General features: G+C 56.4%; 5 protein-coding genes across 7 annotated transcripts in view; 2 read left to right on the top strand and 3 right to left on the bottom strand.

The window, feature by feature from the left end:
* Window positions 1-5790, top strand: part of LOC309601419 (uncharacterized protein) — a gene marked incomplete at both ends in the record, with an annotated part of 14343 nt that extends 8553 nt beyond the window's left edge. Inside the window, 11 exons of the mRNA XM_082334417.1 lie at window positions 1-278; window positions 1072-1438; window positions 1900-2003; window positions 2105-2259; window positions 2343-2511; window positions 3591-3714; window positions 3853-3968; window positions 4290-4504; window positions 4745-4853; window positions 4942-5145; window positions 5721-5790. The exon at window positions 1-278 is cut by the window's left edge and continues 714 nt beyond it. Of these exons, the coding sequence (XP_082190543.1) occupies window positions 1-278; window positions 1072-1438; window positions 1900-2003; window positions 2105-2259; window positions 2343-2511; window positions 3591-3714; window positions 3853-3968; window positions 4290-4504; window positions 4745-4853; window positions 4942-5145; window positions 5721-5790 (1911 nt within the window). The remainder of the gene's footprint in view (window positions 279-1071; window positions 1439-1899; window positions 2004-2104; window positions 2260-2342; window positions 2512-3590; window positions 3715-3852; window positions 3969-4289; window positions 4505-4744; window positions 4854-4941; window positions 5146-5720) is intronic.
* A 4352-nt stretch (window positions 5791-10142) lies between these two features.
* Window positions 10143-18757, top strand: SLC22A6 (solute carrier family 22 member 6; the record flags this gene model as incomplete). The annotated part of the gene is made up of 9 exons (XM_082334464.1): window positions 10143-10520; window positions 10609-10712; window positions 11193-11347; window positions 12365-12533; window positions 12655-12778; window positions 14145-14254; window positions 16008-16222; window positions 17000-17108; window positions 18550-18757. 9 exons carry the CDS (start codon window positions 10143-10145, stop codon window positions 18755-18757), a joined length of 1572 nt encoding a protein of 523 aa, XP_082190590.1.
* A 3710-nt stretch (window positions 18758-22467) lies between these two features.
* DPF2 (double PHD fingers 2) lies at window positions 22468-40576 on the bottom strand. Its single transcript, XM_082334409.1, has 11 exons — window positions 40512-40576; window positions 35666-35826; window positions 35471-35578; window positions 35071-35234; window positions 31890-31982; window positions 31566-31644; window positions 28662-28799; window positions 28269-28397; window positions 27956-28068; window positions 25291-25372; window positions 22468-24673 (listed from the first exon to the last, which is right to left on the bottom strand). The coding sequence occupies exons 1-11, from the start codon at window positions 40541-40543 to the stop codon at window positions 24597-24599; spliced, it is 1176 nt and encodes a 391-aa protein (XP_082190535.1). The 5' UTR covers window positions 40544-40576; the 3' UTR covers window positions 22468-24596.
* A 6456-nt stretch (window positions 40577-47032) lies between these two features.
* CDC42EP2 (CDC42 effector protein 2) lies at window positions 47033-56697 on the bottom strand. 3 transcript variants are annotated; one of them, XM_082334410.1, is made up of 3 exons: window positions 56611-56697; window positions 48872-49675; window positions 47033-48730 (listed from the first exon to the last, which is right to left on the bottom strand). In XM_082334410.1, exon 2 carries the CDS (start codon window positions 49598-49600, stop codon window positions 48884-48886), a length of 717 nt encoding a protein of 238 aa, XP_082190536.1. In that variant the 5' UTR covers window positions 49601-49675; window positions 56611-56697; the 3' UTR covers window positions 47033-48730; window positions 48872-48883. The 3 variants fall into 3 exon arrangements, with proteins under 3 accessions (XP_082190536.1, XP_082190537.1, XP_082190538.1); XM_082334411.1 differs by lacking the exon at window positions 56611-56697 and adding an exon at window positions 56384-56472; XM_082334412.1 differs by lacking the exon at window positions 56611-56697 and adding an exon at window positions 52631-53787.
* Window positions 56698-58406: 1709 nt separating this feature from the next.
* POLA2 (DNA polymerase alpha 2, accessory subunit) overlaps window positions 58407-68240 on the bottom strand; it is a 10145-nt gene continuing 311 nt past the window's right edge. The window contains 19 exon segments of the mRNA XM_082334408.1: window positions 58407-58528; window positions 58530-58562; window positions 58564-58617; window positions 59467-59593; window positions 59975-60034; window positions 60360-60466; window positions 62345-62453; window positions 63518-63591; window positions 63890-63928; window positions 64470-64588; window positions 64745-64787; window positions 64880-64942; window positions 65050-65205; window positions 65320-65408; window positions 65525-65718; window positions 65806-65912; window positions 66008-66062; window positions 66248-66333; window positions 66432-66559. Coding sequence (XP_082190534.1) covers window positions 58469-58528; window positions 58530-58562; window positions 58564-58617; window positions 59467-59593; window positions 59975-60034; window positions 60360-60466; window positions 62345-62453; window positions 63518-63591; window positions 63890-63928; window positions 64470-64588; window positions 64745-64787; window positions 64880-64942; window positions 65050-65205; window positions 65320-65408; window positions 65525-65718; window positions 65806-65912; window positions 66008-66062; window positions 66248-66333; window positions 66432-66559 — 1703 coding nt within the window. The 3' untranslated portion in view covers window positions 58407-58468.

The raw sequence follows: 68240 nt of genomic DNA, 5'->3' as shown, positions 1-68240 counted from the left end.
ACGCCCAAGAACCTTGTCCCCGAGGTCACCTCCAATAGGATAACGCCCAAGAACCTTGTCCCCGAGGTCACCTCCAATAGGATAACGCCCAAGAACCTTGTCCCCGAGGTCACCTCCAATAAGATGACGCCCAAGAACCCCCATGGTGGAGGTCACCTCCAAGACAATGACACCCAAGAACCCCAAACCCACCCAACTCTTTGTCCCGGGAGCGGGGTCCCCCAAATCCCGGAGGAGCCCCCAAATCCCACCCCAGCCCCCTCCCAACAACCCATGGGGCTGCTGCCACGATGCCCCTTCCCCGACTTTCCCCCACCCCCACCCCCGGGCCACCCCGGCCCTTGCTCCCACCGCCGACGTGTCCCTTGGCCCCATCAACCCCCTCATCGCTCCGACCCCATCAAAAATTAACCCCCGGCGGCGGACGCGCTGACCCAAGCAAGGCCGCCTCCGTCAGCACCTTTCGGGTCCCTTTCGACCACACAAATCGCTAAAATTTAACCCAAAGGCCAAGGCAGGAGCCCCCCCTCCCCCGCGGGGTGCCCACCTGAGGGTACCCCACGAGCCGGACGAAGGCGGTTGGTCCCAGGTGTCCCCTCTCCAAAAGCCGCTTTTTCTCCTCAAAAAAAAAAAAACAGAATTAAAAGAGAGAGAATGATTTCTTCCCGCCCCAGATCGCCCCAGTTTTGCCCCGTTTCGGAGGCTTTTTTGCCAAACACGAGGGGAGGGAAGTGCTGCCAGGGGATTTGGCTCTGGCCACCCTTTGTTGGCTCTTGGTGGCCCCCCCCGGACTCCTTCGCGTTGCCCTCGCCTGCACTTTTGCCTCCCCGCCTTTGCCTTCTGCTGGAAAATCACCAAAAAAACCCCCCCCAGATGTCAAACATTAACCCACACCAGCCGGCGGCCGGGTTATATAGGCCCAGCCCTGGTGTTCGGGGAGCGAGGACATCGCGGGAGCGAGAGAAGCCTTTTGGTTTTTTTTTTGGGGTGAAATCCATCCCTTTTGGGGCTCTGCGAGCGTGGGGCGGGCGTGCATGGCTGCGGGGCGTTCCCGGGGTCTGACGGTGGCAGCATGGCTTTCGCCAGCCTCCTGGAGCACGTGGGGGGTATGGGACGCTTCCAGGTGGTCTCGGTGGTCCTCCTGGCCCTGCCCGTCCTCATGATGGCCAGTCACAACCTTCTGCAGAACTTCACGGCCGCCACCAGCGACCATCGCTGCCGGCTTCGGTGGGAGGCCAACGCCACCGGCCTCGACCCCCAGGACCTGCTGAGGGTTTCGGTTCCTCACGGCGAGCGGTGCCGGCGGTTTGTGACGCCGCAGTGGTGGCTTTTGGAGGTCAACGCCTCGGCTCCCAACAGCAGCTGGCCAGAAACGGAGCCCTGCCGTGACGGCTGGACCTACGACCGCAGCATCTTCACCAGCACCATCATCACTGAGGTAGGACGGCGGCAGTGGGGTGGGATTTGGGGCTGATGGCGCTTTTCGCCCAATCCTGGGTGCAGCTCCCACCTCGAGGCACCAGCGAAGGGGCCGCCGTCATCGCGCCGTTGACTTCTGCCAACTGGAGCGTCTTCGCCGCTCAACCCTTGGCGGAGGGACTCAACGCCGCGAGAGCTCAGGACGAGAAACGGGGGGGATGAGGGAGGTGGTGGCCATCAACAAGGGGGGGTCAAAAAGGGACCAGATGACCCCTGGAAGGAGCTTCCAACCACGGGGATGCTGGGAAGGGTGGCCAAGTGTTTAATGGCACCATCTTGGTGTTTCCATTGGCCAACCGTTGGCTGTTGTGTTGGCTCAACCCTACCATCCGCCCCGGCCAGTTTTGGGGGGCAGGAGGGAGCCCCGAGGGGATCCCCCCCCCGATCTCTGTCCCACCCCACCTCCTCGTCCCTTGGCAGTGGGACCTGGTGTGCAGCTCCCGGGGGCTGAAGCAGTTGGCCCAGTCGCTCTACATGGCCGGCGTCTTGGCGGGCGGCATCGTCTTCGGGGGTCTCTCGGACAGGTGAGGGGCAACGCCCCATCCCCAGGTGGGGCAGCATCACGGGGATTGTCTCACCCCCTCTTCCTCCTCCTCACCCCCTCTTCCTCCTCCTCACCGCCCAGGTTCGGCCGCCGGGCGCTGCTCACCTGGTGCTACCTTCAGATGGGCACCATGGGGACGTGCTCCTCCTTCGCTCCCACTTTCACCGTCTACTGCCTCTTCCGCTTCCTCACGGGCATGGCCTTCTCCGGCATCGTCCTCAACAGCGTCTCCCTCTGTACGTGGCCACCGCCGGTCCCACGCTACCGGCCCTGGGCAACCTCCTCCTGGTTTGCTCCACGTCTCTGCGTGTCTCGGCAGCTTTGGAGTGGATGCCCACTCGCACCCGGGCGCTGGTGGGGACCTTCATGGGTTACTGCTACACCACCGGGCAGTTCCTGCTGGCTGGGATCGCCTACGCCGTCCCCGATTGGCGTTGGCTGCAGCTCACCGTGTCGCTGCCCTTCTTCTGCTTCTTCCTCTACTCGTGGTGAGGAGGAGAAGGGGGAGGAATGGAGTGGTGGATGGAGGGATGGGTGCAGGGGTGGAGGGATGGGTGCAGGGGTGGAGGTGTGGAGGGACGGAGGGGTGGTGGGATGGACGGAGGAGTGGGTGGATGAAGGGTTGGGTGGATGGAGGGTTGGGTGGATGGATGGATGGATGGATGGATGGATGGATGGATGGATGGATGGATGGATGGGTGGGTGGATGGATGAAGGGTTGGGTGGGTGGATGGATGAAGGGTTGGGTGGATGAAGGGTTGGGTGGATGGGTGGGTGGATGGATGGATGGATGGATGGATGGATGGATGGATGGATGAAGGGTTGGGTGGGTGGATGGATGGATGGATGAAGGGTTGGGTGGATGAAGGGTTGGGTGGGTGGAGGGTTGGGTGGATGAAGGGTTGGGTGGATGGATGGATGAAGGGTTGGGTGGATGGAGGGTTGGGTGGAGGGTTGGATGAAGGGTTGGATGGATGAAGGGTTGGGTGGGTGGAGGGTTGGGTGGGTGGAGGGTTGGGTGGAGGGTTGGATGGATGGAGGGTTGGGTGGATGGATGAAGGGTTGGGTGGATGAAGGGTTGGGTGGGTGGGTGGGTGGGTGGATGAAGGGTTGGGTGGATGAAGGGTTGGGTGGGTGGAGGGTTGGGTGGGTGGATGGATGGATGGATGGATGGGTGGATGAAGGGTTGGGTGGGTGGAGGGTTGGATGGGTGGATGAAGGGTTGGGTGGGTGGAGGGTTGGGTGGATGGAGGGTTGGATGAAGGGTTGGATGGATGAAGGGTTGGGTGGATGAAGGGTTGGGTGGATGGATGAAGGGTTGGGTGGATGAAGGGTTGGGTGGGTGGAGGGTTGGGTGGGTGGATGGATGGATGGATGGATGGATGGGTGGATGAAGGGTTGGGTGGGTGGAGGGTTGGATGGGTGGATGAAGGGTTGGGTGGGTGGAGGGTTGGGTGGATGGAGGGTTGGGTGGGTGGAGGGAAGCATGGAGACCTGGCTGGAGGGACAGAAGGACCGGCCGGCCGGTGGGATGATCCTTGGCATCCTGGCCCCATCTCCTCCACAGGTGGTTAACGGAGTCAGCTCGCTGGCTGGTCATGGTGGGGAAGTCCCAGCAAGCCCTGAAGGAGCTCCAGAAGGTGGCCAGGATAAACGGGAAGAAAGAGGAAGGGGAGAAGCTCGACCTCGAAGTAAAAAGCTCTGGGGCATCTCGGGGGTGTTTCATGGGGCGGGGGAGCGACCCCGCCCTCATGGAGGGGGGCCAACAGTGGGGTCCCCTACACCCCCGGCGCCCCATCCCCACCCCAGAGCCCCCCCTTTCCTCCTAGGCCTTGAGGTCCTACATGGCGAAGGAGATGGCTTCATCAAGGAGTCACCACACGGTGATCGACCTGGTCCGGACGCCCATCGTGCGCCGCATCTCTTGTTGCCTCTGCTTCGTGTGGTATGGCCGGCAGTGGAGGACATCAGTGGGTGGTTTTCCATCTGTCCGTCCCCCCCCCCCGACTGTTGATCCATCCATCCATCCCGCTACCCGCCCCTCCCCAAACACCTCCCTTAGCTGGGTCCTTATCGGAAAGGGAAACTGAGTCACGATGCAGGACTCGGTCAACAGAGGTCTCTTGACCCACACGTGCTCCAGGAAGGGACACGGATCTCCTGGCTGGACCCCACAGGCCAGGGGACGGCGTGTGACCCCCACATCCCCCTCCCCACCTCCCCACCGGTGACATTTGTTCCCCCCCCTCACCTCTTTTTGGCCTAGGTTCTCCACCAGCTTCGCCTACTACGGGCTGGCCATGGACCTGCAAAACTTTGACGTCAACATCTACGTGATCCAGCTCATCTTTGGGGCCGTGGACATCCCGGCCAAGCTGGTCTCCATCCTCACCATCACCTTCGTGGGGCGACGCTTCACCCAGTCCGTTGCCCTCATCCTGGCTGGCTTGGCCATCTTGGCCAACATCTTGGTGCCACGAGGTGAGGGCCGGGGGTGGTGGCCGTGGTGGCCCCTTCATCTCCAGCCCATAAGGCACCATCTGGGTGGGCCAAAGCAACCTCAACACAACCCAGGCTGAGCGATTTGAGCTTTTTACGGGCGATTTGCCTGAAATCCTGGTGTTTGGGGCTCTCCTCTCTCCATCACCCACCGCCAACCCAACCCAACTCCAACTAGTGACGCCAAAGCGAGTCCCAGATGTCCTGTCCTCATCCCCACAGACCTGCGGACGCTCCGGACCGCCCTGGCCGTCTTCGGGAAGGGTTGCTTGGCCGCGTCCTTCAACTGCGTCTTCCTCTACACGGGTGAGCTCTACCCCACCGTTATTCGGTAAGGAGTGGGGACGCAGGTTGGGGGAGGCGATGGGGTGGCCGTGACCACGCAGTCTGGTTCCTCAGGGCTCCTCGGTGTCCCACAGGCAGACGGGCATGGGGTTGGCCAACACCATGGCCCGGCTGGGCAGCATCACGGCCCCCTTGGTGAAGATGGCAGGTGACGTCTTCCCCGCGTTGCCCTTCGTCATCTACGGGGCGGCCCCCGTGGTGTCGGGGCTGGTGGCCATCTTCCTGCCAGAGACACGGGACACGGCCCTGCCCGAGACCGTGGAGGAGGTGGAGGGCAGGTGGGACTGGAGGGACTGAAGGACAAGGGGAGGGACAGACGGACGGGTGGACACAGGGAGGGGTGGCGGGAGAGAAGGATTGGTTGGACAGGGGGAGGGATGGATGGAGGATGGGTTGTGGGTGGGGATGGATGGACGGACGGACGGATGGATGGATGGACGGATGGATGGGATGGAGGATGGGTTGTGCATGGGGATGGATGGACGGACAGACGGACGGATGGTTGGGTGGATGGATGGGATGGAGGATGGGTTGTGCGTGGGGATGGATGGACGGACAGACGGACGGATGGATGGACGGATGGATGGGTGGATGGATGGGATGGAGGATGCGTTGTGCGTGGGGAGGGATGGACGGACGGATGGACAGGAGCGGATGGGATCGGACAGAGAGAGGCGGATGGACAGATGGATGGAAGAAGAGCACGGCAACGGATGGATGAAAGGACGGACAGACGGATGTCTATGACGAGGGATGGCTGGGTGATGGATGGAGATGGGGGAGGAGGAGGAAGAGCAGCATGAGAACCCACCTGGCCTGCCGAAACCCCCTCCCATCCTCCCTCTCCCACCAGGACCCAGAAGGACCAAGCCCAACCTCTCCAGGTCCCACTTCAGCCCAGCGGCACCGCGGGGGGCTCCTAGCGCCCAACACCCTGGGGGACCCCCCCCAAACCCCCCGCCCCCCAAGACCTCGATGTACCCAGCGGCTGAAGGAGCAGGAGTGGGGCTGGAGGGGGTGCATCGCCCCCCAGAAGAGGACCGGGACAGCCATGACCATGGTCACCCTCTTGTGTGGCCGAGGAGGGGACCCAGGCGTCCTCGCCGTGCAGAGTTGGGGGATGGTGTCGTCCTCCCCCACCAAACGCCGCTTCGCAGGAGGGTTTTTTCTGTGCTGGAATTAAAAAAAAAAAAAAACACAACAACAAAAAACCACAATAAAAGGAAAAATCGTGTGAAACGCAGGCGGTGGGAGGGCGGAGGGGTGGGGGGTGTTTTCCCACGGCCGCGGGGGTCCTGCGCGGCCCGGCCGTCCCGCCCCGAAGGCAAACACGGGAGGCAGCGGGGTGCCGCGACCTCGGCATCGCGTCCCCTCCTCCCCTCTGCCTGCGCCGGAGCCGCGAGGGAGGGAGAGTCGCGCTCGAGGGCGCAGGGAGGACCCAGGCGTCCCGAGGATCCAGGGATCCCAAAGATCCAGGGATCCTGAGGGGCCGGGTGCCCCACGGACCCACGCGTCCGGGTGCCTGCACATCCCAAGGACCCAGGGATCCCAAGGACCCAGGTGTCCAGGGATCCTGAGGACCCAGGGATCCCAAGGACCCAGGCATCTGGATGCCTAGACATCCCAAGGACCCAGAGATCCAGGTGCCCAGACATCCCAAGGACTGCGGGATCCCAAGGACTGAGACATCCCAAGGACCCAGGGATCCCAGGAATCCAGGCATCTGGGTGCCCAGACGTCCCAAGGACCCCAAGGACCCCGGGATCCCAAGGACGGAGACGTCCCAAGGACCCAGGGATCCCGGGAATCCAGGCATCTGGGTGCCCAGACGTCCCAAGGACCCCAAGGACTCGGGGATCCCAAGGACTGAGACATCCCAAGGACCCAGGGATCCCAAGGACCTAAGCGTCCGACCACCCAGCACCCACCCTCCTCTCCGACCACCCAGCCAGCGAGGACGCAGGCGTCCTGTCCCCCCCGTCCCCCCCCCAGGCCACCCCCGACGTCCCCTGGTCGCTGCCGGTTCCTGCCCATGCTCTGCTGCCTCCCGCTGCCCTCCTGCCCGGGGTCCAAGGGGCTCCCAGCGATCCGGTTCAGGGCCCCCAGGGACTCTGCCCCATGAATCATCCACCACGGATGGTGAAAACAAGCTGGGAGGGGGCTGGGGGGGGTCCCCATCCACTTGGGGTCGGGGGCTTCCTCGGCGAGGAAGAGGATGGAGAGGATGGGATGGTCCCAGGGAGCCGTCGGGCATCCCCGGTTGGGGAGCGGCGTGGTCAGCACCAGCGTTTCCGCCTGATGATGGTCTCCGCCGACCCATAGCGGGATCTGGTCCCACCAGAGTCAAACGTTAACTGGGTCCGGGGGTGGCTTTAAATAGGAGCGGGGACAGGGACGGGGACAGGGCTGTGGCCATGGGCAGCCGCGGGGCCAAGGGGTGGTAGGTGCCGGCAGACGGCTCCAGGGAGCGGGATTTGGCGCTGGGAGAGCTCGGGCGATAGCTGGGGCGACGGACAGGTGAGTGGATCGATAGAGAGATCAAGGCGTTGATCAGGAGAGAGAGGGGCCAATGGGCTGGTCAAGAGAGAGATTAAAGCTCGATAGATTGATCAATAGAGAGAAAGAGTGATCAACAGAAAGATTATCGGTCAAGAGATGGATCGATAGAGCGATTAAGATTGATACGTTGATCAATAGAAAGATTATATGTCAATAGATTGAGATTAAAGGTCAATAGATTGAGATTAAAGGTCAATAGATTGAGATTAAAGATCGACCGATTGATCAATAGAGAGAACGACTGATCAATGGAAAGATTATGGGGCAAGAGATGGATCAATAGTGAGATTTAAGATCAATAGATTGATCAATAGAGGGATTATAGTCAATAGGTTGATCAATAGAGACCGATAGACCAGTCAACAGATAGATTAAGATGATTAGATTGATCAAGAGAGGGATTATAGTCAATAGATTGATCAATAGTGAGATTAAAGCTCAACAGATTGATCAACAGAGACCGATAGACCAGTCAGTAGATAGATGAAGATCACTACATTGATCAATAGATTACAGGTCAATAGGTTGATCAATCGAGAGAGACCGGCAGATCAATCGATAGAGAGATTCAAGGTCAATAAATCAACGAATAGAGAGATTAAGATTGATACATCGATGAACAGAAGGACTATAAATCAATCAATTGATCGATAGACCGACAGACGGATCAATGAAGAGATCAGAGATCAATTTATCGGTAATAGAGAGGCACAGCCCCTCAGATGGATCGAGAGAGGTGCTGTAGAACCACAGATTGATCAATAGATTGATCAACAGAAACAGAGCGATCGATAAATTAATAAATAAAGAGATGATGGACTAATTGATGATCAACACCGAGATAACAGGGATCTAAAGATCAATAATTTATCCACAGAGAAAGCTCGCTGGGTTGACCAGCAGGGAGACCAATAGATCAATCAATCGAGAGGGGGAGATCAATAGATTGATCACTAGACCTGATTAGCAGGCAAATCGATTGATTGACGGGGTGAGGAGCCAATAGGTGGGCAGAGGGACGGGGGGCAGATCCAGCAGCTGGATGACGGGTGGCATGGCCAACAGAGAAATCCATCGATCGATCGATCGATCGACCGACCGAGGGGTGAAGGAGGGCTGGAGAAAGAGAGAGTGGGCGTGGCAGAGGGAGGGAGGGACGGAGGGACGGAAGGACGGACGGAGGGACAGCGGGTGGCCGGAGAGACCGAGCCGGAGAGAGAGCGAGCGAGCCGCAGCGAGAGGGAGAGGAGCAAACCAGCAGGTAGGGATCGATTGATCGCGAGGGCTCATTGGAGGGGTGAACCTATTGAGAGTGGCAGGACAGGAGGGAGAGAGGATCGATCGATCAATCGATCGATCGGCTGATCAACCAATAATGTGGGGGGGAGGGAGGCGGGGGAGGGAGAGCAGCGAGGGGCAGAGCTGAGAGCAAGAAAGAAAGAATCAGCGATTGATAGGTCAATAGTGAGATGGATCGAATGACAGGTAGATTGATCAATTCGATCGATCGATCGATCGATCGATTGAGAGACAGAGAGACTGGCAGACTGGCAGAGAGACTGACAGATCAATAGATGCCCCGCCAGATCAATAGAGATCAATAGATGGGTAGTGACACTGATCGATTGATAGACCGGTAGGTAGATTGATCAATTAGATCAATAGATCGATAGATTGATAGACAGGGAGGCTGGCAGATTGCTAGACTGGGAGATCCATAGACACCCCAGCAGATCAATAGAGACCGATAGATTGACAGTGACACCGATAGATTGATGGAGCGATTGGCAGAGCGATCGATCGATCGATCGATCGACTGGTAGAGGCACTGAGAGATCAACAGAGCAACCAATAGATGAACAGGAAGGCCGATCGATTGGTACGTTGATAGATCAACCGATAGGCCTCCAGAGAGACTGATGGATCGATGGACGGATCGATCGATCGATCGATCGGCCGATCGATAGATGGATAGGCCGATCAGCAGATGATCAACAGAGGGTCCTCAATTCCTTCCTCAGCTTCCTCGGTCCGTCCCTCTGTCCCTCCCTTGCTCCGTCCGTTGGTCCCTCCCTCCCTCCCCCTCAGCTCTTCCTCCACCTCCCCTCGGCTTGGCCCTGCCACGCCCCGGCCACGCCCCGGCCACGCCCTGGCCACCCCAGTCCCATCCCTCGGCCAATCCTGATCTCGTCCTGATCTTACCCCTCCTCCAATCCACCCCTTGGCTGCTCCTCATCCATCCCTTGGCCCGTCCTTGGATCCAGCCCTTCCTCCAATCCACCCCTTGGCCAAGCCTTGGCCATCCCTTGGCCATCCCTTGGCCCATCCTTGGATCCAACGTTCCTCCAATCCACCCCTTGGCCATTCCTTGGCCAAGCCTTGGATCCAACGTTCCTCCAATCCACCCCTTGGCCAAGCCTTGGCCAAGCCTTGGATCCAACCCTTCCTCCAATCCACCCCTTGGCCATTCCTTGGCCAATCCTTGGATCCAACCCTTCCTCCAAACCACCCCTTGGCCAAGCCTTGGCCAAGCCTTGGATCCAACCCTTCCTCCAAACCACCCCTTGGCCAAGCCTTGGATCCAGCCCTTCACCGGCCACCCAAACCACCCCTTGGCCATTCCTAGCCCATCCCTTGCCTCATCCTTCAACCTTTTCTCCTCCTCCCACCCTCCAGCTGACCTGGGTCCCCCCCCAGCTCCATCCCTCGTCCCACCATGACCTTCGTGGAGCTTCTGGCCCGCCTGGGCGGGATGGGCCGCTTCCAGGTGACCTACGTGGCCGCCCTGGCCATTCCGCTGCTCATGCTGGCCAGCCACAACCTTCTGCAGAACTTCACCGCCGGCGTCCCCGAGCACCACTGCCGGCCTCAGCCCACGGCCAACGACAGCGCCGGGGATGTCCCACTCCTCGTCTCCATCCCCTCTGACGGCCACCACCGTCCCCAGCGCTGCCGCCGCTACGTGGAACCCCAGTGGCACCTCTTGGAGGTCAACGGCACGGTCAACGGCACGGCCAACGGGGCGGCCACCGAGCCTTGCCGTGATGGCTGGACCTACCACGACGGCGTCTTCGCTCACACCATCGTTACCGAGGTGAGGGGTGCCCCGCGGCCCCGCCCCCGGGTGACGGGGGGACCGCGGTGGCCGGGTGGTGACCCCCCGTGTCCTCTCCCGCCGGCAGTGGGACCTGGTGTGCGAGTCCAAGAGGTTGAGGCAGGTGGCCCAATCCATCTACATGGCCGGGATCCTCCTGGGCTCCGGCCTCTTCGGGGTCCTCTCCGACAAGTGCGTAGCCACCCCGGAGCTGTACTGGGATGAACTGGGAGGAACTGGGAGAAGGGAGAGGGGAGGGGTATGCACAGGGATGTCCTCCCCTCCCTCTGGCCCCTGGTGTCCCAGTGTCCCCGGTGCCCCTGGGGTGGGTCTGTCCCAGTATGGCTTGTCCCGCTGTCCCCAAGTCACTCATCCCAGTATTCCCAGTGCCCGCATTCCCCATCCCAGTATTCCAAATGCCTTGTGTCCCCATCCCAGGGCCCCATGTCCCTGTCCCAGAATTCCCAGCACCCCATATCCCCCCCATCCCAGTGCCCATGTCCCCATCCCAGTGCCCCCAGCACCCCACGTCCCCTGTCCCAGCACCTCCAGCACCCCATATCCCCCATCCCAGCACCCCCAGTACCTTGCGCCCTCCTCCCAGTGCCCCGTATCAGCATCCCAGTGCCCCCAGTCCCCCATCCCAGTGCCCCCAGCGCTGTGTCCCAGCAGGTACGGGCGCCGGGCGCTGCTGACCTGGTGCTACCTGCAGCTGGGGGCGACGGGGGCCGGCACCGCGGCCGCCCCCACCTTCGTCGTCTACTGTCTCTGCCGGTTCCTGACGGGCCTGGCCATGGCCGGGGTCTCCCTCAACTCCGCCTCCCTCTGTGAGCTGGGGACCCCGGCGTCTGGGATTGGTCCTGCCACCCCTATCCCATGGGAGGGACCCGGGCCCCAACCCCACTGCCATTGGCCCTCGGGAGGGACCCGGGCTCCAACCCCACTGCCATTGGCCCTCGGGAGGGAGCTGGGATCCAACCCTACTGCCATTGGCCCTCGGGAGGGAGCTGGGATCCAACCCTACTGCCATTGGCCCTCGGGAGGGAGCTGGGATCCAACCCTACTGCCATTGGCCCTCAGGAGGGAGCTGGGATCCAACCCTACTGCCATTGGCCCTCGGGAGGGCTCTAACCCTACCGTCATTGGCCCTTGGGAGGGCTCCAACCCTACTGCCATTGGCCCTCGGGAGGGACCTGGGATCCAACCCTACCGCCATTGGCCCCCGGGAGGGACCTGGGATCCAACCCTACCACCATTGGCCCCCGGGAGGGACCTGGGATCCAACCCTACCACCATTGGCCCCCGGGAGGGACCTGGGATCCAACCCTACCGCCATTGGCCCTCGGGAGGGCTCCAACCTTACTGCCATTGGCCCTCGGGAAGGACCTGGGATCCAACCCTACTGCCATTGGCCCTTGGGAGGGTTCCAACCCCACTGCCATTGGCCCCTGGGAGGGCTCCAACCCCACTGCCATTGGCCCTCGGGAGGGAGCCGGGCTCCAACCCCACCGCCATTGGCCCATGGGAAGGACCCGGGCTCCAACCCCACCTCCATTGGCCCATGGGAAGGACCTGGTCTCCAACCCCGCTGCCATTGGCCCTCGGGAGGGAGCTGGGCTCCAACCCCACCGCCATTGGCCCATGGGAAGGACCTGGTCTCCAACCCCCCTGCCATTGGCCCTCGGGAGGGAGCCGGGCTCCAACCCCACCGCCATTGGCCCATGGGAAGGACCCGGGCTCCAACCCCACCGCCATTGGCCCCCGGGAGGGACCCAGCTATCCCCGCTTTGTCCCCATCCCACGGGACAGACCCCCCCATCCCGTGCGCCGCCGGTTACCCGCAGGCATGGAGTGGATCCCGACGGAAGCGCGCGCCGTGGTGGGCACCGTCAACGGCTACTGCTACACCTTGGGGCAGTTCGTCCTGGCGGCCGTGGCCTTCGGCCTCCCTCACTGGCGCTGGCTCCAGCTCGTCGTCTCCCTCCCCTTCTTCCTCTTCTTCCTCTACTCCTGGTACGGGGCCCCCCCACGGATTTGGGGGTGGTGGCGGGGGTCTCTTGGTCCTCCGTGGGCGGCGGGAGGTGCGGGGATCCCCCGGGAGGGCTGGATCCCCGCCGATCCCCCCGCTCCGTAGGCTGTTCGTCGAGTCGGCCCGCTGGCAAGTGATTTCGGGGCGACCCGACCTGGCCCTGAAGGGGCTCCGCAAGGTCGCCCGCGTCAACAGGAGGAAGGAGGAGGGGGACAAACTCAGTGAGGAGGTGATGGGGAGCTGCCCCGATCCCCTCCATCCCCGCACCCCCCCCAGATCCCACTGGATCCCCCCAATCCTTCCAGACCCCCCCTCATTCTCCCTCAGATCCCCCCCCCCCCCTTTCCCCTCTATGCAGCCAAGTTCCCCCCAGATCCCCTCGATCCCTCCTGATCCCCTGGATCCCCCCACGTTCCCTGTGTCCTTCTGACATCTCTCCAACACCCCCCCATCCCGCCAGATCACCTGGATCCCTCCCAAGACCCCTACCATCCCTCTTAGATCCCTCTGATCCCACCTAGATCCCCCCAATCCCCTCCAAAACACCTGGATCCCTCCTGAGACCCCTGCCATCCTTCTTAGATGCCTCTGATCCCACCTAGATCCCCCCAATCCCCTCCAGATCACCTAGATCCCCTCCCGAGACCCCTAATATCCTTCTTAGATCCCTCTGATCCCACCTAGATCCCCCCAGATCCCTCCAATCCCCTCCAGATCACCTGGATCCCCTCCCGAGACCCCTACTATCCCTCCTACATCCCTCTGATCCCACCTATATCCTCCCAATCCCCTCCAGAACACCTAGATCCCCTCCTAGATCCCTCTGATCCCACCTAGATCTCCCCAATCCCCTCCTAGATCCCTTCCTGAGACCCCTACTATCCCTTCTAGATCCCTCCAATCCCATCTAGACTCCCCTGATCCCTCCAATCCCCTCCAGATCACCTAGATCCCCTCCCAAGACCCCTACTATCCCTCTTAGATCCCTCTGATCCCACCTAGATCCCTCCAATCCCCTCCAAATCACCTAGATCCCCTCCTGAGACCCCTAGTATCCCTCTTAGATCCCCTAGATCCCACCTAGATCCCCCCTATCCCTCCAATCCCCTCCAGATCACCTGGACCCCCTCCTGAGACCCCTATTATCCCTCCTAGATCCCTCTAATCCCACTTAGACCTCCCTGATCCCTCCAATCCCCTCCAGATCACCTAGATCCCCTCCCGAGACCCCATCCCTCCTAGATCCCTCCGATCCCACCTAGATCCCCCCAGTCCTCTCCTAGATCCCTTCCTGAGACCCCTATTATCCCTTCTAGATCCCTCCAATCCCACCTAGACCCCCCAGATCCCCCCAATCCCCTCCAGATCACCTAGATCCCCTCCCGAGACCCCTACTATCCCTCCTAGATCCCTCCGATCCCACCTAGATCCCTCCAATCCCCTCCAGATCACCCGGATCCCCTCCCGAGAGCCCTGCTATCCCTCCTAGATCCCCCCCAACCCCGCTAGCTCCACCCAGGTCCCCATTATCCCTCCCAGATCCCTCCCAGATCCCTGGATCCCCCCCAGATCCCCCCCGATCCCCCTTCCCGCAGGCGCTGCGGGCGCTGGTGCAGCGGGAGCCGCCGCCGCCGGGGGGGGCCCTGGCCACCCTGGTCCGCACCCCCGGCATGAGGACGGTCTCCTGCGGCGTCTCCTTCGTCTGGCAAGTTTGGGGGGCCAGATCCCACCTTTGGGGGCCAGATCCCACATTTTGGGGGCCAGATCCCACCTTTTGGGGGCCAAATCCACCCTTTGGGGGGCCAAATCCCTCCTCTGGGGGCCAAATCCACCATTTGGGGGGGGCAAAACCCACCTTGGAGGGCCAGATCCCACCTTTGAGGGCCAGATCCCACCTTTGGGGGGGGGCAGATCCCACCTTTCGGGGGCCAGATCCCACCTTTGGGGGCCAAATCCACCTTTGGGGGGCCAGATCCCACCTTTTGGGGGGCCAAATCCACGTTTTGGGGGCCAGATCCCACCTTTGGGGGGCCAAATCCACCTTTTGGGGGGCCAGATCCCACCTTTTGGGGGGCCAGATCCCACCTTTGGGGGGCCAGATCCAATTTTGGGGGGCCAGATCCCACCTTTTGGGGGGCCAGATCCCACCTTTGGGGGGCCATATCCCACCTTTGAGAGCCAGATCCCACCTTTGGAGGGCCAGATCTCACCTTTGGGGGGCCAGATCCACCTTTGGGGGGGGTCAAAAACCACTTTTGGGGGCCAAACCCCACCTTTTTGGGGTCGAAAAACGCCTTTTGGAGGCCAAAGCCTACTTTTTGGAGGCCAAACCCCATCTTTTGGGGGTCAACCCCCACCTTTTTGGGGTCCAAACCACCTTGTTGTGGGCCAAACCCCACCTTTTGGCCATCAAAAACCACATTTGGGGGTTCAAACCCCACCTTTTGGAGGCCAAACCCCACCTTTTGGGGGTCAAACCCCACCGTTCTGCAGCCAAAACCACCTTTTTGGGGCCAAACTCCACCTTTTGGGGTCAAAAACACCTTTGGGGGCCAAAACCTCACCTTTTTAGGGGTCAAATTCTACCTTTTTAGGGCCAAACCCCACCTTTTGGGGGCCAAAAAACACCTTTTGGGGGCCAAAAAACACCTTTAGAGGGGTCAAATTCTACATTTTGGGGGCCAAAACCCACCATTAGGAGGTCAAAGCTCATCTTTTGGGGGTCAAAAACCACCTTTTTGGGGCCAAACCCCACCTTTTAGGGGCCAAACTCCACTTTTTTTGGTGCCCGCTTGGGCTTTGTGTTGAAACGTTGGGTTTTGGGGCCAAACCCCACCTTTTAGGGGCCAAAACCCACCTTTAGGAGGCCAAACCCCATCTTTTAGGGGCCAAACCCCACCCTTAGGAGGCCAAACCCCATCTTTTAGGGGCCAAACCCCTCTTTTGGGGGCCAAACCCCACTTTTTTGGTGCCCGCTTGGGTTTTGCATTGAACCGTTGGGTTTTGGGGCCAAACCCCACCTTCTAGGGGCCAAAAACCAACTTTAGAAGGCCAAACCCCATCTTTTAGGGGCCAAACCCTCCTTTTAGGGGCCAAAACCCACCTTTCAGGGGCCAAACCCCACTTTTTTGGTGCCCACTTGGGTTTTGCATTGATCCATTGGGTTTTGGGGCCAAACCCCACCTTTCAGGGGCCAAACCCCCCTCTTTTGGTGCCCGCTTGGGTTTTGCATTGATCCGTTGGGTTTTGGGGCCAAACCCCACCTTTTAGGGGCCAAACCCCACCTTTCAGGGGCCAAACCCCCCTCTTTTGGTGCCCGCTTGGGTTTTGCGTTGATCCGTTGGGTTTTGGGGCCAAACCCCACCTTTTAGGGGCCAAACCCCACCTTTCAGGGGCCAAACCCCCCTTTTTTGGTGCCCGCTTGGGTTTTGCGTTGAACTCTTGGGTTTGGGGGCCAGGTTCTCCACCAGCTTCGCCTACTACGGGCTGGCCATGGATCTGCAGGGCTTCGGGGTGGACATCTACCTGAGCCAGCTGGTCTTCGGGGCTGTGGACATCCCGGCCAAGCTGGCCTCGGTGCTGGCCATCAGCTGCGTGGGCCGGAGGGTGGCCCAGGGCGGCTCCTTGGCGCTCGCCGGCATCTGCATCCTCACCAACATCGTTGTGCCGATGGGTGGGTGCCGGGATGGGGGCGGGGGGAGGGATGGAGGACAGAGGGAGGGAGGATGGATGGACGGACGGATGGAGGACAATGGGGTGGAGGGATGGAGGACGGACAGATGGAGGACAACGGGAGGGAGGATGGATGGATGGACTGACGGATGACAATGGGGTGGAGGGATGGAAGATGATGGGGTGGAGGATGGAGGACAATGGGATGGAGGACAATGGGATGGAGGACAATGGGATGGAGGGGATGGAGGATGGATGGATGGAGGACAATGGGATGGAGGACAATGGGATGGAGGGATGGAGGACAATGGGATGGAGGACAATGGGATGGAGGACAATGGGATGGAGGATGGAGGACAATGGGATGGAGGACAATGGGATGGAGGACAATGGGATGGAGGGATGGAGGACAATGGGATGGAGGACAATGGGATGGAGGGATGGAGGACAATGGGATGGAGGACGGATGGATGGAGGACAATGGGATGGAGAATGGAGGACAATGGGATGGAGGGATGGAGGACAGATGGATGGAGGACAATGGGATGGAGAGATGGGGGACAATGGGATGGAGGGATGGAGGACAACGGGATGGAGGACAACGAGGCAGAAGGCTAGAGGGAGAAGTTGGAGGGACGGAGGCTGGAAAGCCGGAGGATGACGGGAGGGAGGGAGGGTGGGAGGACGGGTGCAGGTCGGAGGGGAGGAGGACCTTTGGTGGGTTGCTGAGGAGCCCTTGGGGGGCCGGAGGTGCGAGACCTCCCGCCCCTGCCCCCAGAGCTGCAGCCGCTGCGCATGGCCTTCGCGGTCATCGGGAAGGGCTCCTTGGCCGCCTCCTTCAACTGCGCCTACATCTTCACCGGAGAGCTCTTCCCCACCGTCATCAGGTGGGTGGTTGTCACCCGCGGGGGCTGCTGGCACCACAGCCCGCCCTCCGTCTGTCCGTCCATCCACTCGTCCATCTGCCAACCCACCTACCGAGTCACCCTCCACCCATCTACCCACCCAACCGCTCATCCGTCCACGCAAACACCATTCCATGCACCACCCACCCACCCATCACCCCCTCCAGGCACCCAACCTCCTCTCCAGCTGTCCGTCAACCCCTCCCTCCACCCATCCATCAACTCCTCCATCCCTCAAGTCCTCCATCCATCCACCTCTCCATCCACCCATCCACTTCTCCAGCCATCCAACCACCTTCCATCCATCCATCCATCCATCCATCCATCCACCCATCCATCCATCCATCCACCCATCCCTCAACCCCTCCGGCCATCCAACCACCTCTCCAGCCAACCACCTCTCCATCCACCCATCATCATCAACCCCTCCATCCCTCCATCCACCTCTCCATCCATCCATCCCTCAATGCCTCCAATCCATCCAGCTACCATCAGCCTCTCCATCCTTCAACCCCTCCAGCCATCCAACCACCTTTCCGTCCACCCATCCATCCATCAACCCCATCCCTCAACCCCTCCATCCACCCATCCACCTCTCCGTCCACCCAACCACCTCTCCTCCATCCATCCATCCACCTCTCCGTCCACCCAACCATCTCTCCATCCATCCAACCATCTCCCTATCCCTCAAGCTCTCCACCCAACCACCTCTCCGTCCACCCAACCACCTCTCCGTCCACCCAACCACCTCTCCGTCCATCCAACTACCTCTCCGTCCACCCATCCACCTCTCCGTCCACCCATCCACCTCTCCTCCATCCATCCAACTACCTCTCCGTCCACCCATCCACCTCTCCGTCCACCCATCCATCTCCCTATCCCTCAAGCTCTCCATCCAACCACCTCTCCGTCCACCCAACCACCTCTCCGTCCACCCAACCACCTCTCCGTCCACCCAACCATCTCCCTATCCCTCAAGCTCTCCATCCAACCACCTCTCCATCCACCCAACCACCTCTCCATCCATCCACCTCTCCTCCATCCATCCACCTCTCCTCCATCCATCCAACCACCTCTCCGTCCACCCAACCATCTCCCTATCCCTCAAGCTCTCCAACCAACCACCTCTCCATCCATCCAACCACCTCTCCATCCATCCATCCAACCACCTCTCCGTCCACCCAACCACCTCTCCATCCACCCAACCACCTCTCCGTCCATCCATCCACCTCTCCGTCCACCCATCCATCCACCTCTCCGTCCACCCAACCATCTCTCCATCCATCCAACCATCTCCCTATCCCTCAAGCTCTCCATCCAACCACCTCTCCGTCCACCCAACCACCTCTCCGTCCACCCAACCACCTCTCCGTCCATCCATCCGTCCGTCTGTCCACCCACCCGCTCTCTCTCCCCGGCACAGGCAGACGGGGATGGGCCTGGGGGGCACCATGGCCCGCGTAGGGGGCATGGTGGCCCCGCTGGTGCGCATGGCAGCCGACGTCACCCCGGTGCTGCCCCTCGTCATCTACGGGGCCGCCCCCATCATCTCGGCCATCGCCACCTGCTTCCTGCCCGAGACCCGCAACGCGCCCCTGCCCGAGACCGTCAGGGACGTCGAGAGACGGTGAGGGGCCGCCCCGTGGGTGGCCTTGGCCACCGCGAGGGGCCTCGGCCCCACCAGATCCCCTTTTCCTCCCCGATCCTTTCGTGGGGGGGAGGGGGCGGGGGAATCCCCGTATCGGGGCGCGACTCCTTTCTGGGAGGAACCCAGAAGGTGTTGGGGTGGGGGGGACCAAGGGGTTTGGGGCGGGAAGGGTCAAAGGTTTTGGGGTGAGAAGGGTTGAAAGTTTTGGGGTGAGAAGAGCCAAAGGTTTTGGGGTGAGGATGAAGGTTTTGGGGGGAGAACCAAAGGTTTTGGGGTGAGAAGAGCCAAAGGTTTTGGGGTTTGGAAGGGCTGAAGATTTTGGGGTGAGAAGGGACGAAGGTTTTGGGGTGAGAAGAGCCAAAGCTTTTGGGGTGAGAAGGGACAAAGCTTTTGGGGTGAGAAGGGTTGAAGGTTTTGGGCTGAGAACAAGAAGTTTTGGGGTGTGAAGGGATGAAGGTTTTGAGGTGAGAAGGACGAAGGTTTTGGGGAGAGAAGCAAAGGTTTTGGGGTGAGAAGAGCTGAAGGTTTTGGGGTGTGAAGGGACAAAGCTTTTGGGGTGAGGACAAAGGTTTTGGGGCAAGAAGAGCCAAAGGTCTTGGGGTGAGAAGGGATGAAGGTTTTGGGGTGAGGATGAAGGTTTTGGGGTTTGGAAGGGCTGAAGGTTTTGGGGTGAGAAGGGACAAAGTTCTTGGGGTGAGAACCAAAGGTTTTGGGGTGAGAAGGATGAAGGTTTTGGGGTGAGAAGGATGGTTTTGGGGTGAGAAGGATGAAGATTTTGAGGGGAGAAGGACAAAGGTTTTGGGGTTTGGAAGGGCTGAAGGTTTTGGGGTGAGAAGGGACAAAGGTTTTGGGGTGAGAAGAGCCAAAGGTTTTGGGGTGAAAGTCAAAGGTTTTGGGGTGAGAACCAAAGCTTTTGGGGTGAGAAGGGACAAAGCTTTTGGGGTGAGAAGGGTTGAAGGTTTTGGGCTGAGAACAAGAAGTTTTGGGGTGTGAAGGGATGAAGGTTTTGAGGTGAGAAGGACGAAGGTTTTGGGCTGAGAACAAGAAGTTTTGGGGTGGGAAGAACCAAAGGTCTTGGGGGGAGAAGAGTCAAAGATTTTGGGGGGAGAAGGGACGAAAGTTTTGGGGGGAGAACCAAAGGTTTTGGGGTGAGAACCAAAGGTTTTGGGGTGAGAAGGATGAAGGTTTTGGGGTGAGAAGGGATGAAGTTTTTGGGGTGAGAACCAAAGGTTTTGGGGTGAGAACCAAAGGTTTTGGGGTGAGAAGGGTTGAAAGTTTTGGCGTGAGAAGAGCCAAAGGTTTTGGGGTGAGAAGGACGAAGGTTTTGGGGTGAGAACCAAAGGATTTGGGGTGGGAAGGGACGAAGGTTTTGGGGTGAGAACTAAAAGCTTTGGGGTGAGAAGAACAAAGGTTTTGGGGGGAGAAGAGTCGAAGGTTTTGGGGTGAGAAGGGACAAAGTTCTTGGAGTGAGAAGGGACAAAGTTCTTGGGGTGAGAACCAAAGGTTTCGGGGTGAGAAGGACGAAGGTTTTGGGGTGAGAACCAAAGGTTTTGGGGTGGGAAGGGACGAAGGTTTTGGGGTGAGAAGGATGAAGGTTTTGGGGTGAGAACCAAAGGTTTTGGGGTGGGAAGGGACGAAGGTTTTGGGGTGAGAACTAAAAGTTTTGGGGTGAGAAGAACAAAGGTTTTGGGGGGAGAAGAGTCGAAGGTTTCGGGGTGAGAAGGGACAAAGTTCTTGGGGTGAGAACCAAAGGTTTCGGGGTGAGAAGGATGAAGATTTTGGGGTGAGAACCAAAGGTTTTGGGGTGAGAAGGGACGAAGGTTTTGGGGTGGGAAGGGATGAAGGTTTTGGGGTGAGAAGGAGGAAGGTTTTGGGGTGAGAAGGAGGAAGGTTTTGGGGTGAGAAGAGTCGAAGGTTTTGGGGTGAGAAGGGACAAAGTTCTTGGAGTGAGAAGGACGAAGGTTTTGGGGTGAGAACCAAAGGTTTTGGGGTGAGAAGGACGAAGGTTTTGGGGTGAGAGAGGAAGGTTTTGGGGTTGGGAAGGGCTGAAGGTTTTTGGGGAGAAAGGTTGAAGGTTTCGGGGTTTCCCTCCCCCCGGCGCGGCCACAGGGCGGGTCACCTCAAGGAGGAGGAGGAGGTCACCGTCCCCCTGAGCACCACCAAGACCAAGGACGGCGTCTGAGGGGGAGGGGACGGGCATCGGGGACACCCGGGTCCCGTGGGGACGGGGGACAGGACCCCCCGCGGGGGGGCACACGTCCCCCCCACCCCCACGGCCGATACCCCCGCCCCCTCCCCCCAACCCGGATTATTTATTTAATCCCAATAAAACCTCATCGCAACATTGGCGTGCCGATATCAACCGCCGCCCTCCCGGGGGTCCCCGCGACCCCCCAGGGAACCCCGGCGTTCGGGGACCCCCCTGACCCCCCCCCCCAAAGGCCGCTAACGAGGATTCATTTCCCCGATATTTTACCCGGACGCCTGGATCCTGGCTCTTGAGCTCCGGCTTTTGCCCCAATTCGGGTGATTTAGCTGCAAAATAAATCCGCAAAGGGATTAATTCTCAGGGCAAGCTGGGGCCAGCGGGTGGCAAAAGCCCCTAATGGGGCAGATTTTACCCCAAAAAACAGGGTGGCACAACCCCAGTATCAGCCCTCCGAGAAGCCACATCCCAGCACCTAAATCGGCTTTATTTGCCCCAAACTAAGGGCAGCACAACCCCACTATCAGCCCTCCGAGAAGCCACATCCCAGCACCGAAATTGGCTTTATTCACCTCAAAAACCAGGGCGGCACAACCCCAGTATCGGCCCTCCGAGAAGCCACATCCCAGCACCTAAATTGGGTTTATTCACCCCAAAACCCAGGGCGGCACAACCCCACTATCAGCCCTCCGAGAAGCCACATCCCAGCACCGAAATTGGCTTTATTCACCCCAAAAACCAGGGCGGCACAACCCCACTATCAGCCCTCCGAGAAGCCACATCCCAGCACCTAAATCGGGTTTATTCACCCCAAAACCCAGGGCGGCACAACCCCAGTATCAGCCCTCCGAGAAGCCACATCCCAGCACCTAAATCGGGTTTATTCACCCCAAAACCCAGGGCGGCACAACCCCAGTATCGGCCCTCCGAGAAGCCACATCCCAGCACCTAAATCGGGTTTATTCACCCCAAAACCCAGGGCGGCACAACCCCAGTATCAGCCCTCCGAGAAGCCACATCCCAGCACCTAAATCGGCTTTATTCACCCCAAAACCCAGGGCAGCACAACCCCAGTATCAGCCCTCCGAGAAGCCACATCCCAGCACCTAAATTGGGTTTATTCACCCCAAAACCCAGGGCGGCACAACCCCAGTATCAGCCCTCCGAGAAGCCACATCCCAGCACCTAAATCGGCTTTATTCACCCCAAAACCCAGGGCGGCACAACCCCAGTATCAGCCCTCCGAGAAGCCACATCCCAGCACCTAAATTGGGTTTATTCACCCCAAAACCCAGGGCGGCACAACCCCAGTATCAGCCCTCCGAGAAGCCACATCCCAGCACCTAAATCGGCTTTATTCACCCCAAAAACCAGGGCAGCACAACCCCAGTATCGGCCCTCCGAGAAGCCACATCCCAGCACCGAAATGGCCGTTTTTCACCCAAACCCCCCATTTTCGCCCCAAAACGCCCTCACTCCCACACCGCTGCGTTTTCAGCCATTTTTATTACGAAAAGAAGCCGTTTTGGTGTCACTTTGTGTTGGGTTTTTTTTTCCCGGATAAGACACAACCGTGAAGCTTTGCCGAGGGGAAATTGGGGTAAAACCCACCCGTTTTGGGACATTTCATCGTCCCGCCCCCGTCAGGGCGCGAAAACGGGGGAAATCCCCCATTTTTAACCAAAACGCTTTCATTTCCACCTGAATCGCGCTCGAGGAAGGGAGGAGAGAAACCACCGGGCCGAGGCCGCTTCGTCACCCAGATCCCGGGTTGCTTTTTTGGTGGGTTTTTGAGGATTTGGGTCAATTTTGAGTGGTTTTGGTTAATTTGGGGCTATTTTGGTCAATTTGGGGCTATTTTGGTCAATTTTGGGGGCTGTTTTGGTCAATTTTTGGCTGTTTCGGTCAATTTTTGGCTGTTTCGGTCAATTTTTGGCTGTTTCGGTCAATTTGGGGCTATTTGGGTCATTTTGGGGGCCATTTTGGGGCCATTTCGGCCATTTTGGGGACCATTTTGCGAGCCATTTTGGGGCCATTTCGGTCAATTTTGGGGGCCATTTTGGGAGCCATTTTGGCCATTTTGGGGCCATTTTGGGCAATTTTTGGCTATTTCGGTCAATTTTTGGCTGTTTCGTTCAATTTTTGGGCCATTTTGGTAAATTTGGGCCTATTTGGGTCATTTTGGGGGCCATTTTGGAGCCATTTTGGGGCCGTTTTGGTCAATTTTGGGGTTATTTCGGTCAATTTTTGGGCTATATCGGTCAATTTTTGGGCCATTTCGGTCAATTTGGGGCTATTTGGGTCATTGTGGGGGCCATTTTGGGAGCCATTTCGGCCATTTGGGGGCCATTTTGGTCAATTTTGGGGTTATTTCGGTCAATTTTGGGGCCATTTTGGTCAATTTTGGACTATTTCAGTCATTTTGGGGGCCATTTTGGGAGCCATTTCAGCCATTTGGGGGCCATTTTCGTCAATTTGGGGCCATTTTGGTCAATTTGGGGCCATTTTGGTCAATTTTGGAGATATTTTGGTTAATTTTGAGCTCTTTTGGTCAATTTGGGGCTCTTTCGGTTATTTTTGAGGCTATTTTGGTCATTTTTAGGCCATTTTTCTGCTCACGGGGCCGGTTTCGGGGCTGCTCTGCCGCCGTCCCGGTTGGGTCCTCTCTTTTGGGGGGTTCGGGGAGGTGAAATTCGGGGTGCGGTGGCAGGGAGGGGGGGTTCGGAGGTAGGTTTTTTTAAGTTGATTTTTAGAAAAAACAGGCACATTCAGTCAACGGGACCCTTGGGGGGGGGGGAGGGGAGCAGACGGGGATATCGGGGTGTCCCCAGAGAGCCCCAAAACAGCGGCGTCTCCCGCCTCTCCCCGTCAGCGGTGTTTTGGGGGTGAAAGCGGCTTTCCCCCCCCCCCCCCGAACCCCAAAACAAACCCTGTGCGACCGTGACGGGGTGGGGGGGGGGGTGGGGCGAAGCATTTTTCCCGCTGCGCCGGGTGGGAGCAAGGGAAAACCCCAAAATGGAGGGATTTTGCCCCGTTTCGTGCCGGCCGGAGGAGGATGTCGGGGTGTAAGGCCTCGTCTGGGCAGGGGGGGGATCGGCCGGGCTGCGGGGAGCATCCTCCAAGGCGGGAGAGAAAAGAAATGATAAAAACGAGGAGGGGAAAAAAAGGAAATAAAAGCGGAAAAAAAAAAGAAATCTCACCCCCAAAAATCAAAACATTAACAAAAAGCCCCAAAACCGTGACCCCGGCTGGCGCGAGGGTCTGAGTTTTCCCGAGAAAAGAGGGGGAAAAGTGAGTTTTTTGGCACGCCGCGTTGCCGGGGAGGCGGAGGAGTGGATTTGGGCGCCTCATTTTGGGTGGAAAAGGCGGGAAACGGCGATGGGAAGGGCAGCCCTGTCCCATCCGTGTCCCCTCCGTAAGGACGGGGTCCCTGGGGACGCTGCGGCACAAACGAATAAAATAAACCCTTCCCCAAGCGATAAAAAAAACCCAAATCAACCCAAAACCAGGGGGAAAGTTTAAAAAAAGGAAAATAAAAGAAAAAAGACCCCCCAAAAAAAGGGAAAAACGCGTGGAACGAGGGCACCGGGGAGCCCGTCCCGTCGGCGGAGCGGGATCAGGAGTTGTTCTGGTTCTGGTAGATGGAGGCTTTTTCCTTCAGCAGGTCCAGACACAAATGGCAGCTCCAGCTCCCTGCGGAGAGAAAAGACACGTGGGTGGCCTGGTTTCGCCCTCGTTAGGGCTTCGTTAAGGGTCACGGCTTCTTAATTAGAGGTGGAGAATAAGGCAGGGGTGGTTTACAGGGTTGTTTGTGGGGTTGTGACCCCCGCAAGCCTTCCTCCTCCTCGTTAACCTTCAAGCCAAGACGGCCAGGAGAGGGGTTGATAATTAACTGCCGGGCTCATTAACCGGCGGTGAGGCGTCATCGAGATTTTGGGGTCTTTTTTGTTGTTGTTGGGAACGCTGGGGTGGTTTTTTTTTAGCTTCGACGCCATGAGGCGAAGATGGGAGGAAGAGGAGGAAGAAGAGCGATCGCTCTCGGCTTTACCGGCCAATATGGAGACATTTTGGGGCACGAGGGATGTCGGCGATGGATTTTGGGGTGGAAAAAGGGTTTTCCGCTCCTCCGGCGGAGCGGAGAAGGAATTGGGGAACAGCCGGAATGACGGACCCCGTCATTTTCGATCGCGGCACGCCGGATCCACGATTACCCCAAAAAAACCATGGGCAGAAGCGGATCCGCACGGCTGAGAAATCTCCTGAGCTGAATTCTGCTTGTTTTGACCCGTTTCTCCCCCGTTTCCGCTCACCTTCGGGCGGCTCCGACATGGGGGGGGTGAGACAGTACATGTGGTAGCCGCGGTCGCAGTCGTCGCAGAAGAGCAGCTGGTCCTAAGCCGAGGGCGAGGGGGGGGAAAAAAAGAGGGAAAATTCGGATGATTCAACCCGGCCGCGGATGATTAAGGACAACGCGGAGGGGACGAGGGTCCCTCTCTGTCGGAGCCACCGGAAAGACATCGCCGTGTCCTCCCGACTACCAAAAGCACAATCTTTTCCCTCAAAAAAAGATTTTGTCGTGCCCTAGAGGCTATCAAAGCCCAAAGATTTCCCCCAGAAAGGCTCTCCCGTGTCCTACAGACTATCAAAGCCCAAAGATTTCTCCCCAAAAAGACTCTCCCGTGTCCTACGGACTATTAAAGCACAAGGATTTTCCCCAAAAAAGACTCCTGTGTTCTCTGGACCATTAAAACTTCAAAGATTTCCCCCAAAAAAGACTCTCCCGTGTCCTACAGACTATCAAAGCCCAAAGATTTCTCCCCAAAAAGACTCTCCCGTGTCCTACGGACTATTAAAGCACAAGGATTTTCCCCAAAAAAGACTCCTGTGTTCTCTGGACCATTAAAACTTCAAAGATTTCCCCCAAAAAAGACTCTCCCGTGTCCTACGGACTATTAAAGCCCGAAGATTTCCCCCAAAAAAGACTCTCCTGTGTTCTCTGGACCATTAAAACCTCAAAGATTTCCCCCAAAAAAGACTCTCCTGTGCCCTACAGACTATTAAAGCACAAAGATTTCCCCAAAAATAGACTTTCCCATGTCCTGTGGACTCTTAAAGCCCAAAGATTTCCCCCAAAAAACTCTCCTGTGTCCTACAGACTATTAAAGCCCGAAGATTTCCCCCAAAAAAGACTCCTGTGTTCTATGCACCATTAAAACCCAAAGATTTTCCCCCAAAAAACCTCTCCCGTGTCCTACAGACTATTAAAGCCCAAAGATTTCCCCCAAAAAAGACTCTCCTGTGTCCTACAGACTATTAAAGCACAAAGATTTCTCCCCAAAAAGACTCCGCCCCGTCCTATGGACCATTAAAAGCACAAAAATTTCCCCCAGAAAGACGGCTCTGTGCTACAGAACACTAAAAGCACAAAGATTGTCCCCAAAAAAGCTTTTGCCGCATCCTACAGACTACGAAAATGCCAAGATTTCCCCCAAAAAAGGTCTTGCGCACCCCAGGGACTACGAAAACACCAAGATTTCCCCCCAAAAAGGCCCCACGCACCCCAGGGCCTACGAAAACGCCAAGATTTCCCCCAAAAAGCCTCTGCCGCGTCCCAGGGCCTACAAAAACACCAAGATTTTCCCCAAAAAGCCTCTGCCGCATCCCAGGGACTACGAAAACGCCAAGATTTTCCCCAAAAAGGCCCCACGCACCCCAGGGACTATGAAAACGCCAAGATTTCCCCCAAAAATCCTCTGTCGCGTCCCAGGGACTACGAAAACGCCAAGATTTCCCCCAAAAAGCTTCTGCCGCGTCCCAGGGCCTACGAAAACGCCAAGATTTCCCCCAAAAATCCTCTGCCGCGTCCCAGGGACTACGAAAACGCCAAGATTTCCCCCAAAAAGCTTCTGCCGCGTCCCAGGGCCTACGAAAACACCAAGATTTCCCCCAAAAAGCTTCTGCCGCGTCCCAGGGCCTACGAAAACGCCAAGATTTCCCCCCAAAAAGGTCTTGCGCACCTCGGGGACTACAAAAACACCAAGATTTCCCCCAAAAAGCTTCTGCCGCGTCCCAGGGCCTACGAAAACGCCAAGATTTCCCCCAAAAAAGGTCTTGCGCACCTCGGGGACTACAAAAACACCAAGATTTCCCCCCAAAAAGCCTCTGCCGCGTCCCAGGGCCTACAAAAACGCCAAGATTTCCCCCAAAAAGCCTCTGCCGCATTCCAGGGACTACGAAAACGCCAAGATTTCCCCCAAAAAGGCCCCACGCACCCCAGGGACTACGAAAACGCCAAGATTTCCCCCAAAAAGCTTCTACCGCGTCCCAGGGCCTACGAAAACGCCAAGATTTCCCCCCAAAAAGCCCTGGGGGCACTCCTGTCGTTCTGGGGGGTGCTCCCGCCATTTTGGGGGTGCTCCCGTCGTTCTGCGGGGTACACCCACCAGTTTGGGGGTACTCCCGCCATTTTGGGGGTACTTCCCGCCATTCTGGGAGTACTTCTGCTGTTCTGGGTCTACTCCTGCCATTTTGGGGGTACTGCCGCCATTTTGGGGGCACTCCTGTTGTTCTGGGGGGGTACGCCCACCGTTTTGTGGGCTACGCCCGCCGTTCTGGGTGGTCGTCCCGCCATTTTGGGGGCAGTCCCGCCATTTTGGGGTACACCTGTCGTTCTGTGGGGTACTCCCGCCATTTTGGGGGTACTTCTGTTGTTCTGGGGGGTACTTCTGTCGTTCTGTGGGGTACTCCCGCCATTTTGGGGGTACTTCTGTTGTTCTGGGGGGTAATTCTGTCGTTCTGTGGGGTACTCCCGTCATTTTGGGGGTACTTCTGTCGTTCTGGGGGGTACTTCTGTCGTTCTGTGGGGTACTCCCGCCATTTTGGGGGTACTCCTGTCGTTCTGGGGGTCACGCCCGCCATTTTGGGGGCACTCCCGCCATTTTGGGGGGCACTCCCGCCATTTTGGGGGGCACTCACATCGTTCTCGGAGGTGCCGCAGATATTGCAGCACTTGCACTCGATGCACTGCCAGCGGTACGTCTTGACGGCCGCCATCATCACCGGGGTGAACTGCAGGCAGGAGGGGTGCCCTGCGAAGCAGGCAGGAGGAAGGTGAAGGCAGGGGAGGGGAGGAAGGCAGCCTCGCAACCGCGGGGCCGGGGAAGAGCGGAAAAAACCCCCATTTTTTCCCCAGCTCCGACCCAAATCCTCGGCTTTTCCCGGCAGGCGAAGGCGCCGGGGACGGTTTTTGGCGATGCCGGCGGTGGGGAGAACGTTTTCCCCTCTTTACCTGATCGCCCGCAGTCCGAGCACGAGACCAACTCCTCCGGTTGTCCCGTCTTCTTGTTGATTTTGGAGTCTCCCAAGCAGAAATCGCAGTAGTTGTTGGGCAAAGCTAAACCGTCGGGTCCTTTCTTGGCTGGAAAAGCAGAGCGGGAGAGACGGATTAGCCGCGGGGGCGAAGGTTTTCCGCATGGGACCAGGAAAAAACACTTCCGTGGCGTAAATCCCAACGCTCCGAGTAGCCTTTCCGGCAACCTCCGAGCCCCGGGGCGATGCCGCGGTGCTTGAAAGCATCGGAGAAGGGAAGCCGCTCGCTCCCAGCCCTGGCCCGGGTGGTTTCCCGGCTTTGCTGCCTTTTTTACGATGGGTTTTTTTGGGAAAAGGGAGGTTTTTTCCTTACATTTCTGCTCCTCCGATCGCTGCGAGACGGGAGTCGGGGGCTGCGAATCGTCCTTGTCGTCGCCTTCTTCCTCGGCCAGGTGGGAATGAGCGTAGTGGTAGCTCAATCCCGGCCGATTCTTGTATCGCTTCCCGCAGACTACGGATAGAAACGGGAAAAGTCTGAGCTCACCCCGGCAAGGAGCGAGAAAAACCCCGAATCCCGAATTATCCGGCATCCCCTGATCCCGTCTCCGGCTTTGAGCACAGACGGCTGCTCCCCTTCTGCCCCAAAATCACCTGGAATTTATTAAAACCACCCAGAAACACTTTAACGAAGGAATTTGGGACCGGACCCTCCGGATCGGATCCGGAGAGGGAGCGCAGCTTCCTCTGCACCGCGGGAGGCTAAAGGCGATTTGGTGGGTGATGGATACCCACCGCGGCCGGGTAACGATGGCGGCTCGTTAAGCGCAGCTTTACAGCCCTCGGGAAAGGAGTAAAACCACGCGGGGATCAATCCAAGCGGCAAAACCCGGTCGGAAAGAGACAGAGCGGGGGATTTCCTACCCAAAAACCGGGTAAAAACACCAGCCGGGTAAAAAAATCGAGGCCGTCTTCAACGTGCACGAAGGGGAAATGTCGATTTTTGGGACCCCGAGGAGGGAAACGGCAGCCGCCACCGGCAAATCTCGGCTCCGCTCCCTCCTCAGAGCCACCGAACTCCTCCGAACCTGACCCGAGCGCGGGGTGAAATCACCCACCGCCCCAAACGCCATCGGTTTTCCCGCTTTCCGCCCCCGTCACCGGTTTTCCGGGGGTTTTTTTTTTTTGGCAGCTTTTGAGCCGGGAGGCTCCGAGGACACCCCAAAACCCCCGTTCCAGCCCCATACAGGCGCGGGCGGGACGAGCACGAAGCCGGCGCGAGGACCGGGATCGGGGTGAAATCCCCCCAGAAAGAGCCAGAGGGGGATTTACGGGGCCCGGTGGATGAATTTCCCTACAACTTTTCACGGCATCCAGGCAAATCGGGGGGGAAAAGTCGCTTTGGGATGAGTTTTCCTGAGCCTGGAGCTTTTCCGTAACATCCCAGACCTTTCTGGATCCACTTCCAGGCTCGCTTGAAGCCTGGAAAAACCCCACCAGGGCTTGTATCCCATCGATTCGCTCCAAAAACAGGGAGGGAAAGCGGCCGAGCTCGGCCTGCTCACCAAAACCAGGGTTTGAACCCCGCTCAGAGAGCCCGAATCCCCACAAAAGCCGCAGAAATTCCCCCCAGGGAAAGAGGTCTTGCCACTCCGGAGAAAACGCTCGGCATCGGCAGGTCCGGAGCGGCTCGGCAAAGCGGCGCGAGCCTAGCGAAGGAGGTGGGGGGAGGAAAAAAGCAGCCCGAAAAGCAGCCGTGACAACAATTACAACCTTATTACATCAAATTCCGGCTTTCCAGAGCCGAGGGCAGGATGGGGTCGGCCCCGTGAGCAGCCACGCGGAGCTGGCGGGCGGCGTTTTCTTTCCCCACCTCCCGCGGGGTTTCAAATTGACCTTTTTCCCCCCCAAAAAACAGGCAGGCCGGTATCTAAACACGAATCGGGTTTCCTCCTCCCAAACGGCGAGGAAGAGGAGCCGCCGCGAAGACGATCTCGGCTCTCCGGCTCGGCCGCGGGGGTTTACTCGCAGCCCCCCGCCAACGTCGAACCCGCACGTGCAGATGACCCGTTTTGGGGCTTATTTTAAAGCAAAAAAAGGTGTTTTTTGTTTTTTTTTTTTTGAAAGAAGCAGCAACGTACTGCGGCGCGTCTTCAAAGGAAGGGGGCACGTCCCGGGCGCGCGGGATTTGGGAGGGAGGGAAGGGGTTTGGTGGAAACGCCGTGTTTTTTTCCCATCCCCGTCGCCGCGGGGGGGGATTAATCTTTGTTTTCCCTCTCGGGAGGCCGCTCTGCTGGCACGCACGCCCGCTCTTCCCTGCTGGAAAAGGATCAGGCGAGCTCGGAGAGGAGCCGCCGAATCCCGCTGCCGGCGGGGAGGCCAGCTTTTGACGTCGCTCGGTGGCCTTTGGCTTCTCCCTCCCCTTCTCCCCCGTGTCCCGCCTCTCCCCGTAGGCTCCAGCGAGGTTTGGTGAATAAAAACCTAACATTTGAGGAGAAGAAAGGTAGGAAGGAAATAAAAAAAGCAGACAGAGAGTGGACTACCTCGATCGGGAGGTTTCAAGGTATGCTTTTGTTTGTAACTATCTGAAACACAGAAAGAGAGTCGTGAGAAAACACACACGCACCAGGTCACGCACACGCACCAAGCGACAGACGGACTCTTAAAACGAGGAAAAAAAGGGGAGGGGGGGGAAAAAAAAAAAACCAACCAACAACCACAAGTACGTGGGGTTCGGGGTGGGGGTTGGGGAAGAAGCTCGCGTCAGCTCTTGCAGGACAGGAGGAAGAAGAGAGAAGGTCGTATCAAAGCCTCGCTTGCCCTTTTTTATTTTTGCTCCGTTCGCCCTGTTAAATTGCCTTTTTTTTTTTTTTTTTTTGGCCGCCCGCTTCCCCAGCGTGAGGAGGAAGAGGAGGAGGAGGAGGAGGAAGCATCGGCAACCCTGGGCTCGCGGAGGAGCGGGCCAGGGAGTTACGGCCTCGGAAATAAAATCCCTGCCCCTGGAGCTGAGGAGTTTTTTAGCCAGAGCAGGATCAGCGCACGGTGTTGCGTTATCGCAGCTACGAACGTCATTAAGTGGCTTTAACGAGGCACGATTAAAGGAGGAGGGCCGAGAATCCGAGGGGGTTCAAAAACCCACCCTCCCCCGGCTGCGTAAATCTACCTTTTGAGGTTTAAAACCCAAATCCCAACGGACAACCCGACGGATTCCCCAAAAACAAGGCAGCCTGGCTCCGTTTCCCGGGCCCTAAGCGACGAGGAGAGGTTTTTTAGTACTCACTGTCGCAAGCGTAGGGTTTATCCCGGTCTTCCAATATAGCTGCGTCCAGTTTCTTGCGAGCCCCTCCGACGCCTTTCCCCTGGGAAAAATAAGGGGAAAAAGTTAAGGTTTAGGCAAAATTGTAGCCCAAAAGGCTCCTGGGTGATCGGGAGGACAACACCGGCGAGCCGGCGTCGGAGAAAAACGCGATCCGATGCTGCCACGTAGTGGGTACAGCCCGAAACGGCCGTCGGATGCGAGGATCAGCGGCAACGTCTCAAATTTGCCAGGAATCGCCACCAAAACAAGGCCGGGATCCAGCCGGATCCAGCCGGTTGCTCTCACCTTGGCTTTCCCCTTCCCCCTCCGTTTCGGCGTATCTTCTTCGTAGTCTTCATCGTCCAAATCGTCCAAGAAGTCATCCGGCTCGAGAATCCGCTAGGGAAGAGGAAAGGGGTTATTGCAGAGAAAACCTCGGCACGGATCGAGGGGAAAAGGGGAAAAATCGGGGAGCGAGAATCGTCGGCGCGGCCTCGGGTTGCCATCAGCAGCCAAACCCGTTTCAAACCTGTAATACCGAAGGAGGAGAAAGGACGTGAAGTTTTGGGGGAGAGAGACGGAATTTGGTACGTTTTATCCCCTAAAAAGTCACAGGAGGGCCCAAGACGGCGCGAAGACGCTTGGAAAAAAAGAGAGTAACCAAGAAAAAGGCAAAAAGAGGCGAGGTTTGGAAAAATTATTCACGTAGAAAAGCCCAGGAAGGGGAAAATATTGGGTTTTGGCGAAATTACACGGCGATATCGCACACCTCGCTCTGCTCTGGGCTCTGCTGCTCCCTGCTGGGCGAGGGGGAAACGGGGAGCGGCGAGGGGGAAATGGGGAGCGCGGAGGGGGAAACGGGAGCGGCGAGGGGGAAATGGGGAGCGCGGAGGGGGAAATGGGGAGCGGCCAGGGGGAAACGGGGAGCGGCCAGGGGGAAATGGGGAGCGCGGAGGGGGAAACGGGAGCGGCGAGGGGGAAACGGGGAGCGGCGAGGGGGGAAACGGGGAGTGCGGAGGGGGAAACGGGAGCGGCGAGGGGGAAACGGGGAGCGGCGAGGGGAAATGGGGAGCGGCGAGGGGGAAACGGGCAGCGGCGAGGGGGAAATGGGCAGCGCGGAGGGGGAAACGGGGAGCGGCGAGGGGGAAACGGGGAGCGCGGAGGGGGAAACGGGGAGCGCGGAGGGGGAAACGGGAGCGGCGAGGGGGAAACGGGAGCGGCGAGGGGGAAACGGGGAGCGCGGAGTGGGGAAACGGGAGCGGCGAGGGGAAACGGGGAGCGGCGAGGGGAAACGGGGAGCGGCGAGGGGGAAACGGGGAGCGGCGAGGGGGAAACGGGGAGCGCGGAGTGGGGAAACGGGAGCGGCGAGGGGGAAACGGGAGCGGCGAGGGGGAAACGGGGAGCGGCGAGGGGGAAACGGGGAGCGCGGAGTGGGGAAACGGGAGCGCGGAGTGGGGAAACGGGGAGCGCGGAGTGGGGAAACGGGGAGCGCGGAGTGGGGAAACGGGGAGCGGCGAGGGGAAATGGGGAGCGGCGAGGGGAAACGGGGAGCTCCTACAATCCCAACGTCAAATAACAGTAAAGCACGGGCGAGTCTGGCGAAGGACGGAGAGCGGGGAAGGTTTTAGCCAGCTCCAGACCTCGGTAGAGCCTTAATATTTAAAGAGGCCCCTGAGTTGTGCCAAATCGGGGTGAAAAGGGGCTGCGGGACCCAAATTATCCAGCTGAGGGAGGAAAGGGGGAAGATCCGAGCCCCTTTTTTTCTGCAGAAGGCAAATTTGTTCTCTCCTCTCTCCCCAATTCCCTTTTTTCCTCCGTCAGACCAGGGCTGCCTGCTCCGAGCTTCGTTAGCGGTTGCGTAAAGCCCTTTCGCGCCAGGCGGGGATTAATTGCAGGGACAGGGTAAACACAGCAGCGGGGAAAATCATTAAATACATGGTGAAAAACAGCTTTTTCCTGGCATTAAACACACCCCACGAGCCAACCGCAAGGGGAAGAGGGCAAACCAGCAGCAGAGCGGCCCAAATTCCCAAGGAACAGAGGCGGCTTCGACTCGCGACCAGTCACAACCCTTTCCAGAACCGGTTCTCGTGATTTAGAACAACCCTGGCTTAGTTTATCGACGAAACCAGACACTCGTAACCTCGCTAAACGCTCGGCCTCGGCTTTTTCTTCCTTCCTACGTCTTCATTTTAAAATTTAACTTTGCTTTCTCTTCCGGAGCCTGTTCTCAAAGGGCTCGCAGAGAAGGCGGCGCTTTGAAGAGCCGGCTGAACATCCTTCTTACTCCTGTGCGACTGCTAAAAATCTCTTTTTAAAGATAAATTTACTATAAAGAAAGGGGAAAAAAAGCTTTGGAGATGAGGAATAAAAGGAGCGCGGCTTGACAAGATGTCTCGGAGCGCGTCTCTGCTCAGGGAACCAAAAAGCAGCAAGAGGAGGCGATGAGAAACCTGCGCTCGCGGGGCTCCCGGGGAAAAAAACGAAGCCGGGGAAGGGGGGAGACGGCGGGGAGGGGGACCGGCACCTCGAAACCCCGGCCGATCCCCCCCCCCCGCCGCGGCCGCGTCGCACGGGTCCGCGGGCCAGCGGGGGATGAAGGCTGCCCTGGGTGCGGACACCCAGCGCGGAGCCTTGAACTGGGTGCTCAGACACAATAAAAGCCTCGATTTGGGGGCCGGAACGTCTCTTTCACTCAGTTTTGGGGCCAGAATCCCTCTTTCCCCAAATTTTGGGGCCAGAACCTCCCTTCTCCCAAATTTTGGGTCCAGAATCTCCCTTCCCCTCAATTTTGGGGCCAGAACCTCCCTTCTCCTCAATTTTGGGGCCAGAACCTCCCTTCTCCCAAATTTTGGGGCCAGAACCTCCCTTCCCCTCAATTTTGGGGCCAGAACCTCCCTTCTCCCAAATTTTGGGGCCAGAACCTCCCTTCCCCTCAATTTTGGGGCCAGAACCTCCCTTTCCCTCAGTTTTGGGGCCAGAATCTCCCTTTCCCCAAATTTTGGGGCCAGAACCTCCCTTCCCCTCAATTTTGGGGCCAGAACCTCCCTTGCCTTCAATTTTGGGGCCAGAATCTCTCACGCAATTTTGGGGTCAGAACCTCCTTTCTCCTGAATTTTGGGGCCAGAATCTCCCTTCCCCTCAATTTTGGGGCCAGAACCTCCCTTGCCCTCAATTTTGGGGCCAGAACCCCCCTTCCTGGGAACTCGGGGAGTTTCTAACCGGATCGTGAGGAAGGGAACATCCACCTGCCTACGGGACATCGCTGAAGGGAGCCAAACCCTGGCTTCCCGCTCTCCGGTAGCCCCACGAGGCCGGTAGCATCACCTCTGCCCCCCCAAATCCATCCTAAATCCTTCTTCTGCAGCTAAAAGACGCAGAGAAAGCAGAGAATGTGGAAAATCAGAGTGGCGTCACGGAGATGGGCGGGTTTTCCCCTGAAGCTCCCTTTCCCGACGTCGGGGAGGAGCCCAGCTCTGCGCCGTACCTTCCGCGCGCGGCTGTTGGTGACGGGGAACTCGCCCAGGCTGTCGTCGTCGATGCGGGGGTCCGGGAGGGCACGTTTCTCCAATGGGTCGGTCCTCAACAGGGCTTCCAGGCTGCTGCCGTCCTGAGAGATCAGCCCTTCCTTCTTCAGGGTCTGATCCGTGTCTGCGAGGAGCCGGCGGAGGGAAAAAGGAAGGGAAAAATCAGCGCGGACCGTTGAACGCGGCGAGATCCCGTCTTACGCAGCCGCATTCGCAAGCTCCCCCCGCCGCGGCGGGGTCAGGCGAAGGGATTTACCGACCCTCGCTGCTGTTTACCATCATCCGGCGCTATTCGGGCACGGTATTGCCAAAACCCGCACCCCTTACCGCCTGCAGAAAGCGGCGGCGGGACGGATTTACCTGGTTTGATAGAAGGGAAGGAAAGCCTCGGGTCCTCCGGAGGATGAGCACGGCGTTTCTTCCGCCAGCGGCGCGCGGGGTAGGAATAAAGCTGCCCAGCGGCTAAACCTTTCATAAAAAAAAACACCCCAAAATTATCCGAGGCGATGACACGCACCGATTCCTTGTCCCCAATCCGGCGTTTTCCCGCTGTACCTGGCCCTCGGTGACGTTTCTCCATCCAGATGTAGCAGTTGCTTTGGGCCACCCCGGTCTGGGAATCGAGGAAAGGGAGGCGGACGCTCCTCTCGGCGCACAGCCGGGCGTTGTAGTTGTGGCACTGCTCCATGGCATCCCTGTAGTACTGCTCCCCGAGGCTGCCGGGGGGAAAAAAGAGGTTCAGCGTTCATCCCAACCACCCCGATCCTTAATTCCAGCCCCGGCACGCATCCGCCGGGAGAGGGAAACGCTGCGCTCCTTCCCGGACCCGCGCTCGGAGGAAGCGTGGCCCGAAAACATCACCTCTGCAAGGCGAAGACGCGACTCGCCGCGATTATTTTCGGAGGACGGAGACGGCCCCTCGCCCGGCGAAAGCACAGAGACGCGGGGACCACCACGACCGGCGATTACGGCCTTCCGCGCCGCCGGCAGACAAAAACGTGGCATCGCTAAGAGATCCCCTCGGCGTTAAGGGATCCCCTCGGCGTTAAGGGATCCCCTCAGCATTTTTCACTCCCCCAAAACCTTTTCTGAGAAGCCCGCACCGGCGTCTACGCGTTATTACTGGATTCGAGCGGCCGCGGGCGTCTCTCTGGCTTCCTTAAGTGCATTAATCGTGCCCCGTCCTCTTTTTTAAGAGCACGGCCTCTTCGTGCCACGTCCCTCCTTCAAGCGGAGGCCGTCAGCTGTAATTACAGTCATTGGGACGGTGAAATCTCCCCACCGCGCACGGCAGGGAGAGGGGAAGAGCCCAGAGTCCGTTCGGCTGCCGGAGACCGAGCTTTCCCCTCCCCGGTGCCGCGAGAGCCAACGGGCAGAGAGGGAATAATTAAGAAGATGATATTGGTAAATATTAAATGCAAATGAGGATTGCCGCGCTCGTTTCCTTACGGAGCCGGGTCGGCCCGAGCCGTGACGGAGAAATGGGGTTCGTCGCACCGGATTTGGTGCGACGGCAGCGATTTCGGAAGGGGGAACGGTGTCCCAGCAGCAATTAAAAGCGATGAGAAAAGTCCCAAATCGCCTTTTTCTCTCTGCTGACTGCAGAGGGAGCCCAAACCCCAGGCTCGGGCGCAGGCAACGGGGATGTAAATCCCTCCCGAAGCTTTTAATTTCCTCCTAAATCACCACGAAAGCTCCGTCTGCGCCCCGATAACCGGCAACGCGGAGCCCCAAAACTTCCTCGTAGCGTCCAGGTGAAGCCCTGCCAGGAGGAGGATTGCACAGAGGAGGAAAACTTGGTGTTTATGGTAATACAAACCCAAAAAGAGTTTGGTTGTCCAACTTCTTTCTCTCCCGCTGGCTTGATTTTAGTTTGGAGAGGGGGAAAAAAAGAGGCAATCGGCCCCCAAAACAATCATCTGCGCTTGTTTTAACTGCAAATTAACGGAAGGCTCCTCGGATGGGTGAGAAACGCACCGGGATTTGGCTTCGGAACCTAAAAAAGCTTCGTGAAATGGGTTTTAAAGCGTTCCCTGAGCGCTGAGGGGATGGAGAGGGACCACGGGACGCGGTAAGAGCGGAGCTCTCGGCTCCGGCTCCGACGTACAACCCCGTAATCTCCCCTGCCGCCGCCTGGAGGTCTTCGTCCCCAAAACCGAGGGGCGCTTCGAGGCCCGGCCGCTCGCCGATCCCCCCGCGCAACCGCAAAACCACCTCGAGAAAGCCCCGCCGAGGAGAGGCGCCGCTTAAAATCTGCGCCGAACGGCCAAGCAAAGAGCTAACGAGGCTGTCGGGAAGGACTAATGCGTTTTAAACAGCTCTAACGAACCCGATTATCGCTCCCCGCGGACCCGGCGTGGCTTAGAGCCTCCTACAGCTGCGAAGGAAGTCCCAAGCGCCCTCAAAGAGCGGCTTCCAGTAAAGCACGTCGCGTCAGCGGATCGCTGCAGGAATAACCGGGGGGTTTTATGCGTTTTAGCACCGTCGGTAAGAGAGCACGGCAGGGAAACGGCCAAAAAAATAACGACGTGACTACTTCCATCCCCAAAACCGCCGGGAAAAGGCACGGCGGGCTTCGTGCCGAGGTGGCCAACGCGCACCTGCGCGGGAAGGGGAGCGATTTAAAACCCCAAAAAGTCGTCGGAGCAGAGCGTCCTGCCGTCGCGTGGAGAAAAATAAAGCAAGGAAGGATTTGTAGACCAAACTCTTCGCCAGTGGTACCCGGAGATACGAGAACGGCCCGGGGAACGGCTTTAAAAAGTAAAAAATAACAAATTCTTGCCGCGCTCCTCTCCATCACCATCACCGACCGAAAAAAATCCAGCCTGGAAACCCAACGGCAGCTTCTAAAATAAATAAAATACATTTGCGTGACGAAGTCAGGTAAGGCGAGGCGCCCTTTCGCCGCTCAGCTTCACTGAAAGCTGCGGATCCACGGGAGCGCCGGCGAAGTCGCGTTGTGGCGAAGCGTCGGTTCGTCGATTTGGGGCAAAAAAAGTCTGAAAAAGGTGTTTCGTGGCTCACGGTTTGTGCTTCTCTCAGAAACGATCCAAGAAAGGGGTCCCAAAAACGCCGGCCGGCCACGAGCTTCTCCAGCGGCTTCGCGAACGCATCTGCAGGCGGAAAGGCTGCAGGACGGACGGACGGACGGACCCAGGGCCGTCACCTCGCTTAACGAACCCCAGCTCGTCAGAGGAGACCCCAACGCCTCTTAACGAACCCTCGTCTCATCGGAGAAGACCTGGGGGGGTGCAAATCGCGCCCCGTTTTGCGCCAACGCCCCAGCAAAAATGGAGGTTTTGGAGGAAAGTGCAGCAGGGAGGGAACGGTGCCGTGGTCGAGGCGCCGCCAGCTAAAGGGAGACGCCAAAAACAGCCTGGAAATGCCAAAAACAGCCTGGAAATGCCAAAAGAGAACCCTGGAAATGCCAGAAACCACCTGGAAATGCAAAAAAAATCCTGGAAACACAAAAAACCCAGCTGGAAATGCCAAGAAAAACAACTGGAAATGCTGAAAGAACACAACTGGAAATGCCAAAAAAACCCAAACCTGGAAATGCCAAAAAAACAACTGGAAATGCCAGAAAAAAAAAAACCCAAACAACTGGAAATGCAAAAAAAACCACCTGGAAATGCAAAAAAATCCTGGAAATGCAAAAAAATCCTGGAAACGCAAAAAATCCAACTGGAAATGCCAAGAAAAACAACTGGAAATGCCAAGAAAATGCAACTGGAAGTGCCGAAAAAACGCAACTGGAAATGCCAAAAAATTGCAACTGGAAATGCCAAAAAAGCAACTGGAAGTGCCGAAAAATCGCAACTGGAAATGCCAAAAATCGCAACTGGAAATGCCGAAAAATCGCAACTGGAAATGCCGAAAAATCGCAACTGGAAATGCCGAAAAATCGCAACTGGAAATGCCGAAAAATCGCAACTGGAAATGCCGAAAAAACGCAACTGGAAATGGCCAGAAAATCGCAACTGGAAATGCCAAAAAATCGCAACTGGAAATGCCGAAAAAACGCAACTGGAAATGCCAGAAAATCGCAACTGGAAATGCCAAAAAATCGCAACTGGAAATGCCAAAACATCGCCAACTGGAAATGCCAAAAATCCAACTGGAAATGGCCAGAAAATCGCAACTGGAAATGCCAGAAAATCGCAACTGGAAATGCCAAAAATCCAACTGGAAATACCAAAAAAACCAACTGGAAATGGCCAGAAAATTGCAACTGGAAATGCCAGAAAATCGCAACTGGAAATGCCAGAAAATCGCAACTGGAAATGCCAAAAATCCAACTGGAAGTGCCAAAAAAGCAACTGGAAATGCCAAAACCCTCACTGGGAGATGCCAAAAAAAAGGTCAACAAACATCTCCAAGTCCACAAATCCCACCCAGGCAGGATGGGCCTCCCTTATAGCGTATATAGGGGACCCCTTGCCATAGCAGGGGGGCTATATACCTCCCCAAGGGTATAGCTGACCCCCCCTTCCCTTGTAGGGCTGTATAGGGGGAAGACCCCTACCCTCAGCCCTATATGGGGGCTATATGGGGGGACCCCCACCCCTGGGGCTCTATAGGGTCCCTCTCATAGGGCTGTATAGGGAGAGGAGCCTCCATCCCAGGGGCTCTATAGCTTCCCCTCTGACAAGGACATCTTGAGGAGACACCCCCCCTCCCCAGGGCTCTATAGGGCACAGCCGTATAGGGCCATAAAGCACGGACCCCTCCCCACCCTGAGGACATATAGGAACCCATATGGGGCCATATAGGGGGGGGTGTCACTTGTAGGGCCACCCACATAGGGGCCCATCCGCACTCAGGGCTCTACAGAGCCCCCCTGACGGGGCCATATGGGGCGGGGGACACCCCTGGGCTCTATAGGACCCCTCCCAGGACCGTATAGGGGGTAATTCCCACTCCACCGGGCCCCTTTCAAAGAGCCTGACGGGGGTAAGCGCACCCCCCTGGCATCTATAAGACCCTCTCGCAGGGATGTATAGGGATGACTCCCCCCTCCCTGGCCTCTATAGGACGCTCTCATAGGCCATATAGGGGGGCCCCCCCACCCTTCGGACTCTATAGGCCCCCTCTCAGCCAACCCCCCCGCCCAGGGCTCTATAAGCCCCCTTACGGCGCCATATAGGGTGGGGTCTCCCCTCAGGGAACCGTACGGAGAAATTCTCCACACACACACACGCAACCCCCCCCTCAAAGTTCCCCCCCGAACAATGACCGGTTCCCCCCCCCACACACACACACAAGGGGGAAACTTAATCCCGCCCGCGACACGGTGAGGGGAGAGACCCCCATTTCCCCCACACCCCCACACCCCCCACCGCCGGCTCCCCGCCACGGAGGAAGGAAAGGAGGGAAAAGACAAGGACAAGGAGGCGCTCACAGCTTCACCACATTCTGTACCACCGCCGCCATCTTCCCTCCGCCGCCGCCGGGGCCCTGCGCCGCCCGCTGCGCATGCGCGGCCGCGGGGGGGGGGGAGGAGAGCGCTGCGCGTGCGCGGGCTTTCCCGCCGCTGCGCATGCGCGGGGAAGAAAAGGGCGGGAAAAGCTGAGGGGGGAGGCGCGCGAGGGATGGGGGTGGGAAGGAGGCGCAGAGGCATCGAATGTCGTGGGGATGTCGCGGGGATGTCGCGGGGATGTCGTAGGGATTGTAGAAAGAACGGCTTAGAAATCATAGAATGCCATAGAAATGGCATAGAAGTGATGGAATGTGACAGAAATGTCATAGAAATCATAGAAAGAACGGCATAAAAATCACGTAATGTCATAGAAATCATAGAAAAAATGGAATAGAAATCATAGAATGTGACAGAAATGTCACAGAAATCATAGAATGTGACAGAAATGTCATAGAAATCATAGAAAGAACGGCATAAAAATCACGTAATGTCATAGAAATCATAGAAAAAATGGAATAGAAATCATAGAATGTGACAGAAATGTCACAAAATCATAGAATGTGACAGAAATGTCACAGAAATCATAGAAAGAACGGCATAAAAATCACGTAATGTCATAGAAATCATAGAAAAAATGGAATAGAAATCATAGAATGTGACAGAAATGTCACAAAATCATAGAATGTGACAGAAATGTCATAGAAATCATAGAAAGAACGGCATAAAAATCACGTAATGTCATAGAAATCATAGAAAAAATGGAATAGAAATCATAGAATGTGACAGAAATGTCACAGAAATCATAGAATGTGACAGAAATGTCATAGAAATCATAGAAAGAACGGCATAAAAATCACGTAATGTCATAGAAATTACAGAAAAAATGGCATATAAATCATAGAATGTGACAGAAATGTCACAGAAAACATAGAATGTGACAGAAATGTCATAGAAATCATAGAAAGAATGGCATAAAAATCACGTAATGTCATAGAAATCATAGAAAAAATGTCATAGAAATTATAGAAAATGGCAGAGAAATCGTAGAATGCCATAGAAATGGCATAGAAATCATAGAAAGTGACAGAAATGTCATAGAAATCATAGAAAAAATGGCATAGAAATCGCAGAATGTCATAGAAATTATAGAAAATGGCAGAGAAATCATAGAATCTCATAGAAATGGCATAGAAATCATAGAAAGAATGGCATAGAAATCATAGAATGCCATAGAAATGTCACAAAATCATAGAATGTGACAGAAATGTCACAGAAATCACAGAAAGAATGGCATAAAAATCACGTAATGTCATAGAAATCATAGAAAAAATGGAATAGAAATCATAGAATGTGACAGAAATGTCACAGAAATCATAGAATGTGACAGAAATGTCACAGAAATCATAGAAAGAATGGCATAGAAATCACGTAATGTCATAGAAATTACAGAAAAAATGGCATATAAATCATAGAATGTGACAGAAATGTCACAGAAAACATAGAATGTGACAGAAATGTCATAGAAATCATAGAAAGAATGGCATAAAAATCACGTAATGTCATAGAAATCATAGAAAAAATGTCATAGAAATTATAGAAAATGGCAGAGAAATCGTAGAATGCCATAGAAATGGCATAGAAATCATAGAAAGTGACAGAAATGTCATAGAAATCATAGAAAAAATGGCATAGAAATCGCAGAATGTCATAGAAATTATAGAAAATGGCAGAGAAATCGTAGAACGCCATAGAAATGGCATAGAAATCATAGAAAGAATGGCATAGAAATCATAGAATGCCATAGAAATTTCACAAAATCATAGAATGTGACAGAAATGTCACAGAAATCACAGAAAGAATGGCATAAAAATCACGTAATGTCATAGAAATCATAGAAAAAATGGAATAGAAATCATAGAATGTGACAGAAATGTCACAGAAATCATAGAATGTGACAGAAATGTCACAGAAATCATAGAAAGAATGGCATAGAAATCACGTAATGTCATAGAAATTACAGAAAAAATGGCATATAAATCATAGAATGTGACAGAAATGTCACAGAAAACATAGAATGTGACAGAAATGTCATAGAAATCATAGAAAGAATGGCATAAAAATCACGTAATGTCATAGAAATCATAGAAAAAATGTCATAGAAATTATAGAAAATGGCAGAGAAATCGTAGAATGCCATAGAAATGGCATAGAAATCATAGAAAGTGACAGAAATGTCATAGAAATCATAGAAAAAATGGCATAGAAATCGCAGAATGTCATAGAAATTATAGAAAATGGCAGAGAAATCATAGAATCTCATAGAAATGGCATAGAAATCATAGAAAGAATGGCATAGAAATCATAGAATGCCATAGAAATGTCACAAAATCATAGAATGTGACAGAAATGTCACAGAAATCATAGAAAGAATGGCATAAAAATCACGTAATGTCATGGAAATCATAGAAAAAAAGGAATAGAAATCATAGAATGTGACAGAAATGTCAGAAATCATTGAAAGAATGGCATAGAAATCACGTAATGTCATAGAAATTATAGAAAAAAATGGCATATAAATCATAGAATGTGACAGAAATGTCACAGAAAACATAGAATGGCATAAAAATCACGTAATGTCATAGAAATCATAGAAAAAATGTCATAGAAATTATAGAAAATGGCAGAGAAATCGTAGAATATCATAGAAATGGCATAGAAATGATAGAAAGAATGGCATAGAAATCATAGAATGCCATAGAAATCACAGAAAAAATGGAATAGAAATCATAGAATGTGACAGAAATGTCACAGAAATCACAGAATGTGACAGAAATGTCACAGAAATCATTGAAAGAATGGCATAGAAATCACGTAATGTCAGAGAAATTATAGAAAATGGCATAGAAATCATAGAATGTGACAGAAATGTCATAGAAATGATAGAAAGGATGGCATAAAAATCACATAACGTCATAGAAATTATAGAAAATGGCAGAGAAATCGTAGAATGCCATAGAAATGGCATAGAAATCATAGAAAAAATGGCATAGAAATCATAGAATGTGACAGAAATGTCACAAAATCATAGAATGTGACAGAAATGGCATAGAAATCATAGAAAGAATGGCATAGATATCGTAGAATGGCATAGAAATGGCATAGAAATCATAGAAAGAATGGCATAGATATCGTAGAATGGCATAGAAATGGCATAGAAATGATAGAAAAAAGGGCGTAGAAATCATAGAAAGTGATAGAAATATCATAGAAATGATAGAAAATGAAGGGAAAAGGGGGAAATTGGAGGGAAAGGGGGAAATCGGAGGGAAAGGGGTGCGGGTGCGTGAGGAACGCGGCCCGTGCGGGAGAGCCAGGGGCTCGGGCCCGGCCAGCCCGGGTTTATGGCCCGGGAACGGCCGCGGACGTTGCCCGCCCGGGCTTTCGCACGGCTTTCGGCACCGTTGCCCACAGCGTTCCCCCGCAGAAAATGGCCGCTCGCGCCTTGGACAAGCGTACGCTTCGCCGGGCAAAATGGCGGGACGGCCGTTGTGGTGAATGGAGCTGAATCCAGTTGGCGGCCGGTCGCCAGTAGCGTCCCCAGTTCTCCGTACTGGGACCAGTTCTGTTTAATGTCTTTCTCAACGATCGGGGACGAGGGGATTTGCGCACCCTGTTTGTCGCCGCCGCCGAGTTGGGCGAGGAAGGCTCTACAGAGGGGTCTGGGTAGGCTGGAGCGACGGGCCCAGGTTTAACAAGGCTCGGTACCGGGTCCAGCACTTGGGTCGCAACAACCCCACGCCAACGCTACAGGCGTAGGGAAGAGCGGCTGGAAAACAGAAAAGGCCCTGGGGGTATCGGTCGATGGTTGGCTGAATACGAGCCAGCAGCGTGGCCAGGTGGCCAAGAAGGCCACCAGCATGCTGGCTTGTATCAGGAAGAGCATGGCCAGCGGGCTGGGGAAGGGATCGTCCCCGTCATGAGGCCGCACCTCGAACGTTGCGTTCAGCGTTGGGCCCCTCACGACAAGAAGGACGTTGAGGTGGCGGAGCGTGGCCGGAGAAGGGGAACGAAGGCGGCGAAGGGTCTGGAGCACGAGGAGAAGGTTCTGGAGAACTTAGGAAGAGCGGCTGAGGGAGCTGGGGTGGTTTGGTCCGGAGAAGAGGAGGCTCGGGGAGCCTTCATCGCTCTCCGCACCACCTGAAAGGAGGTTCTCCCAAGTTACAAGCGATGGGATGAGCGGAGACGGCCTCAAGTTGCGCCAGGGCGGGTTTAGGTTGGATATTAGGAAAAATTCCTTCACGGAAAAGGTTGTCAAGCATCGGAAGAGGCTTCCCAGGGGGTATCGAAAAGCCGGGGAGATGCGGTGCCGAGGGTGGGCTTGGCAGCGCGAGGTTAACCGTTGGACTCAATCTTCAAGGTCTTTTCCAACCTCAACGGTTCCGTGATTCCAAGAAAAGGGAGGAGGTACAGGGGGAGGGAGGATGAAGGGCGGCGGGGAGGAAGAGCGAGGGGCAAAATGGAGGAGGAAGAGGAAGAGGAAAGAGCTGGGGTGAAGGAAAAGGGGCAAGAACGGAGGCGGGAGGGCTGGGAGACGAGGAAAAGCGAGCGGGAGGGATGAAGGCTGTTGGGATGGGAGGAGGAGGAGCGCGGCGGATGAAGGAGGCGACAAGGAAAGAGGGACGGGGGAGGACGAAACGAGGGACGAGCTTCCCCACAGGTATTTACGGTTTCAGCGCCACGACCACCACCGCCCCCCAACCCCCGCCGAGCCTCGTTTTCTTTTGAAATTCACGCGGAAAATGGAAATTTTGGAACCCTTTTCCCTTTTTATCTCAAAATTCATCCTGCAGGGCGGAGAGGCAGACACAAGGTTGCCCGCAACGCCCCCGGCAAGCGTGGTTTGTCCGAAAACAGGGGCCAGGTGAATTCCTCTCTCTATTTTCTTTGTTATTTCCACTTTTATGTTTTATTTTTTTTCCCCCCGCATGCTGGGAAATTGGTTTTCTCCGTTACCTTCAAGGTTAAACCTTTCCCCCTGCCCTTCCTCCTCCCCTTAATCCCGCGCCGGCTGTTACGTGCGTGCACGCAGCCGCTTCTTATTTTCCTGCCCCGTCAATAAAAATCAACGCTCCGTCACCGTGATTAACGGCCGTGACGCTCGGGCTACAGGCGTTGTGCCGGTGTCGGGCGCACCGAACCCGCAGCGGGAGGGGGGGGGGGTCGAACACCAAATGTCGGCGTAGGCGTTCGCCAAGTTGATTGCGTCGTTAATCCGCCGCCCGGAAATCTTGGGATAACGACGTTGCGGGGTAGGTAGGAGCGCCAACAGGCGAGCGTCAGCCTGTACCCCCCCCCCAAACCCTCCGCTTGTGAACACCCGTTGCTCCCCCCCCCCACCGGAATGAATCCAAGCTCCGCGTTGACTTATTTTGCCGTAAATCTCCCCGAAAAAGCGAGGGGGAAAGAGGTTGTTCGGCACACGCCGGCTGAGTCACAGCAGGGAACAGCGTTCCGGCTCGAGTGACTCACGCTTCTTAGAACGGGGTATAAAAAAAAAAAAACAACCAACAACCACCGGGTTTAGCAAGAGCTGTTTGCGTAAATCGGCAATTTGCGGAGGGATTAATTAGGGAGGGAAGGAGGAGGAGATGAAGGAAGCCCCCGTCCTGTGCAGAAACCCCCGCGGCGGGGGGAATCCCAAATGATTTTATTGCTAAAAATTAATTAATGGGTGTTTTTTTGGTTTTTTTGGTTTTTTTGGGTTTTTTTGCTTTTTTTGCATCACGAGATGATGATGAAAAATGAGGGGAAAAAAAAGCGATTGGGTTAATTTGGGGGGGGTTTACATCGAATGTAGCGGGGAAGAGAGGGCAGGGGCGCGGGAGGAGGTGCGCGGCGGACACGGGGGCATCGCCTTTTCCCGGTAGAAACCCACCAAAATCCAGCAAATTAAAGCCCTTTTTCCCACTTAGCCCCTTGTAATCCCAACTCCGAGAGCTGGAAGAGAAACGGGAGCCAAGCTGGCGGCGCGGGAAGGCGCCGCGATTCCGGCGCCGGAGCGGGATGGATCCCTCTGAGGTACCGAATTAAAGCCGTTTAACGCCCCAAATCCATCCCCCGGCTCGTAACAAGTGGAAGGAGCAAAAATAAAAAATGGGGAGAACAAAGGGATTTTGGCCGTTACCTCCGTGGCGTTATTTCGAAAGGCGGGGAAGCGGCTGCCCGGCCTTGCCCAGATCCGGTGCCGGTTCTCGGCGAGGTTTTGTAATCGCCGACGATAATTAGGCAGAGGTTGAGGGACAAACTCAAACCTCGTCATCCCCGGCTCCATTTAATTCACGAATTAAGGGGAAATCCGTGAAAACGAGCACCGCCGCGTTGTCGCGACCCACCCGAGAACGTTAAGCCACGTAAAAACCAAGCCGAATGCTCTGAAAACCACCCAAAATTATCCATTCCGGGCTTTTTTTTCCTTCAAATTGACCGAACGGCAGCTGCGGCGTCTTCGCAAGCCAAGGGGATATTGGGAAAGCGAGCAGGGCTCAGGCTCTGAGCCACGGCTCCCATCAAAATACGCCATCGCCGGGGTAAATTAATTACAAACGATGCTCTGCAACGCCCCCGGGGTTATTTCCGGTAAGAAAAATCCTAAAATAAATAAAAAGAAGTCGTGGCCACGCGGATGGGTGTTGTTCGGAGGAAGCACCGTCAGTTTAGACCAGGTAAGGATCGAACCCTAACGCATAAAACCAACATTAAACCCAGCCGCTTCCCGGATCGAGCTCAATTAACCTCATTTTTCTTAATTATTTTGCAGACTGAAGGCTTGAAAATTTGGTTTAACCCCAAAATCTTTGGCGTTTCCACCAAAGCAGAGTGGTTTGGTCTTCACTCCGGATGCGGATGGGCAAGAGTAAGCGAGAGCCGGGAGACGATTGCGTGGCGACGAGCTACGAGCTCATTAATCTAACGCCTCGTTATTTAACGATACCTGGAGGAAACAGCAATCGCTGATGTAAAGAAATACACGGTCCGGCTCCGGCAAAAACTCGGCGCGCTCTTCGCGAGGTGCCTTAATTCCTTAGTGGGGAGACTCCCACCCTCATTCTGGGCTAAAACTACCAGAAACGGTTAAAAACCGACGCGGTTCGTTAACGACGGCATCGAGGAAACGAGGTCCCGCTTGCTTTTACACCGTTACTGCGTCCACCAGGCTTCTCTTGTCCTCGATTCAGAGACCGGGAAAGAGAACGCAAGCCCTCGCAGCCCAGCGTTAAGGTCTTTCACCCCGACGTCAGCGGAATTGGCATTTCCAGCCCTTTTTTTTTTTATTATTATTATTACTTTTTAAAAAGCAGAAGGGATTCGCATTCCTTTCTGCGTGCCGAAGCGTTTCACCCCCTCATTCCTCCGTCCGTCCAAACAATCTGCGATTGATGGAGACGGCGTCTTGCGGGAGAATGAATTTCACCCCATCGCCCAGGAATCCGGCCGTCGCTCACCCTTCACTTCACATTTTTTTGTCGTTGGTTTTTTTTTTTTGCATCTTATTTACGACTTTAACTTCCAACCACAGATTTAGTTGCCAAAACACAGCCCCAGAGGGTTTTTTTTTTTTTAGCTTTTCCGCAGAGAGCTTTTCGCGTCGCCTTAGAGACGACGCAACGTTAAAGCCCGATGGAGCCTTTTGCCGCGTAACCGCTAGATTTACCGATTCGCGGGATCTTCAAAAAAAAAAAGAATTAAATCAAGTCGAAGGCTGACGGTTGACGTCACCCTGATGATTCCGGTGGTTGGCAAACAGCGAGCGTCACTCCTTCGCCTCAACCGAGCGCAGCCCATCTTCAAAGCAAAAAAACCAACCCCCCCGAAAACCCCAAAAACTCCTCCCGACCGAGATTTTCGGGAACTCAACCGTCGCCGTTTCACCCCGTCCGGTACAACAAACATTTCTAACGGCGCGGTGGCTTATTTTCTACCGGTCAGCGCGGTCCTACGGCTCGATCCATCGCTAAAGGTGAAGTCGATCCGGGCAAGCGGCGATATAATCCGGCAGCGAGCGCTGCCCGTTTCGTCTTGGCTTCGTAGGGTGGTTATTTATTTATTTTCGTAATTATTCTCCCCGTGCCGAGGGAACAGCCGGAGATCTGCGGGGAGCGGCGTTGAGGAGAACCGCTCACGTCCCGTTCGCGCGACGGGCTCTGCGAGAGGAAACAACACATCGCTGTCAGCGCGCCCGTTAGGGAAGGCGCCCGGAGTCAAACTTGGGAGTTTGAGCTGTAATTTAAGAGCCAAAACCCCAAATAATTAATTAATAATAATCCATTTCTCATCGTCTTTACCTCGAGTCGTCTTCACGTCAAGATTTCCTGCCTGCCCGGATCCTGTATAGATCCGCCCCCTCGCTCTGCTTGATGTTTCTCCATCACTTGCAGGACGTCCTCCAAAATGGACGGCCCCAAATCCACGTGGAGGGAGAGGAGGGAGCCGGCGTGGGAGAGGAAGGGCGGCTCGGCGTCGCCCTTCTCCTCGGCGAAGCCGTTCGTCGGGGCGGCGAAACGCGAAGCGCAAGGATACGGCGGCGAGGCGGCGCCCCTGCCTTCGCCCTCCTCCTCCTCCTCGCCTTCCCGGCCTCGCGCCGGCGGGGCTTTGTCATCCAGGTGCAACCGCGGCGGTTTCGGCGGGGCTTGCGCCGAGGGCAGCGTCAACGCCTGCGGCCCCCCGATGACGGGCAAGGAGATGGCGTTTTTGAGGAGGGGAGATGAAGCCTCCGAGGACGGCTGCTCGCGTCCGGAGACGGTGGCCGTCCTGGAGAACTCGAAGGGCGCCGCGTCGGGGCTGTCTTTATCGGAGTCGAGGCTGCCTTCGGTCCTGGGGAGGAGATGAAATTTGCCCTGAAGGAAGGAGATGTCCCCAAACATGTCGCTCTCTCCGCCGCTGCCGATGTGAATCGTGTGCCTGAAGTCCCCCAAGGGCGGGCTGATCATGTCGGAGGAGAGGATATCGCGCAGCTTCTCCTTCTTCCCCTTCCTGCTGCCCCTCTTCAGGTAGATCGGCACCTTGGCGGACATCGCGCCGAGGAGCAGAAGCTCTGCCACGCCGACTCAAGAGACGGTTGTCTTCCTAGGCCCGGCTTTAAAATTCATCTGCAAAATTTAAAAAAGAAAAAAAGGGGGGGGGGGGGGGGAAATGCTTAAAAGCAAGTTATAACGCGTAGGGCGGAGATCCTCAACGTCAACACCTCCCAGGAAATTAATTCCAGACGCTTTCCCTTTCTCTATCTAAAGTTCGTTGGCTGCGTTATTGATAACAAAACAACTCAGGTAATTAAATCCAGGCACGCCGGGCCTCTCCGCAAGGTTGCTTTGGAGAGGGAGAAAAAAATCAGGAATGGGCGCTCAGAGCTGAAAATCCACGAGGATTTGTATTTTTAGGGGGGGGGAAATCGAGGTCCAGAGTTAAAGGTTGAGAGAGCGCAGCGGTGGAAAGCGGCTTTTCTAGCGCAAAAGAGATTTTTGGGGGTTTTTCATTTCAATTCCCTCTCCTCGTGGCCGTGCATAATCCAGCCCCACCCAACAACAAGCTAAAATAAAAAATAATCGAGATTAAGGCAGGGAGGGGGAAGGAAGTTGGGGTTTTTTTCTCCCGTTTCAGTCATATTCACTCAATTTTGACACTTTCCGCGTTCAGTTCTAGGCGTGGTTTTTCAGCTGAGGAGGAATAAGGCCAAAACGAGGCATTTTTCACGAGAATACGTCACGTACAACCTCGGGAAACGCCTCGTGGGACGGAAAAAGGGACGAAACAGGTTGCAGCGTTACAGCCGCACCCGGAAAGCGAGAGCCGACGGTGAAACCACCGCGGCCGAGCCCCGCTCTTCAAATCAACCCCCGAACCGTCCCGGCAAGACGTCACAAACCGTTCTCCGGTTGTGGTTTTCAGTCCGCCGCCACTGCCAAACACCGCGAAGTGCTGGGATACGGTCGTTCCCCCTGTGTTTTACAGCCCTAACAACCGCGTCAGGCGCTTTCCCCGTCCGAAACCCGCCCCGGTTGGTGCCAAAGAGCCAGCGAAAACCAGTCGGCGGCCGACGCCGGGTGAATTGAGCCGGGTGACCTCCCCGAGGGCCGGCGTTTCAAGTACAGCAGGAGCCACGCGCCCGGCAGTGTCGAACGCCGCGTCAGTCGGCGGGCGTTGGCTCTGGGAGGTGTCAAGCGCCGGGGTTTCGAGGCGGTACAATCCCACCGAGACCGCGGAGGGCTGCCGGATCGTCCTGCTCCTTAAATTTATCCGTAAAAACACAATAATACTACGCGGAGGGATGGAAACCCCGCCTTCGCCTTCAGCCTCCCGACGCACCGTCGGTACCGCTAGCGAGCGCTGCCGAAACCGCAAAAAAGATCACTAAAACAGGTCAAAATGAAGCGCGGCGATGCCGGCAGCATCAGGAACGCGGCCCTGGGAGGACCGCGGTTGCCGGTAATCCTGTTCCCGGCGGTTCCGGCAAGGGAAAAATCCTGACACCGCGGAATTCGGCTTCGTTAATCCCGGGCGGATTAAAGCGGGCGGCGTAACAACGGCCTGTCGAGGCGGCGGCTGCGCCGCCGGCGTGAAATACCGGCGTCGTGAGGGGAGCGGGGCGAGATGATGGCGGAGGCGCGGGCGGCGGCGGAGAGAGGGGGACGGAGGGAAGGACGGAGATCTGGATTGGAAACGCCTGCCGGCCGCGCGGCCGCACGCCGGCCACCGCCGCCGCTCCCCTTGCGCCGCGAGAAAGCAGGGAAATAATGAAAAAAAATGGGATTGGTAGGGAAAAAAGGGGATTGGTAGGGAAAAAAGGGGATTGGTAGGGAAAAAAAGGGGATTGGTAGGGAAAAAAAGGGGATTGGTAGGGAAAAAAAGGGGATTGGTAGGGAAAAAAGGGGATTTGTAGGGAAAAAAGGGGATTTGCAGGGGGGAAAATGGATTCAGTGGGGAAAAAAGGGGATTTGTAGGGAAAAAAGGGATTCGCAGGGGGGAAAAAGGGGGATTTGCAGGGAAAAAAGGGGATTTGCAGGGAAAAAAGGGGATTCGCAGGGGGGAAAATGGATTCAATGGGGAAAAAAGGGGATTCGCAGGGGGGAAAAAAGGGGATTCGCAGGGGGGAAAAAAGGGGATTCGCAGGGGGGAAAAAGGATTCGCAGGGGGGAAAAAGGATTCGCAGGGGGGAAAAAGGATTCGCAGGGGGGAAAAAAGGGATTCGCAGGAAAAAGTGGGTTTGTAGGGAAAAAATGGGATTTGTAGGGGGAAAAAGGGGACACATAGGGGGGAATAAGGGATTCGTAGGGGGAAAAAGGGATTCGTGGGGGGGAAAAAGGGATTCGGTGGGGAAAAAAGGGGATTTGTAGGGGGGGAAAAGGGGATTTGCAGGAAAAAGTGGGTTTGTAGGGAAAAGAGTGGATGTATAGGGGGGAAAAGGGATTCGTGGGGGGGGAAAAGGGATTCGTACGGGGGAAAAGGGGATTCGTAGGGAAAAAAGAGTGGATGTGCAGGGAAAAAAGGGGATTTGCAGGGGGAAAAGAGTGGATTTGCAGGAAAAAATGGGTTTGTAGGGAAAAGAGTGGATGTGTAGGGGGAAAAAGGGATTTCCGGGGGGAAAAAGGGGATTCGCGGGGGGGGGAAAAGCCTCTCATCACCGGGAAATATTTAACGTTTTCCGTTTCGGAGGTGGGATGAGGACAAACGGGAGCAAAAGGGACCCTGTCCCCTCCCCCCCGGCGCGGCGGCGGTTCAACGCCTTCCACCGGCACCGGACAGAAATTGCTATCCCTCACCCCAATTCCTCCCCCCGCCGCCTCCTCTTTCCCAGTCTGGGCTCTGGGAAATCCCAGTGCCCCACTGGGCGGGGAAAGCACAGGGAATTGGGGTTTTTTTTGGCATGGAAAAATCCTTAAAATCCCTTTTCCCGGTGTTTTCCAGCGCCGACGCCCGAGTAAACCGGCTCGAAAGACGGGGAGCGTTACCAGCGCGCCCGATTCCCGGCGGCAGCGACGGAAAACGGGTTGGGAAGGGAGCAAAACCAAACTCAAGCCCTCGGTAGCCGATTCCCGCGCGGTTCTCACCGGCGTTCAGCGGCGCGGGCGCCTCCCCGGCGATTGAAGGCTTCAGCGCCGTCAGCGCCGCGCTTCGGCCGGCGACTCCCCACGGAGTTAAATTCGTTGGGGTTTCTTGCCCATTTTCATCAATTCAGGCTTCGGTCCCTGAAATTTTACTTCTTTTCCGCCTGCTTTTGACAATTTAGGCTTTGGTTCGTGAGAATTTCGCTTCGTTTCGGCCTGGTTTCGGACATTTCGGCTTCGCCACATGAAAATCTTGTTTCTTTTTCGCCCGTTTTCAACAATTTAGGCTTCGGTAGACGGAAATTTGTTTCCTTTCCACCCGTTCCCAGCAAACTCCGTGAAAATTTGTTTCTTTTCTGCCCGTTTTCAGCAATTTATGCCTCAACTCCGTGAAAATTTATTTCTTTTCTGCCTCTTTTCAGCAATTTATGCCTCAACTCCGTGAAAATTTATTTCTTTTCTGCCCGTTTTCAGCAATTTATGCCTCAGCTCCGTGAAAATTTAGTTCTTTTCTGCCCATTTTCAGCAATTTTTGCCTCAACTCCGTGAAAATTTATTTTTATGCCCATTTTCAGCAATTTATGCCTCAACTCTGTCAAAATTTATTTCTTTCCTGCCTATTTTCAGCAATTTATGCCTCAACTCCGTGAAAATTTGTTTCTTTCCTGCCTATTTTCAGCAATTTATGCCTCAACTCCGTGAAAATTTGTTTCTTTTCTGCCTCTTTTCAGCAATTTATGCCTCAACTCCGTGAAAATTTGTTTCTTTTCTGCCTATTTTCAGCAATTTATGCCTCAACTCTGTCAAAATTTATTTCTTTTCTCCCCGTTTTCAGCAATTTATGCCTCAACTCTGACAAAATTTACTTGTTTTCTGCCCATTTTCAGCAATTTATGCCTCAACTCTGTGAAAATTTGTTTCTTTTCTGCCTGTTTTCAGCAATTTAGGCTTCGGGACACAAACGTTTTGGGTTTTTTTGGCCCATTTTCAGCAACTTGAGGTTGGGTACGTGAAAATTTGTCAAGATCCCGCAAAAATAGCCATTCGATGACGGAGGCGTCGACGCCTTTTCCCGCTTGAAGGCGCCGAAATCAACAACTGCCGTGGAAAACGAAGCCAATTCCTTCCCTCTCTCCTCCTCTTGAGCCTTTTTGAGAATTTTTGAGCCCCTCTGGAGCCTTTTTAAGCCTTTTTGAGCCCTTTTTAAGCCTTTTTGAGCCCTTTTTAAGCCTTTTTGAGCCCTTCTTGAGCCCCTCTGGAGCCTTTTTGAGCCCCTCTGGAGCCTTTTCGAGCCTTTATGAGCCCCTCTTGAGCCTTTTCGAGCCTTTTTAAGCCCCTCTTGAGCCTTTTCGAGCCCCTCTTGAGCCTTTTTGAGCATTTTTGACCCTTTATTGAGCCCCTCTGGAGCCTTTTCGAGCCCCTCTGGAGCCTTTTTAAGCATTTTTGAGCCCTTCTTGAGCCTTTTTAAGCCCCTCTTGAGCCTTTTCGAGCCTTTATGAGCCCCTCTTGAGCCTTTTCGAGCCTTTTTAAGCCCCTCTTGAGCCTTTTCGAGCCCCTCTTGAGCCTTTTTGAGCATTTTTGACCCTTTATTGAGCCCCTCTGGAGCCTTTTCGAGCCCCTCTGGAGCCTTTTTAAGCATTTTTGAGCCCTTCTTGAGCCTTTTTAAGCCTTTTTGAGCCCCTCTTGAGCCTTTTCGAGCCTTTATGAGCCCCTCTTGAGCCTTTTCGAGCCTTTTTAAGCCCCTCTTGAGCCTTTTTGAGCATTTTTGACCCTTTATTGAGCCCCTCCGGAGCCTTTTCGAGCCCCTCTGGAGCCTTTTTAAGCATTTTCGAGCCCTTCTTGAGCCTTTTTAAGCCCTTCTTGAGCTTTCTTGAGCATTTTTGACCCTTTATTGAGCCCCTCTCGAGCCTTTTTAAAAATTTCTGAGCCCCTTTTGAGCATTTTTGAGACTTTTCAAGCCCCTCTTGAGCCTTTTCGAGCCCCTCTTGAGCCTTTTCGAGCCTTTTTGAGCCCCTCTTGAGCCTTTTCGAGCCTTTTTGAGCCCCTCTTGAGCCTTTTCGAGCCTTTTTGAGCCCCTCTTGAGCCTTTTTGAGCCTTTTCGAGCCCCTCTTGAGCCTTTTCGAGCCTTTTTGAGCCCCTCTTGAGCCTTTTCGAGCCTTTTTGAGCCCCTCTTGAGCCTTTTCGAGCCTTTTTGAGCCCCTCTTGAGCCTTTTTGAGCCTTTTCGAGCCCCTCTTGAGCCTTTTCGAGCCCCTCTTGAGCCTTTTTGTGCCTTTTCTCGGTTGCCCAGAGAAAATCTGCGCCTAAAAATTTGCATCTGGAAAAAGATTTCCCCGCAGAGGGAATATTCACGCGGGGGATGAAAACGCAGCCCCTTATCCCGCGGTCCCCGAGCTGGAGGAGCATTGGGGTGCGGAAAAAGGACCCTTTGGGATGGCGATTATGGATTTTTTTAGGGAATAGGGATGTTCCGGAGCGATGGCAAAAGCTGTTTGGCGACGCGTGGGGCGATGCCCCGGCTGCTGGCATCGATCCGCGAGGAAAAATTTATCCAAGATCCTCCTGCTTATCGCAAAAGGGGAAAATGGGTAAAAAAACCCAAGGAATTCAGTTCTCTCCGCTGTCCCACCTCGAGCATCCGGCGCCGAATCCGGATGAGGAACGCGCACCGGATCGGCAAGCGGGGAGGGAAGAGCTGCCGGCGACGTCTCCGTGCCGAGGGACACCGCGGCGAGGTGCGTTCGGGGCACGGCAGCGCCGGCTGTCCCCTCCTAACAGCCGCGTCGTCAAACCCCGTTGGCTTGGTGGTGTTTTTTTCCCCCCAGGACCAGGAAAACACCGATATCCGGAAGAGATTTTCACCGATAAGGAATATCCAAGGAGGAAAGTTTGAGGATGAGGAAATGCCGGCGCACGGTAGGAAAACGCGGCGGCCGCAACCGTAGCCAAACCCCTCCCCGTGCCTCAGTTTCCCCCGGCTGCGCCACGCACCCCGCCGCAAACCGAAGCCGAGACGGAAAAGGGGGGAAAAAAAAAAAAAAAAGCCTTAAAAACCAGGAAAAACAACTCTTTCGGGTGGCTCCTCCCGGCCGAGCCCCACCCGAGCGCCGGGGGGAGCGCCGGGAATTCCCGGGATCGCGGCACAGGTCGCTCCTCTTTCCCCGCGATGGGGTCGGAGTCCGGACAACTCCCTTGAAATACGGGATTTCAAAACCTAGGAATCCTTCTTTACATTGGAAAATCCTCCCGGAAAAAAGAAAAAAAAAAAAAAATCCCGGAGCGGGATCCGGCCTCCCTCCCCGCGAGCACGCCGGCTATTTCGGGGGATCCGCCGGTTAATTTAAGCCGGGAGCAGTCGGAAACCTCGCAGCTGGGGGCTAAAATTAAGAGGTGGCTGCGGGGAACCGCGGAGGGGGGGGGAAGGGGGGCGCGGGGGAAGGGATCCGCTCTTTTTTCTTGGAAAAACGGAAGGAATCGTTCCCCCTCCCTTTAAATTGGGGATGAGGGATGCGACAGGGACACAAAAACATCCCGAATAGCAGGAAAAAGCGCCGCCCCCCCCCCAACCCCGCCGCGTCCTCAGCATCCCGCCGCGGCGGCGGGGATTCGCGAGCCGGTGCTGCCAGCCGCCGGGAAAAAAGAGGCCAAATTCCCACCCCACCCCCCTCGCCAAGCTCCCAAATTTACCGCCGCACCCTACGGCTACACCCGATGCCGGCACCGGTGACAACAACCGGGGAAGCGGTGGGGGATCTCACCGGAAAGCAAATGCGGGATCGCGGCCGATCTTCACCGCCGGCTTCCTCCCGCTCTGGCGGCTGAGCCGGAGCCAACCGTGGCCGTTCCCTTCCTCCCAACGCCGGAGCGTCGGCGCAGCCGGCTCCGAGCCAACGGGCAAGCCCCACCCCGGCACGGGGCCTCGCTTTCCCCTTTTTTCCCCTCCCCGTTTTCCCAAAACACGGAGCGACGGCGTTGGGTTTCTCACCGGGATGAAGAGCCGGGTGGTTTCGCCTTTCCTACGGCGTCGTGCCTCGATTTCCCCGCTCCGCCACGGGAAGACGCGGCTCTCTATTAGGAAAAATCCCTGAGGAAATAAAAATAAAGCTGGAAAAATTCCTGCCGGCTCCAAAGGGAAGCGGGGGATTCCCTACGGAGCGGCGTAGCCCCCCCCCCACGCCCAAAAAAACCGGAGCCTCCGCTCGTTTAAATCCCAAATTAGCCTCATCCTCACGGATCATCTAATTAAGAGGCAAAGAACCATTTAATTAAGCAGCGAACGAGAAGCAGCAAACGCCTTCGCTCCTGTTTTTGAATCGCCCCCCCCCAAAGTCCCCCCTCAAGGCGGCGCCCGGCTGCGTTTTAACCAAAATCGGCGTTTTTAGGAGGGAAACTGAGGCCGGATGAGGCGCGTCGAAGCCAAAAATGAGGAGAAAAGGGAGTTTTGTTCCCCTCCTCCTGCAGCAGGTAGAAAAAAAAAGCTGGCAAGGCTGAAAAAAAGCAGGAAAAAAGCAGCTTTTACCCACGCTGAGGGAAAAAAACCAGCGTTTTATTCGGGGTGAGAAGCGCTAAAAACCAGCAAAAGATCAGAGGGAGCGAGGCCGAGATGCGACGGGCGACGCCGGCGACGCTGCCCAGCCGCTTTGCGCGGATATTTGGGCTGAAACCGGAGATTTTCTGGCAAATCCTGAGGGGCCGGAGCTACGCGCCAAAAATCGCAAGGGGATTTCCCTCCCCAGAAGCCGTTTTCCCCCCGGTTTTACCCTAAATACGCCCCGGCGCCCACGCGGGATCTAAAGGGCGAGGGAAGATAAAGCCGGCGCTTCGGGACGGAGCCCGTAACAAGGCCAGGCAGGTAATTAAGCGGAAAATTAACGAAGGGAGACGCGCGCCAGCTCAGCGCCGACTGACGAGGTTGTTCTCCAGCCTCCCGCCGCCTGTAACTACCCCGCGGCGGGGAGAGTTACAAAACTTCCGTTTCTTCACATCGGATTGACCTTTTTTTTTTTGTTTTCAGCAAAAAAAAGCCTTTTTTCCCCCCTTTTTTCCCCCTGCGGAACGAACGACGGGAGCGTCCTCGACGTAAATTTGAGGCAAAAAACAGGGAAAGTGTTTCAAACCCAAACCCGCCGCTGGTTTTTCACCCGCCGGCGAGTGAAGAGCTGCGGTATCCTTCACCGAAACCCCCTTAAAATTCGGACAACGGCAGCACGGCCCCCGCCGGCCACCTGTAAATTAATTGCTTTTGGATTAATTAACCTCCGAGTCCTCTAATGAGGAAGCTCGACGCAAATGACATCACCCCGGGGGTGAAACCAGGACGCCGGTACCCCGGCGAAGGAGGGTTTCACCCCCACCGCACACCGAGATTCCCCTTTTCCGCGGGTAAATCCGGCCGGAGGATCTTCATTTCCCTAACGAGCGGGAGCGTCCTCCCGCTAACGAGCGAACCCCAAATCCGCAACCCCCCAAAAAAACCTACACCCTGCGCGCGCGTCGCCGCTAATCCAGGTCGGCTGAAACCACAACCGTAAAAACCGCTCCGAAAACCGGCTTCCTGCCGCCTCGCGCTTCTCGTTAATCGATTAATTAGCGATTGTTGGGGGGGGGGGGGGTGGAGTCCCGCCATGTTGGGGTGCTCCAGGAGGAGCCGGGGCGCGGTGTAGAGGCGGCACCCCGTGAAACGGAGTCAGGCGAAGGCAGCCGCGGGCGCGGGGAGGAACACAAGCGTTTTGGGTGGTTTGTAACCAAAATTCAAAGTGTATTTTAACGCTAATTTCTCTCCGTGAAGGAATTAAGTCGGAGGTGGAAGAAGGGTTGAAGAAATAAGTCTCTGTCTCGACAACTTAGATTTTAACAACTTGAGCGGCAACACACGGACTCTTCCGCTCGCCCGTAGTGTCCTCCCCGCTGTAGGTACAGGCGGCCGTAGGTACCCCCCGACCTGGCCCTTCGTCAGCCGGCCGGGATTGATGCAGACGCAGCCCAGCACGTCCTGTGGGAATACAAGAGCGATGGTCATGGATCCGGATGCCAACAGCCGCAACCTCCTGGCTACAGCCGGCAGGGACGCCAACAACCGCAACCCCCCCAGCTACAGCCGGCAGGGACGCGAATGGCTGCAACCCCCTGGCTACAGCCGGCAGGGACACCAACAACCGCAACCCCCCCCGGCTACAGCCGGCAGGGACGCCAATGGCCACAATCCCCTGGCTACAGCCAGCAGGGATGCCAACAACCGCAACCTCCTGGCTACAGCCGGCGGGGATGCTGATGGCTGCAATCCCCTGACTACAGCCGGCAGGGGACACCGATGGCCACAATCCCCTGGCTACAGCCGGCAAGGATGCCGATGGCTGTGACCCCCTGGCTACAGCCAGCAGGGACGCCAACAACCGCGACCCCCCTGGCTACAGCCGGCAGGGACGCTGATGGCCGCAATCCCCTGGCTACAGCCGGCAAGGATGCCGATGGCTGCGACCCCCTGGCTACAGCCGGCAGGGACACTGATGGCCGCAACCCCCTGGCTACAGCCGGCAGGGACACCGATGGCCACAATCCCCTGGCTACAGCCGGCAAGGATGCCGATGGCTGCACCCCCCCCAGCTACAGCCGGCAGGGACGCCAACAACCGCGACCCCCTGGCTACAGCCGGCAAGGATGCCGATGGCTGCAACCCCCCCAGCTACAGCCGGCAGGGACGCCAACAACCGCGACCCCCTGGCTACAGTCGCTGCCACGCACGAGACTGTGCTTTATTCGTGCTGTCAACCGGGTTTTGCCCAAATATGTCAAATTACAGTGTTTTTTGGGGGTACTTCAGGAGGCGCGCGCGCCGACTGACCTTAACGAAGTACCGCAGCTCCGAGGGGGTGACGAGGACGTCCGGGGTGACGGGTAACGAGGCGTAGCTGTAGAAGCTCTCGTAGTCGACGTTCAGCTCCTCCGAAGGGGGGTACAGCGGGTAGTAACTACCAGAGAGGGGGGACAACAGGTTACCGCAGCCTTCGCCTGTAGCAACAGCGCCGTGACGCCGTCTCGGACACAGCCGGCAGATAATTTTGGGGTAGAAAGAGTTATTTCTGCTTCTTTTGGCTGTCGGCCGGTAGCTGCTATCTCTGAGGGCAGCTGTCAGCTGAGGAAGCCTGACGCACGCCAGCCCGGAGGGCTTACAGCGCTAAAACCCTCCAAATCCTGTTCTTCAAGGGTTATCGAACCCCGAAAGGGCATTTTTTTAGGTTAAAAAAATGACTTTAAAGGAAAAGGCAGCAAAAAGAGTGCAGGATTTCCCTCGTTTGGCCACAAAAAAAGCCGTTTTTGGGTTCGACGGCGTGCTCGCACCCAGCCCTCACCTCCTCTGCGTCAGGATGTGCTTGAGGATTCGCGTGAACCTATCCGAGATCCCGGATGAGCTGCGAGAGAAAACCAGCGGTAAAACGGTGAGGGAAAGGGAGAAAAAGGGAAAAAAAAACCAAAAAAACCGTGCGGGCTGCGCTAATTAATTAGGCACGCGGCCTAATTAACGCCCCGGTAGCCACTCTGCTAGGAACGGAGGGATGGGGGCAGCTCTGCCGCCGCATCGGATGCGCCGGGAGGGAAAGCGGAGGAGACGACGGAGGGGCAACACCCCCCCGGGATGAGGCTTCCTGCCGAGATTCCGCGAATTCGGGGCTGGATCCGGCGGGAGATCCCTGCTCCCGACGTATTCCCGAAGCCGGGCTTCCCGCCAGCACCCACCAGCTGATCTCCTCGGCACCCATGTGGAAGAGGAGGTCGGTGGAGGTCAGGCCGAAAACGACGCCGTCGATGTCGAGGGTGCAGGGGTCCGACACGAAATGCACGCGCTGCGGGGGGGAGGGGGGGGGGAAAGAGGGTGAGGGCGGGTCGGGAGGCGGCTTTGCCAACCCTGCCGCCGGCGCCGGCGCAAAGCGCACGCCAAAATGCCCCCAACGTGCCCCAAAACGCCCCCGACACGCTCAGCTTTCCTTAAATGCCCCAAACTGGCCCAAAAACGCCCCAGAGTGGCCCAAAAACGCCCCAGAGTGGCCCAAAAACGCCCCAGAGTGGCCCAAAAACGCCCCAAACCCGCCCCAAAACCTGCCCCAACCCCCCCAAAACCTGCCCCAAACCCCCCCAAAACCTGCCCCAAACCCCCCCAAAAATACTGCAGTCACGCTGGGTTTGCCTCAAATGCCCCAAAACTGCCCTAAACCACCCCAAACTTGCCCTAAAATGCCACAACCATGCTAAGCTTTTCTTAAACGCCCCTAAACCGGTCCTAAAATGCCCCAAACCCAGTCCTAAAACACCCCCAAACCCACCCTAAAATGCTGCAGTCCCGCTGGGCCTTCCTCAAATGCCCCAAATCTGCCCTAAACCACCCCAAATTTGCCCTAAAACACTGCAGTCATCCTAAACCAGTCCTGAATTGCCCCAAAGCCAGTCCTAAACCGCTGCAGTCATGCTGGGCTTTCTTTAAATACCCCAAATCTGCCCTAAACCACCCCAAATTTGCCCTAAAATGCCACAATCCCACTAAGCTTTCCTTAAATGCCCCTAAACCAGTCCTAAATTGCCCCAAACCCAGCCCTAAACCAGCCCCAAACCTGTGCTAAAATGCCCCTAAACTAGACCTAAAATGCCCCAAACCCAGTCCTAAAACGCTGCAGTCCTGCTGGGCCTTCCTCAAATGCCCCAAATCTGCCCTAAACCACCCCAAATTTGCCCTAAAACACCGCAATCACGCTAAGCTTTTCTTAAACGCCCCAAACCCAGTCCTAAAACACCCCCAAACCCAGTCCTAAAATGCTGCAGTCCCGCCGGGCTTTCCTCAAATACCCCAAATCTGCCCTAAACCACCCCAAACTTGCCCTTAAATGCCACAAACACACTAAGCTTTACTTAAATACCCCTAAACTGGTCCTAAATTGCCCCAAACCCAGTCCTAAAATGCTGCAGTCCCGCTGGGCTTTCCTCAAATGCCCCAAATCTGCCCTAAACCACCCCAAATTTGCCCTAAAACGCTGCAATCACGCTAAGCTTTTCTTAAACGCCCCAAACCCAGTCTTAAAATGCCCTAAACCCACCCTAAAACACTGCAGTCACGCTGGGCTTTCTTTAAATACCCCAAATCTGCCCTAAACCACCCCAAATTTGCCCTAAAACGCCACAATCACGCTAAGCTTTCCTTCAACGCCCCTAAACCAGTCCTAAAACGCCCCTAAACCAGTCCTAAAATGCCGCCATCACGCCAAGCTTTCCTTAAACGCCCCACGTGCGCCCCAAAACACCGCCGCGGCCGCGCTGGACTTTCTACCGGGAGCATCCAAAGCTGCTCCCTAGGGATAAAAGAAGTTCAATGAAGGAATTTTAACCCAAAAAGGGCTGGCGGCTGACGGCACCACCGTCTCGCTGCCTTTAATTCCCCGTTTGCTCGTTAAGCGGCTCGGGGAACGCCGTGACCTAACGAGCGAGGCGTGGGACCGCCGGATTTCCGCTCCCAAATCCCATCTCCTCCCGGAAGTCACAGCTTTACTGGTATTTGCTCCCAAAGGGGATTTATTTTTTTGGCAAGAAATCGCTGCTGGATGGAAAAAAAAAAGAGGGATTTCACCTCAAAACTTGGCAACTTGGTTTTTGCACGGACGGGGGGGGGGGTTTCCCGGAAATTCAGCTTTTTTTTGGGGGGTAAAAAGCGGAATCGCCGCACGAGGGTTCGTTACCGGTTTGTCGTCTTTCGGCAGCTCGGGGTAGAGGAACGGCGGCTGCGGGTAGACGTAGTCGTGGTGGACGTCGCGCAGCGAGGGGACGAAGACGAGGTGAGAGCCGGCGCTGGCGGAAAAAGAGGGAAAAAAAACAGGGATTAAGGAACGAAGACGAGGTGAAAGCCGGCGCCGGCGGAAAAAAGAGGGAAAAATCAGGTGATTAATTGACGCAAGGAGCCGAGAAAACAATTCACCACCCAAACCCAACACTTCACGTAGAAACTACAGCCGGACGCCCTCCAAAATAACCCGTTTTGGGGTATTCTGGCAGCGAGAGGACCCAAAATCTGCTGAAATTCCCCCAAAAGCCGCTCAGGGGAGGCGTTTCACCCCGCGTGAAGGGAAGGGGCTGTGAGACGAGGAGGGTTTTTTTCTAGGGTCGAAGCCCTGGAGGGTGTTGTTGAACAATCGGGCTGGGAATACAGCCCTCCCCCGTTGTGCGGGGCCGGGACCTCGTCCCCCTCTACCTGAGAAACAGGAAAGAAAAAAAAAGATTAAAACCGGCCGTTTTCGTGAATTTAGAAAACAAGCGTAAAGGAGAAAGCGGATACGCTAAGAGAACGAGGTACCAGCGAGTCCGAGTGACGCCGGAGGGGTGTGAAGAGGTGTTTCGGGGTGTCCCCGGCCCCTCGGGGGACAACAATCAGGTTGTTGACGGCGCGAGGGACGAGGGTGTCGCGTCCCCGTCCCTGCCGGAGTCTGGCAGCGCCCGGCAGGAAGGCAAAAAAAAAAATCCACCACCCTCGTTTGTTCTTTGTTCGCGCTGTCCCTCGCACCGCCGGGAGGGGTGAAGCGCCGTCAACCGGCCCTGGCGCAACACCGGGGAGGGGAAAAAAGCGCCGCCAACCGCTCCCGGTTCCTTTTTTTTTGGGGGGGGAGGGGGGAAAAAGCCAGGATCCAGCGATAAATCGCGGCCGGCAGCAAGCAAACGCGACGCAAAGCCGTTTCAGAGCCTGGTACGAGGCTTTCAACCAAAATCCGACGATTTCCCCCCCTCCGCCGCCTGTTTCCCGCGCAGGAATCGGTTGAATTCCCCCCCCCGTCCGGATCCCGTTTGGTGCCGAAAGAGGAATTTTCGGGTCAAACCCCCCCGTGGAAACGGTAATAACGCGAGGCGGTCGCTGTCCCTACCTTCTCGTCCCTTCGATTATCGTCTTCAGGCAGAGCTTGAAGACCTCGGCGAAGGACCCCAGGAGCTGGCAGTTCTACGAATTGGGGGAAAACAACGGGATTTGCACAATTCCCCCTTTTTTGGGGTGCGCAGGGAGGACGCCGCGACACCCCCCCCCCCCCCCAGCTTCTCTGCCCTCCCAGAGTCCGGCACCGCGGATCCGTCGCCCCCAAATCCGCGCGGATGGGAGAATTTGGGGGGGAAAAAATCCCCCCCCCCTCCGCCACCCCGCTCCCACGCTGGGGGGGTTTTGGGGGGGTCGCCCCGCTGAGCCCCCCCCCCCCAGGGGCGAAGCCAAGGGGGGACCCCAGAGCCCCCCCGTTCTCCCTCACCTCCACTTGCTCGTGTTTGGCATCCAGGAACGGCCCAAACTGCGAAGAAACGGTGAAAAAATCAGAGAAAACCACAAGCGGGGACGACCCCCGGGCGTCGCCAGGCCCCGGGAGCCCAGCGAAACGCGCGAAACCGCCCCAAAAAAGGTATTTTTTTAATTATTCTTCTTAATTAAGCTCAAATTTTATCCTGCAACCCCAAAACGGTCGGGGCAAACCAAGCCTAAAAGGGGAGACGGATAAAAGCAGCGCATCCTTTCCGAGCGGGCAAGTCGGGCTGCCGGGGACGCTCAAAGAGCACGATTTGCTCTTAAAACACGGGGTTTTTTGTCACTTTAGGGTGAAAAACGGGCGTTTTGTCACTTTAGGGTGAAAAACGGGCGTTTTGGGGTTACGCCCGAGCCGCCTCTCTCCTCAGCAGCCATTTTTTACTGATTTTCAATGGTTTTGGAACCTCAAACGCGTTTTGAGGCTGCGGCCTCTTGGTTTATCGTATATAATCGGTTTAATTAATAAAAATAACGGGTTTAGGTAATAAAAGCGGGGGCGGGGGGACCCCGTCCCCGCCGCGGCCCCTCACCAGGACGCAGACGTCGGGGCGGTCGCGGCCGATCACCTCGACGAGGTCGGCGAGCGGGTCGTAGGCGATGCTGTCGGAGGGGGTGTAGGGTCCGCAGGCCACCAGCACCATCCTCTGCTCTGCGGGGATAAAAAAAACAATAAAAAGAGGGGTTTTGGGGAGAAAATAAGGGGGTTTGGGACACCCCAAAACCTTTCCGTGGTCCGGCGGGGAGGTTTAACGCATCCCGGCTTTAAACGGCAGCGGCCGCCGGCGGGGGAAGCGTCGGGGCTCACCTGAGGCCGGCTCCGTCGGCGCGTGGAAGGGAAGGGGCACCCCCTGCGGAGAAATCATCAATCGCCTCAAAATCCTCATTTTTTCACCCCAAAAACCCCAGCCCCGCGGGGACGCCGGCAGCGCCGCGCCGTCACCTCGTAGAGCTTGGAGACCACCATCTTCCTGCCGGTGCTGTTGGTCCCCTCCAGCGCCACGACCTGAAGGCGGGTGAGAAAACGGCGTTGGGTTCCAAATTTAGGGGAGGAAAAATTGAGGGGGGGGTTTTTTCTCCTCCCGCGCCCCCCCAAAAACGCCGCCGCCGCACCTGACCGGGAAAAAGGGAATATTCCTTCAGCTCCGAGAGATCGAGGGGGACGTGTCCGCCCGAGGAGTGTTCCCTGTCACCCTCCAGCACCGCCGATTTGGCGTTGAGCTTCCCGTTGCCGTCGCAGCCGATCCGACCCAACACCGTCACCGGCTCCTACGCGGGGACGACAAAACCAACCGCCATCGATCTCTAAAGGAGTCGTTTTGGCCCCAAAACGGCCACAAAAGCGGGCGCGGGGCGAGGGGGGTGACCGCTCGGGGCGTTCACCTGCGCCGGGAGTAACACCGAGGCGAAGTCCTCCAGGTGATGGTGGCTTTTCAGCGCGTCACCGAGCTCCTCGATCCTCCAAGACAGCGCTACGGAGGGAGCACAGGTGTTGTCCGCACCCCAAAACATCCCCCCCCCCAAAAAAAAAACCGGGGTTACCACCAAAGCGTGGCGTCCCGAACCCCTCCCCGAGTTGCGGCATCACCTTCTCGGACGTCGAGCGCTTTCTGGAACATGAATTTGTAGCTTTTGGTTAAATTTTCTTCCGGGGGACCGAAAAGTTTCGGGGTACAACCGCGACCGCCGCGACCGCTCCAGGAGGGACCCTGGACGGAGCCGAACGAGGTCACCACCTCGCCCCGGCTGCTGCGCGCGGTGTATTTTTGGGAAGGGGTGACGCTGCGGGGACAAAAAAAAAAAAAAGGGGTGACGGTGACGACCGGCGGCGGCACCGCCGCGAACGGCGGTCCCGGCGCGACGGTTTACCTCGGGGAGAAGCTGTTGGGAGAGAAAAGCGCGTAAGGGCTGCGGGAGGAGAGGGTTCGCTTGGGCCGGGGGTTTTCCGGGGTGGAATTGCTGCGTTTTTGGGAACCCTGTGAGGAAATGAAAAAGGAAATTTAAAATAAGTTAAAAAAGGGGTGTTTTGGGGCAGAAAATGGGAAATTTGGGGGTAGGTTTTGGGGTGCACCTTGGACGGGGTGGTGTAGGCGTCCAGCAGCTCATCCTCTTCTTCCTCGTCGAGGCTGCCGGCTCGTTAAGGAGCACCCAAGCCCCTTATTTTTGGGGGGACGCCCACCTGCACCCCCCCCAAGCCGTGAACTCCTCCCGTTAACCGGCGCTAACGAGGCCGAAGGCGCTCCACCCCCCACGGGGCACCGTAACACCCCGGTTTTTTTTTTAAGGATCACCCCAAAACCGGCCCGGATACAGCTCCTGGAGAGAGTGGACGTCGTGGAGGCCGCCGTAGCGGTTGTCCCTTTTTCGGGGGACCCTGCTGCTCCGCTTGGCGAGGACCTGGAGGAGGAAGAGGAGGAGAGGGGTGAGCGTGTCCCCCCCCCGTTTTTTCTGGGGGTTTTGGGGTGCGGGGGGAGGGAACCGGGGGACCCCCGCACCTCGTGCTCGAAGGCGTCGAGGCCGTCGGCGGAGAGCTGGGTGCCGAGGTCCTTGCTGCTGACGAAGGCCAACAGTTCGTTAGCCAAAGCCACCGGGTCCAGCTCGTAGGTCAGGCACAGCTCCACCACTGCGGGGAGGGAGGGGTTAACGGGGTTGGGGACCCCCCCCTAAAGGTACCCCAAAACTCTCTGACCCCCCTCTGCACCTTCCTCCTCCTCGTCTTCCTCTCCGGACCCTCGAAACGCCCAACTCATCCCGATACCCCCAACCCCAACGGCCTGTACCCCCCAAAACCTGGCAGCTCCCGGAGTCCTGACCCCCGTAACACCCCCCAAACAACCCCCCGGGACCCCCAAACCACCCGACACCCCCCCAAACAACCCCCCGGGACCCCCAAACCACCCGACACCCCCCCAAACCACCCCCCGGGACCCCCAAACCACCCGACACCCCCCCAAACCACCCCCCGGGACCCCCAAACCACCCGACACCCCCCCAAACCACCCCCCGGGACCCCCAAACCACCCGACACCCCCCCAAACCACCCCCCGGGACCCCCAAACCACCCGACACCCCCCCAAACAACCCCCCGGGACCCCCAAACCACCCGACACCCCCCCAAACAACCCCCTGGGACCCCCAAACCACCCGACACCCCCCCAAACCACCCCCCGGGACCCCCAAACCACCCGACACCCCCCCAAACAACCCCCTGAAACCCCCAAACCACCCGACACCCCCCCAAAAAACCTCCCCTACAGCCCCCGCTACACCCGACACCCCCCCAAACACCTCTCCTGACACCCCCAGACCTCCACAAACAACCCCAAACCACCAGAAACCCCCTCAAACCACCCCCAAAACCCTGAGACCACCTGACGCCCCCCCTAAACATCCCCGAGACCCCCAAACCACCCAAATACCCCCAACCACCTCCTCTCACACCCCAGACCACCCAGTACCCCCCTAACACCTCCCCTGACACCCCCAAAACACCCAACACCCCCCCAACACCCCCAGACCACCCAATAACCCCTCAAACGACCCCTTGACACCCCCAAAACACACAACACCCCCCACATACCTCCCCTGACACCCCCAGACCACCCCATACCCCCTCAAACACCCTCCTAACACCCCCAAAACACTCAACACCCCCCACACACCTCCCCTGACACCCCCAAAACACCCAATTCCCCCTCCAACACCCCCCTAACACCCCCAGAGCACCCAATACCCCCTCAAATAACCCCCCAACACCCCAAGACCACCCAATAACCCCGTCAAACACCCCCCCGACGCCCCCAGACCACCCAATAACCCCCTCAAACACCCCCCCGACGCCCCCAGACCACCCAATAACCTCCTCAAACACCCCCAAAACACCCAGCACGCCCCACCTACCTCCCCTGACACCCCCAGACCACCCAATACCCCCCTCAAATACCCCCCTAACACTCCCAGACCACCCAATAACCCCCTCAAACACCCCCCTAACACTCCCAGACCACCCAATAACCCCTTCAAACACCCCCCCGACGCCCCCAGACCACCCAATAACCCCCTCAAACACCCCCAAAACACCCAGCACGCCCCACCTACCTCCCCTGACGCCCCCAGACCACCCAATACCCCCCTCAAACACCCCCCTAACACCCCCAGACCACCCAATAACCCCCTCAAACACCCCCAAAACACCCAGCACGCCCCACCTACCTCCCCTGACGCCCCCAGACCACCCAATACCCCCCCAACACCCCCAGACCACCCAATACCCCCTCAAACACCCTCCTAACACCCCCAAAACA

The sequence above is a fragment of the Platalea leucorodia genome, assembly GCF_965183815.1.
Source record: "Platalea leucorodia genome assembly, chromosome: 34".
Taxonomy (NCBI): Eukaryota; Metazoa; Chordata; class Aves; order Pelecaniformes; family Threskiornithidae; genus Platalea; species Platalea leucorodia.
Note: the sequence above shows the minus strand (reverse complement) of the source record. Positions and strands in the feature narration are given on the sequence as shown.

Excerpts from the sequence above, each read along its gene's own strand:
- DPF2 (XM_082334409.1), bottom strand. The coding sequence starts at position 40,543 with ATGGCGGCGGTGGTACAGAATGTGGTGAAGCT. Across the intron at positions 31,645-31,889 it reads GGGGGAAGGGGAAAGCCAAG|GGGAAAGGCGTCGGAGGGGC; the intron begins GTGAGAGCAACC and ends TATTTTTCCCAG. Across the intron at positions 25,373-27,955 it reads GCGGCACCTCCGAGAACGAT|GACCAGCTGCTCTTCTGCGA; the intron begins GTGAGTGCCCCC and ends CCCTCGGCTTAG.
- CDC42EP2 (XM_082334410.1), bottom strand. The coding sequence starts at position 49,600 with ATGTCCGCCAAGGTGCCGATCTACCTGAAGAGGGGCAGCAGGAAGGGG.